Genomic DNA, 72,089 nt, shown 5'->3' with positions numbered 1-72,089 from the left:
GATGTTACAAAAGCTCTTAGCTTAGATAAAAAAAAAAAAGAATTAATTGCATCTAAATTTCTTCCAAATTTGTTTGTGTTCAAAAGTGATCTGCCTTGCGGGCCTTTGAATCTGGACTGATCTACTTGGTATCTATTGCAGTGAATCTAGTTTGAAGCCAGGCAATTCTGCAGTAGACAGCAGTCTAACCACATCAGTGCGGAGCTTAACATGGCATGGAAAACCAGCCGGTGCGTCGGGTAAGGCAGCGCATGCAGTAGTTGCTGCTGGTATACAGCAATGTCAATGTGACTGATAACTTATGCTTCTTGAAGGTAGACCCCAAAACTCAAACCCTGGGTAGAAGTGTAGAATCACAGGGCTAGAAAAGCCCTCCTAAAACGTCACCTCCTCCTTCTCTCACCTGTGGAGCTAGACCAGCTCAACCTACATCAGACCTGACTTGCAGCTGGTGACGGAGATGCTGCAGCCTACCCAGGCTGTCTGATGCAATCCTGTGCTGTCCTCACTGCCGAGAAAGTCTCCTCCAAGGTATAGTCATAGCCTTGCTGACTTGCCTTTACTTTGTATTGAAACTACTGTGGATGTGATGATACTGCAGCATGAATACTCAAATCTTCTGGAAGTATTACGCCTCTTCTGACTGCCTTTAGCTAGCAAAGAGTGCAGCACAACCACTTCTGGGGTGCAACGCTATTTCGGTGTCTATAATATACACGGGAAGGGAAATGATATCTGTAAAACAGAGCCCTTTATTCGTACAATAAAAAGTCCTGAAGACATGCGAATACCAGTTCCTTGGTGAAGGAACATATTCTCAAATCGACACTCCTGGAACAAGTGCACGGTGCGTAGTTGAATCATCTTCGCCTCTCGGATACGCCCCAGAGACGCCATGCCTCACAGCAGTGGGAAAGGTTGTGTTTCTGTGCCTTTGTAGCACATTATGCGTGGAAACAACACTTCCTCTGGAAAGGTCACGGCACTGAGTCATGCAGCAAGCCTTATCAACAAATAGGCATATTATATATGAAATGTTAGCGCTCATATGTGTGAGAATGTTTCTTAAGACAGCATCTGAATTTATGTAGTGTTAGTAATAGGTGGATACATTTTCCGCTAGCAACAACTATAATAAAATCATATTGCAACTGAAACTAAATGCTAAATTGAATCATAACAATAAAATGAAAATGAAGTGCTGGTGGACACATCTAAATTGGATTCAGTTAAAGAAACTGTTGAGGCCAAATTATGCTTGAAGCAATTGTGATGGACAGGCCCAAAATGTCATCTGCCAGTCAACTTTCAAATGATTTGCTGGCCCTTGGAAGGAATGAATTTGCCTTGAATTCACACAAAGGAGTGGCCTTTTCAGCTGGTGTTTCTGAATTATTCTGGATTATTCTGCCTGTCCACATGCACAGTCTCAGGCTATATGGGGCTGTCTGGGGCTGGTGCGAGGCTGTGGACGGGGAGAGTGTGTAGCAGTGCCTGCTGAGATACCTCGAGTCCTTCCAGCACTGGCTGCTCTGCTCACTTCCAGGACAAAGCTCAGCACAGCAGGGTGGCAATAGAGGTTTTCTGCTCTGGATAATTGGATAAAAAAGGGTGTTGTTGAGGGCAGGTGATCTTTAGTCCATCTGACACATGTGGCCCAGGGGTGGGGTATCTTTGCACTGAGTGCTGTTCCCACTGTGCACGTATTTGCCTGGGCTCCTTCCAGTGCCTTGAAATGAGTGATCTCTGGCTTCCATGGGAGCAGTGCCTTACTGAATTAATGCTTTAAAACATTAGTTATTATTCAGGTGGGAATCTGCTAGGATTTTTTCTGTATGCTCTGGTTTGGCATTTTCTTGCAGTTGTAATTATGTAAAATGTCTGGTCAGGAATCTTCTGACTGGGTTTTTGTAATCAGAAAATGGTGATCTAGGCTAACCTGTCTCTCTTTGCATGAATGAGGGTCAGCTCGGTAAATCTCCCAGTCCTGAAAATGTTTCCAAGGGGTTTCAAAATGGAAAGCATGAGGTTTGGATGATATTTTTTACAGTTTTATCTTGCTTCCCTGTTGTCTGTGGCATTAAACCCAGAAAGAACATTTCAGTTGATTCATGCCATTTCCCCTCCAGAGATGATCCCTTTGCAAGGATTTTGAAGCTCTGATTTTCCATTCCATGTTAGGGCAGTAAAGCAGTCCCCTGACTCCAGTCTCGTGTGAGTACAAAGATTTACTGGAGCTTTCTGACGACTAAATCTGAGTTCCAGTTAGATGGAGGAAGACCTCACTGTAGGGATGTCTCAGCTGGTTACACTGCCATTTATTACTGTATTTTTCCTACATTTCTGGTTGTCACAGCAGTTCTGCATGAATTCAGACATTTTTTACCCCTGGAATACTGCACTGGCCCGTCTTTCTGGTAGAAAACCCATCCTTTTCCTTTCTTTATCATGAAGCCTAAAACTGGTTTTGATGGACCTAATCTGGTGGGAGACCATGGAAGCAAAACCAGGAAAAAATAAACAGATTAAAAAGAGATGTGCTGAAGTATCCTGGCTTTACCTTTCCCATGAAGTCTTCAACAACTGCTCAGTTACCAGAGAGCAGAAACAGATATATAGAATCATAGAATGGTTGAGGTTGAAAGGGATGTTAAGGATCATCTAGTTCCAATAGCAGAGCCCTTACAAGTAACGGTGGAGTTTGAGGGGACAGGAGTAGAAGGGAAATCAAAGGAGGAGGGAGATGAAACAATCCATGAAAAAGACTCTGCTAACCTAGATGTGTTTGAAATAAGTCAGATATTTCCTTGGAGGCAGGCTTTTTCCAGAGAGCCACAACTCCTCTGTGTAACCAGAGTGAGAGATGCCAGTTGAAGTGACTGCTTCCTCTGGAAATTGTTTACTTTCTGTCAAGGCCCAGGTATGTTCTTCCATGTTCTGTATGCCAGCACGTGCTAACAATTAAAGCAGCGGATGATGCAAAGACTTTCTGGGAAGAAGTCCTCCCCCATCTCCACGAAGCCTGTACACTGTCCCGGGTGATGGTACAGCTTGGCACAAAGCAGTCAGCAACTCTGCGTGTGCATTCAGGCTCGACCCGAGAGGAGAAACATTGCTGTTGAACTCGTACCTTGGAAACCGAATTCAGCGTTGGGAGCTTTCTGGGTTACATCTCCACTTTGTCGAAGTCAATGGCCACGAGGCCAAACACGCCTGTGTGTGCTGATGCCCGCGCTGCGGTCCCAGAGCGCTGCGGAGGGGGAAGGACACCGCTGTGTTATCCAGCAGCGCTGATGATTCGGGTCATACAGACCATCCCGGGGAAGAAAGATGAACTTGCATTTTTCTCCAGTGATGATGGTGATGTCATGATATGGTAAACAAAGTATTTCATCTTTTCTCTTTTTCTTTGCTCGGTTCCAGGAGCTAGTCAGGGTTTTCTGCCAGAAAGCTGACTTTTCTCCTGGCTGAGGCATGAGGGCCCATCAGTGCTGAAACATCACTGGAATGTTCTGTCCTGCAGACACGAGGGAACAGAAACCTCTCTGGAGGAGGAAACACTAGCCCAAGAGCTGCAGGCTTTGTTTCCGTACCTGTCACAGTTATTTATTATTTCAGGCAACTTCTGAATTTATATAGTGCTCCTGAAAAGTGGTGCTGAGCCCTGAATAAGTAGATGAACAGACTCTCAGCACCTCATTCGTTTTGGCGAGCAAACGGAAAGCCCTGTGATGGAGTGGAAGGTGTAGCGTCCGAAGTTACTGGGTCACATAGCAGCAGCTAGTGATGCTTTTAACTCCTGATGGTACAGCTTTGAAAGCAGCTGTTTTTGGGGCTGAATGCAAAGGCAGTATGTTTGCAATTAGTTTTTGCTGACTTTGCAAAAATGCCTTGTCCAAACAAAACCATGTGTGAGTGTGTGCATGCACACACAGTGCTCGCACACACGTGCACGCATGCTCTCACACGCACACACACGTGCATATTCTGGCATAAGCCCACTCCAAAATGCGATTCTTCCTCTCAGTTTGGTACAACAGTCTTGCTCCACAAGTATTCTGCTTGGGTTTGAATGTCATGGTCCTTCTCTCTCCCACCACTGCCTGACCCTCACAAAACCTGTATTTTCAGAGTACTTTTCCCACCAGTAACACATACGTCAGAAGAGCTGGGACAAGGTCCAGGCTGGTGCCCTCTGCTCCTGCCACGCACCGTCTCCTGGCTGTGCTCCCTTGCTTCTTCCTCCTCTTTGCTCTCCTTTGAGCTTTGCTCAAAGCTGCTGATGCTTTGAGATAAAGTGACTCAGCAGAGAAAGGCAGAGAGCGATGCTGACTCAGATGCAGCTGTCAGCGCTCAGGAAAGGGCTCAGACTTCTTGGAACCTCCATTTAGTATCCTCTAACGATGCCTAATATGGCCTTGAATCTACTTCTTGGTTTTATGGAAACTGTGTGGCATTAGGCTCAGTTGAGCAGGAGGCTCAAGACCACAGTGGATTTAGTTGTGGGTCAGACGTGTGTACGGGGAATGGATGTGGACCTGTAGGACTTCTGCACTGCAGGGTTGCAGAGGCCCTGAGACCGATAAATGCTCTGGGAAATATTCCCGATGTGGGTCTCCATCCCACCTACAGAGCCAGCCTTTCTCTGTCTTCCCAGCAGTTCCCAGTTACAGGGGGCATTTGTAAGCAGGGGATCCGGCACAGAATTACTGGTGCCCTGGTGCTTCTCAGGAGGTTGCGAGGTGCAGGAGGATTCTGGGAGTTGCTGAGGGGTGAATCCCAAATACGTGCACATTTCCTCACTGTGTTTGCTGGCACCATGGACGTGCTTCTATCCATCAGGGAGGTGTGAGAATACCAGAAACCAGCCCCTCTTCTGAGTCAGACGATTCTGAGGTGGGGAATCTTGTTTTCATAAAATTCTCTGAAACTGGCCTCTGACAAGTGCAGTATGGCCAAGAAAACTGTGTCTACTCGCACATCTTCAGGTCTTCTGCTTCTGAATGTGGAATAGATGTGTTAAAGATGGGAATTTTGGTCAAAGCCTCTGTGCGTTTGTGCTTTGGGTGGAGAAGCTGAAGTGTGGATTATACCTCACAGCATTTTTTTGTGTTACATAGCTGCTAAGTAGCAAAAAGAAATGTATTTCTCTGTCAAGTGTATATGACAGCACTAATTCATCCTTGGGTACCTCCTCAATCTTGTGCTGGGTCAGTGGCTGAATTTTTGCTGTCAAATTCAGACCTGTTCCAAACACGTAGCTTGGATCGAAGACGTGAATTTAACTTGCTGTCGTGCAGCCAGATAGGTGATTTGTCTGCATCCTAATTCCCCTAGGTAGGTCCTAACTGCCTTCAGGCCTTTGGCATTGCCCAGCCTGCCATGTATGGGGTTTTGCCTGCTGCCTGCCCATCTGGCAGGGGTGGGGGGAGCAGATGGGGCTGTCGGACCAGCGCAATGGGCAGTGTTGGGGAGAAACGCCGTCTTGGGCATGCTGCGCTGTGGTTTGTTATGGAGGAGGCTGTTGCAAGCAGCAAAGCGGTTTCTTCTCTGCCTTAATCTCAGTGGTTAATAATCAGGTCTGGGGCAGAGCTGCTTCCTAGAAAATACGATTTGCCCTAGTATTTCCAGAAAGCACTGATAACCGGCACACAGATTGCGACCCTCTCCTCTCGAGGACTTGTGTGCATGACATGAAATAATCATCACCAGATCTATAGGGCCTGCTCTGCTCAAAAGCAACAGTCTGCTGTATGATAGAAGAAGCTGTGTGGTTAAGAAAGGAGAGCTATTTTCTTGGAATAATGTCACATGAAAGTAATCCCTCCCTTTCAACAGTTTTTAATTATGTAGCAGCAAACTAAAGTAGAAAAGCGAAGAGGAGTGAGAAAACCCTCTAGAAGATATTTTGAGTGGGTTGAGCCCTTCAGCTTCAAGCTGAAATGGGGCCAGGGTGGGAAGTCCAAAAAACTCAGACTGAAAAAACCCCTGGAATTTTTTAATCAAAGACTTTTTTTTCATGAAAAACAGTTAAAAACATTAAGCCATATTGAATAAAAGCCTCTCAGTCAGCCAGAAGCATGAAGTGAACCCTGTGATGCTATTTGAAGTATGTAGGTGGCATGCGTAGACATTTCTATTTACCTTTCTACTCTAGCGAGTTTATAAAACAGTTAAGAGGTGTGCTAGAAATAATGAGATAAAACATGGTCAATGGATAAAAAAGTTGAAATTGTTTTTAAAGAAAAAGAAAAGGAAAGATACGTAAGCAAAGGAATGGGTCCCTGTTGAAAACTGATGGAAGCTCCGTCATTTGGATCATTTGAAACTGGGCTGCACACTTCACTAAAAAATATGCTAGGGAAACAGCTGTAGGTTTGCTCCCCCAGGGAGGGGCAAGACGACCTAATATTTCTGCTTAATTTCATTTCTAATTTCTATGCTTCAAATCATGTAGTCAGACCTTGAAATATAACTTGCAGTCTGCTAATTCCTTCCTTTCTTCCTGTCTAGAGAGAGTTGTTGAGTAGAAGGCAATTGCCCAACGTTTTTGACTATTATTTTTAGCCTGATTTCCTAAGGAAATGAAGCTCATGTGAACGTAGTGTCCCCGTGTCTGCCTGCCAGTCCCTTCTCTTTCCTCTTCCCCCAGGAAGTTCTTGGCCAAATTTCAACAGAACTCAGGAGAGGGCCGGGATCTGAAAAGATATTATGTTTCTTCAAGAATTAAGGGTAGAGGGAGCTGCAGGGAGAAGCCAGTGTGTGTGGCATCATTATACAGAGACTGCATTGAGGATTTGGCATCCGAAAGTCCATGGTGAGCTCAATCCAGGGCCAGGAGCCCCAGGAAACCTTCCAGCAAGGCTGGCCCACGGGTTAGCTCAGATGTTGGTGAGGACAGGGCTGTGTCGGGACCGTTTGCTCGGAGGAACTGGCACGGCAGCTTCTCGCTGGTCACAGCCTTGCAGCCGCTTTTGCCTCGCTGCCTCTCTGTGCTAATGCTTTCCTTCCCGTTTTTGTTGTCTCTCTGGGGCGTGCGAGGGGAACCACTGACAACAGGGCTCCGCCACACGGCCTTCAGGCCAGAGAGCAGAGCTTCTTGGTTCTCACAGGAGGGCTTTTTCCCCTAACTCCTCCTTTGAAGTCCCTCGCCCCACGCCCGAGGAAGCTGATGTCATTGGAGGATGGGAGGCCATGGCCACCCTCAGCCAGTTCACACCTTCGGAGGAAGGAAATTCCTCGGGGCAGGGCTGTTTATCTGCTGGCCCCCAGAGAGCCGGACCGAGAAGTGATGTGGCTTTCTACAAGCCGCAGATTTTAGATTCCCCCCTCGCCTCCCTGTGCTTGCTGCGCTTGCATTGTGCGGGTGCCTGCCTGGGGACTGCTCATTGATTGCAATGTCAGAAAGCTGAAGCCTGGCGCCTTAATTACTTTTACACCTTGCTTGTGGAATTCGCTCCGCAGAAACACAAAGCCTCATGCAAGCTAGTTTCTGTGGACTGATTAAGGAAGAAAAGCCCAACAAACAACCTCCCCCAGGATTAGCGAGGGCAAAGAGCCAACGGAGCTCTGCAAGAAGGAAAAGGTGGGACTTACTGCTCCAGAGGATGCGAAGGAAGGGGCCTTGCCACAGCCTTAAAGCCCTGTTAAACAGGGCACCGAAATTGCTTGTTGTGTGGGAGAGGAGTGCAGTGGCCAGGGCGGGAAGGACGGAGAGGGTCTCAGACCATCCTACCTGAGGCTACTTACAGATTACTTAGACAAGGCTGCAGAAAAGGGCAGGGCAGAAGAATGCATCTAGCCCCAACAGGTGCTCATTTGCAGTGAATTTCTGTACCTGGCATGAGGCCTTTCAGACTAACCCTCCCCGTAAGATAGCTCTGGCTGTGGCTCTGGCTGTGTTGCAGCCAGGTGTGTGATTAAGGCAAGTGGCAGCCAGCCTGTGAGAGTACAGAGCGAATATTAGATCCAGCAGTAGTGGGAAGGAGAAGTAGATTGCACAGCCTGAATATGTCCAGTGTACCTTGGGCATCTGCAGCCGACATGGAAAACCAGAGAGACCCTGTTTTGCTCCTGGGTCAAAAGAAACTTTCTGCCATCACATCCCCAGAGCGTGGTGTAGTTGTGACCTTGGGTAGGCATCTCAAAGCCTGCTGTGCCCACAGCAGCCAGGACTGAAACCCTTGGAGTCCAACTCCAAGCCCCCACATGAAGCAGAAGGTTGCTGTCAATGCAGGCAGTGGGCCGTGCCAGAAACCCAGGAATGACTGTGCGCTGTCACAGTGTGACCCTCGGGCTGGGGTTCGTCTCCGGCAAGAAACTCACTCTGCAGCCAAGAGGCTGAGTGACAGCCGGGAACGTGCTGTCTGATGGGCCAGCCTCTGGCTCAGAGCAGTCAGAGTTTTCCCCCTCACCGCACTGTCTCAGCGTGCTTTTAGATATTGAATAGTTTGATCCTGCTTTTAGCCTTCCTCTATCCCAGGTAAAGACTTCAGAGAATTCAGCATTAGGTCTCTCCTCTCCAGCAGGAGGAATGTGCTGACACACAGATATCGCCGGGTTGGCAAACTACTCTGGAAACGGAGTTATTCGAGCCAAGAGGTTTCTTTTGCTGGTGTAGTTTATCTGAGCTACCCAAACAAAATTAGCTATACCAGAAAGAAAAAATAATCCCTCCTTTTGCAGTACTGCAGCCACATCAGGGCTTTTTGTTGGCGTAGCGCTCTCTCTTGTAGGGATGATGTATTTGCTTTTTCACACTCCTGACTGACATAATTAGGCTTGCAAAACTTCCTTGTGTAGACTAGTTCTAGCATAAAAGGAGTCAGCTTGCTTCAGGAGCACTTCCATGCACTAGTGAGAATTGCTGTTGTCTTGAGGTAGTACATAACATGTGTTTTCCACCACTGTGGAAGATTTCCCACAGTGCAGAGAAAAAAGGAATCCTAAAAGCTCTGTTTTGTCCAGTCATTTTTGTTGATCCATTATACCCTGGGGGGCGTGTGTGTGTAGACCTTGTTCGCAGATTACCATAGCATAGAGATTTGGGATTTGATGAAACAAATACATAGATTTTATTTGCAGTCATCCAGGCAGATGAAGAAGTGTGGAAAAAGAATACCGTAGCCTGATGATTGTGCTTGTTTCAATCTGTTAATTAGATATGCCATGTAAAAACATCAGGACCAGTTTGTTATTCTAAGGACCGTTGAATCAGTGTGTTTAAATTATATGCTGCTGTTCATCCTGCACAAGTTGTAGAAGTAGGGAGTTTTAGTCCTTTTGTTGAAGTAGAAATACTACTGAGGAGAAACACGGTAGTGGCTGGTGAAGACGTGTAATGGTTCACATCAGCAGGGGAAGAATAGCCACGTCTGGGACTGGTGTGTTTGGGAAAGGGGTTGTCATGTTGTGTGAGGGGCAAAAAGTACCCCACGAGGATGCTGTTAATGGTGACAAGACGACACGATCCTAGGGTGAAAAGCTAGCATATAAACTGCAGTGTTTCTGATCTGTGGATAAAGAGAGTGTCCTTTCTGTGACAGGTGTCAAGAAATCACTTCCCCATGAGCTGGAGCCCTGGTTGGATGGCCTTTACCCAGCTGGATGTCTTGAGAAGGAGTTTTCTGGCCAGTGAAAATGGTTGGCTCCAGTCAGAGCCCTCCGACCATCTCACAGGATGTCCTGGGTTGTCATTCCCGTCCCTTCATTCCTCCTTTCCTTTCATGTGACCAAGCAGCCCCATGAAGGCCACCAGCGAGGGCTCTGAGGACCACCACTGGCACTCCATGGTGTGCAGCATCAAGCCTAGAAGCTATTGACCGGCTTTGAAGCTGAGTGGTCAGCCTTTGTATGCTGAGATAGAGAGATTATTTAGATAACGTGCTACTGGATGGAAAAAACTTATCTCCTTCTCCACAGGCTTAGTTTCAGACTAACTAAATTATGCTCAGCATGGGTATTTAGACTCAGTTCTGCAATATAGCATTGCACCCTGAGGAACGGTGCCTCCCAGTTTGTTGTGATATTAATCTTGGAAGCAAAACAAAATCCTTTACAAAAGATCAATTTAGTGCATCTCCTTTGTCTTGGCAGAAGACAAATTGGAGCTGTAACATCTGTTTTTCTGAAGGGATAGTACTTTTCCACTCTTGGTTTTCTCTGGCAGCTGTGCGCCGCCTGAAAGGCTGAAGTCAAGTACTTGTCAGTGGTACCTCTGACACTGAGCAGGATAATGAGCCTTAGAGAGGAGCTTACTATTTCAAAGCACTGGGCAGATTTTAATTGTCTTTGCCATTGTTGCCCTTAGCCCACCAACGAGTGTGGATAAGCCGTGGGGAGAAATACCGAATCATGCGAATACGTTCATTTAGCAGAAGAAAGCATTGTTAGAAGTAGTGGCAGAGAGAAGAATCCCAAAAAATTTGAATGGGAAATGAAACCTGAATGCTCAATAGGGATGGGAATTAATCACACGGTGGAAAATACCAAGGGAAGTGCTGGCTTTTCTCCATCTCTTGATGTTTCAGATGAAGATAAGTTGTTCTTCTGTAAGAGATGGAGAGATATATATTGGTCAAACATAAGCAATTGGCCTCGATTCAGGCACAACTGAGTGAAATTAAAGGTTTTTTGATATAGAGAAGCCAGACCAGAGTCTTCTTTGTAGAGCTTTAAGCTCTATAAATCCATGATGTTAACTATTTTCCCTACTTTATCTAAGGAAAAACCCACACTGGCAGGTGATACAAGTTGCCCAAGGCCATATAAGAAATTAATGGCAGCATCAGGAATATAACTCAAGATTTCCTGGCTTTCTGCCTGGTTGTGTAGCTGTGCAGCCCTGTGAGATGCTGATGCTGCAGGGGAGAGGCTGGACCACTCACTGTCCGCTCCTCCGCACTGCCGGGCCCCTGCGTGGGCAGCCTGCACCCCTTGCTCAGGGCTGCCGCCGTGGCCCAGCACCTGAAAGCACATTTTCCATCAGCCTTTGGACACTGGGCGTGCTTGTGCAGCTGCCTTGGCTCTGAAGGCTGGAGCGGGGACCCCAGACCCACCTTTGTGCTGGGGAGCATAGGCAGACCTCCTCCCTGCGGGGTCACTGCCTGGCATCCTTGGAGCACTCCTATGTTTGCCCACAGGAATTGCAGGAATGGGCAAAGGTCACAGCCGGGATGAGGGGCTGCTGCTGGGGAAGGTGAAAGGGTGAAGGAAGGTCTCCCTGTGCAGGTACAGATGCAGCCAAACTGGAGTCATGATGCAAAAAAGGAGGAAGGGGCTGAGAGCGGCGGTGGTAAGAGCCCTGACCCTGTGCCAGCAGATCGGTTGAATATATCCTTAGAAATACATCCTGCTGAACCCTGTTAAACACACTCTTCGTGCTATGTGGGGACTAAGGGCTTAGCTGAACCAAAGTTTGCGTAAATGAAGGGCTGTGCATCATTAAAGATATTATTTTTTAAAAGTCACCTATAATAGAGTAGATAAGATCATCTGTTTTCTCGGTATATCTAGAAATAAAATACTTTTTTTCCACAAGAAGTAAAATTCCAAACAGAAGAAAAAATCCACCAGGAAACAGCATATCAGGAAATTAGACAGACAGGGTATTTTTGTGCTTTGTGAGCTGATCTGACCCCTCAATAACAATTTGCCAGCCCAAAAGCATCTTGGTGCTGTCAGGCCTGGTGCCTCTCATGTGGCGGTGCTGCTGCTAGAAAGGTGCGTGCTTGGAACGAGTGTGGAGGACTGGACCCCATCAGAGACCAGCAAAAAGATCAGCTGTGCCCAAGGTTTGCCTGTGTTTGGGCTTCAGTTCAGCGTGGCCGTCTGATTTTGCTGCTGCGCTGGCTGGGAAGCGACTACTGTGTTTTAGTCCTGGGGTGGAAACATTTCAAGAGTAAGTGATGTAAATGTTGGCTGGGTTTTCACTAGAATATCTGATATACAGCCAGCCCCTCAAACCTTTAGGCTTATACTACCTAAAAGCTTGTGGGCACCAGCTCATGTCTTTTTACGGAAGTTATTCATGCATATGTGAGAGTAGGTCTTACCTTAATGTATTACCTTTGGATTTTTTAGGTTGAAAGTAATGTGAGATGTTATCAGATGGATCTCATCTCCTGTGTTGTACTGGGACTGCCTTCATACAAAGGCGTCAGCTTTTCTGTCCTGCTGGGCTGAGAGCCAATCCCAAATCCAAACAGGAATTTATATCTTTTTAAAATGGTTATATCAAGTCATGAACATTTGAATAGCGTCCTTCAAAGGTTTCTTTCAAGCACTTTCTTTGAAATGCAATTCTCCCCTTCCCTTTTTCCTTGAAGCTTCTATTCCAAGGTACCTCTAATCTTCAGCAGCTGATAAGAGGATTCACAGGGGAATTGCTGGAGGGGATCTCCCGGCGCACAGGCACCTGTGAGAGCAGCAGGTGTGACAACCCCGAGTCGCACTCGGGGCTGGAAAGTCCTTGTCTGTCCCCCTTGCACAAAGGGGAGAAAAAGGCTTGCAGCTCAGGCAGGCTCCTGGTGCTCTCTCCTTGCTCGTCTCTGTTGTCTGCCCCAAAACATACAAATTCCTGGTGGAGACATGCGGATGATGACATTTTAGTGAAAGGTACTTGAGGATTTTATTGTTTTTTATAGGATTCTTTAGGGGTGGAAAGAGGTCTTTTTCTTGAAGGATGGGGAAGGTGAGGAGAGGTTTCGGGGGCCAGCGTGTGGTGGTGGAGGGGCTCAGCATTGCAAACTGACAGGAGGGAGGGCAGATGGGGGACGTGAAGTCAGGAAGAGCCTGCCTGAACCCGATCCTAGTCCCTGACGCTGTTAATGAACTCTGCCTACCCCATTACCTAAGTGCAAAGAGAAACTACACCTGTGGAAGTGGAGGGCTGCTGGTTCTTTGGGTTAATCCTGTAGATCCATGGACATGTGTCTCCGTGGCACAGCTGAGCTGCGGTGTCCCAGACTGGAAGAGGGCAGCATATCCTCACGGGTCAGGGAATGCTGCCTTGGGCTGGAAGCTGCAAAATAAAATTGCACAAAGAAGCTATTGAAGGTCCCTGTTTCTCAATACTTTTGGAGAAAAAGCGACAGCTTTCTGTAAGCCAGTTATTCAGCAAGAGGGTGGCCAGGCTTTTTTTCGCTTTTTAAATTTAAAAATCAGGCAGAAAAAGCCAGTGAGATACTCCCTGAAACAGCTATAATGAAAGTGGGGAGCTGATTGCTTGTGGCGTGCTGTGTTCACTCTGCAGCCTCTGTCAAGTCATTTCTCCTCTGCCTCCATTCCCTACATGTAGTAACAAACCAGGCTTAAAGGGGAAGACATAAAATCCTTTTATAAAACAACGAAATGGACAAAACGCAGCGACATGGATATGATGAAATTCCAGCAGACACGGAGTGAGGAGGGCTATGTGGCTGAGAACCTACCCAGCCACTTGGTGGGAATGGTACCACAGAAATTCGTGGCTACCCGGGGGCCACAGCATGGAGATCCAGACACTTCAGTGCTGGGGCATCGCTTCCTTGGCAGCCTCCTGCAGCCACAGCCCCCGAAAAGCGGTGGCAGGGATTCTCCCCTGCAGCTGGATCGTGCCATGCTATGATGGCTCCAGCACCACAGCCCTGCCCATAGAGCCAATTGCAGTCTTCTGCTCCTGCCAGCTCTTTGGGAGACAGCGCTCTCAGCCATGGCAGTAATAGAGTCAGAGTTAACCCTGCCATCGTTATGATGGAAGTTCCTTGGCTCGAATTCCCCATATTGTCACTGACGTGAGCTGGGGTGCAGCCTCCAAGAGGAGTCCAAAGAGACACAGCAGAAACCCACAGAATGGGGCCAGCTAGGGCACGAAACGTCAGGTAGCTCTGAAAAGGTCCCTGCTGCTGGAAAACTCACCACTTGGAGCTATTCCAGAGGAGGGCCACGAAGATGATCCGAGGGCTGGAGCACCTCTCCTATGAGGACAGGCTGAGGGAGTTGGGGCTGTTCAGCCTGGAGAAGAGAAGGCTCTGGGGTGACCTTAGAGCAGCCTTCCAGTACCTGAAGGGGCCTACAGGAATGATGGAGAGGGACTTTTCATAAAGGTGTGTAGTGACAGGACAAGGGGGAATGGCTGTAAACTAAAAGAGGGCAGATTTAGATTAGATATTAGGAAGAAATTCTTCACCATGAGGGTGGTGAGGCCCTGGCCCAGGTTGCCCAGAGAAGCTGTAGCTGCCCCCTCCCAGGCAGTGTTCAAGGCCAGGTTGGATGGAGCTCTGGGCAACCTGGTCTGGTGGAAGATGTCCCTGCTCATGGCAGGGGGGTTGGAACTAGATGATCTTTTAAGGTCCCTTCCAACCCTTACCATTCTATGATTCTATGATTCTATGATTGCCTTTCCAAATGGAAAACTGCTCATTCAAGCAATAAATTAATGGACTTGATAGAAGAAATTGTCCGTCAGCACTGGCAATGAAATATAAATGGAAATATAAGGGGCATTAGCTGGGCAAGGGCAAACTTCCAAATCTAAACCTGAACTTTTCAGATTCAAGAAAGAGTCTTTACTCCAGTTATATCTGAAAAATAAAACAAGCGTTGGCTAATCTAGAATGATGCTGCTTACTTCATCTGCAAGCAAATGCTTTCCTAAGGAAAAAGTGGGTTTTGCCACATCAGGAGAGGGAAAATACCTTCTGATTATGGATCTCCTCAGAGGAATGCTGTGAGCACTTGCTGCACTTTTCCTTGTGTCCCAGGCAGTAGTTCTTGCAGGTGGCTGCAGCACCAGGCACGCCAAGTGAGCAGAGCTGCGTACTGGTATGGGGAGGTATGGGGGTACCTGCAGCCAACCCTACCGTGTCCTGCCAAAGGGACCCCTCTCGTTGTAGGGAGCAGGGGGCTGAAATCACATCACGGCTTCGGTGGTGACAAGTGAAGGAAAAATGACAGAGAGGTTGTATGTCATGTTTATGTTGATGCTGTCACTATAAGCTGGATTTCCATTTGTTGATTGTTTATAATTTAAAATAGTCTTTTCCTAATTTTTCTCAAATCAGGGTTTGCCAAACTGCTTGAAAAATGGCATGAACTTGTCTGATCTTGATTGTTTGTGTGTGAATCCGCCGGAGCTCTCGTTTGCTTGTTGGATGTCTGGAGACAAAAGAAAAGGAGTGGCTTGGAGTGTGGGGAAGTCCCGTTTCCCATTCTTGGGTGCCACTGAATCTTGAAATGAATTGTATTATTTTACTACAAAATAGCTTATTATCCCTTACCCATCCCAAGCCACACTTCCCCAGTTCTTGGCGGAATAACCAGACATGTCATGGGCGAAAAAAGGGTCAAAACATTACCTTTTCTTTCAAACAACATTGCCTCGACCCTGTTGTGTTCAGTGTTTTCATTTATTGCCCTTGAAGCTGAAACACTTTCCAGATGTGATTTGCAAGGGCTCCGGCAAGGTCACAGCCGAGTCGAGGTGCTCTGGCTGGCCTGCGGTGACCCCAAGGTGTCCTAGGGTGGGGGGCCCCACTCCCTGTTCCGGGCCTGGGCTGGGGGCTCTCGCTGTGGGTAAACCCTGGCTTCTCGTTTGCTGAGAGGGGCTTCTCCGTCGCTTTGGGAGAGAGGAATGTGGGGGTCTGCAGGCGCCTCTGCCGTCACCGGGTTCGTTTCTTGATGTGTGTGCTGGAGGGCAGAGGGTGGACAAAAGGTGCCTGTCCCCGGGACAGCACGAGAAGGGAAGTTTGTGCCTTGGGGAGGGGATAGCAGACGAGATAAATGAGGTCTACGGTCTGGAGGGGAAGCATTTACAAACTATAGCATGGTTCTTGTATTGTATTCCGGCATGGGATTTCTTTTCTTAGACGAATGAAAAAAAGTAAAGAAAGAAATTAATTCCTTGATGATATCATTCACCTCCCAATCCTTTAAGCTCACCAGACCTAAGTAACGACACTGGTGTCTATTAAAAATAAATGACTGTTTTTTCTGCTACTGTTCCCTCAGGACAAATTCAGGCTTAAAGCATAAAGACAACATAAATTCCCCTCTTCAATGTGAGCATACTAATAGCCTGATTTTCAAAGGTCCAAGTGCAAACAGGAGTGGGTACCACAGAAAGCCCAGCTGCAAATTCCTGCTCCTAGAAACACTTACGCAGATGTCATTCCAGCCAGGCTCCCGGTGTGCACAGAGCTGTGACATCGCTGACTGTTTGTGGGACAGAGGTTTAATCCCTCCACAGCAGCTTTAAGGGTAACGCGTATTTTAGCTGTGTTAACTGCTCAAGCTGCGGGGCAGGTAAGCGGAGTTCTCTGCTGCAGGCTGAAGTTTCTGAGACCTGCCTAATTAGGCTTTTCTGCCCGCAACCGTCAGGCAGGGCAGAGAAGCGCCGAGCTGTGCAGGTCCTCAGCCTCTTCTCAGAGGGCCTGCCAGAGAAGCTATTTCTGTAGCTCTGGTAGCCAAATGATGCAATGGGTTTCTAGGAAAACCAAGTACACTGTGGTTAATTAGGTATTTAACATACCTGGAAGGATTTTTTCTTCCAAGAATTTGTCCACTTGCCCTATGAACTCATCTAAAGCTTTTTTTCCCTACAACATCATGTAGCAAGGCATCCCACCACTTCCCTACATGCTGTATGCTGAGCTGTCTCTGTTTGTCTCATCTGAAGCTGCCACATGAACTCCCCTACGGTACCACTGTTTTCATACTTTCCAAGTTTTGGGCTCGGTAACAAAATCTGGGGTAAATTCTGCACACTTAAGTCATAGCTGGAGACTTTCTTCTGTTGCTCATGCTGCATCAGCTTGGTGGGCTGAATAGAGGAATCTGTGAGTGACTTCAGTGACCTAGCAGTGTTCATACTCCCCAACACAGTTTTCATTTCTTCAGTCTCACAGCAATCTCTGGCTGAAAAAACCCTACAGTCCAAGAAGTAACTCTGGTTGGTCTCAGTAACCCATCTCTGGAGTCCAGGGTCTGGAGAACACCTTACCATAGCCAGTGACTGCAGAAAAATCCTATCCAAATGTCTGTCCATCCCAATCTGTTTTTCTCTTTTACCTATGAACTTTTTTCTTCTCTTTTTACAAACCAGTCATGACTTTCATGTGTTGCAATAGAGCAGTGCTAGTGCTGGAGGAGGTTCCCCAGGGGATTCCCCTTGCAATGGTCAGCAAGGTGGCCACCGTGGGAGGACTGTGGGCTCCTTGGGAGACTCCTGGGCCTTGCTGGCAGCCTGGCACTACTGGGTTTTAACCTCCCGGGTCTTTCCCATCTCTGTCACACCTCTCCCCTACCCCATCAGGATTGCTCCCTGCAGCACATTTGCGAGGTCGCTGCACAGCTAAGGGCTGAAATGACCCAAGTGATTGGGAGTGGGGAACTGCTGTGGCCTCTCAGGAGTGAAATACGGCTTTGTGTCTGCAAAGAGGTTAAAGCTGCTCCCCAGCAAGAGCAACGGAAGGAAATGCCCTGTAGCTAAGTTTCATTTCGGTGTACAGTATGAGAACATGTGCAACCCATTACAATAAAGCTCTTGCTGGAAAATGCCTAACCTATGCACTGTAAAACCTAATTAAGGGATTCCTTAAAAAACAAAGTTACCCACCAGTATCAAGAAGTGGATAATGAGAGGCTGCTTTATGTAATCCAACCCTTTATCTTTAGCCCTTCGGGGTGTCCGTGGCCAGGGTCTGTCTCCTTGCTGTTGCTGAGGCCTTTGTTGTAATCGTGGGCCCCTCTGGCGTAAGAGCAATTCAACCATCTCTTGTAAAGCTGACCGGCTCCACTTCGGTTTCCTAATGGATACAGCTGCCAGTATCTCAGACAGATCAGCCTGCTGTGACCTTGGCGATGGGATTTCCACAGGTGATGAGGGACAGCGTGCAGAGATCTGTGTCCAGCCCAATGAGGCACTGAAGGCAGTGCCCAGGTGATGTACCCAGGCTCAGAGAGCGATGGAGATCCTGTCACTTCCAAAAAGGCATTTCCCCACCAAAGGGGAGGAGGACAGGGAGAAATGAAAATGCTGGAGGATATCTTCCTCTGAGACCTCTCTCAAGCCCAGAGCCTCCTGCCTGCAGCTTTGCCAGCTGCCATTAACATCTGCAGCATGGGTGGAAAGGAAGCAAGGCCTTTCTTGACAACTGCAAGGAAGCAACTCCCAGGGGACACTGGCTTTTAGAACCATACTGGAATGGCAGAGTCCAGCCCTGAACAGTTTCCCAGTTTAACGGGCAATAGCTGTGCAGACCCCTTCCATGGCACGCAGAGCACGTGCACCATCCCTGCAATCATGCAGAAGTCATTGCTTACAATAACTACGCTTCTCCAGACATATAAACCAAATTAACGTTCCCCTGCTGATGCATGGATACTCAGTGCCATTGAGTCTCCTTTTATTTTTGGTCTTTTTTTCAGTGGGGCCAGCCCCAGTGCAATAACCTCCTAGTTCCCATGTGTCCTGAAGTGTTCAGTCTCATAGAATGGTTTGGGTTGGAAGGGACCTTTAAAGGTCATCTAGTCCAGCCCCCTGCAATGAGCAGGTACTCCATCCAGGCAGCTCCCAGCTCCTCACCTTGTCCCTCTGTGCTGCTCTTCAGAGCCTACTTCACAAACAAAAACAATCAAAGCCACTTAGAGGAATCTGAGTTTTCAGGGTCGGATCTAACACATCCTCAGGCCCCATCTGAAGTAGACGGGTGAGGTCTACTAAGCTGGAACTTGCTTGGGACTTTGTGGCTGGACGTATGCCAGAGGCTTGTTGCCGGCTGTGAACAAGGGCAGGTTTTCTTGCAGGCCAGGTAACGCGCAAACACTCTTCTTGCCATTAAGCTCACAAGGTTATAAAAAGCGTTTCCTGTTGCGGTTGTGGCCGTTAATGAAAGGTCAAAACTAGAAGCTCCCCGTCTGTACGTAGGCAAAGCTGACAGAAGCAGAGGCCGAGCCCTCTGTTATCACTGTCTGCATCTCCCCCCGCCAGCCCAGCAGCTGAGCCTGAGAGCTAAGCTGAGTTTTACAATATCTGTAATTAGTCATTTTTATGGTGTGCTCATTTGCGATACTAGGTAAGGATCTGTCAGTGTTTGCATTATATACCCTTCTGTTTCCAGGGGTTTATAACCAGGCTATAAAAACACACTCTGGGGCAAAGCTTGCCACATAAATTCTCAGCAGAGCACCTATTTTTGTTTTGGTTTTGTTTTGTTTTGCTCCGTCACTTATAAATATGACTTTTAAATGCGTGGTAAATATAGCAAAATTCAGGTGGCTTCTCCGAGCATGTGTTTAACCAGGTTTCAGTTTAGCAGAGGCATATTGCAAAGGGGATTAATTTCTGTGGCTTTTGGGTAGCCTGAGAATGAGAAGTTTGCTGTAATTGAACTGAAAGGCTATCTGTAAACTAGCATCTGGATTTAGAGCTCTATTCACCGCACAAGCCGTGCTGGAATCGCTGACACTGTATGGCTGCTGGAGGGCAGTTACATTGCACTGCGTTCCGCTCTGACAGGGCCTATACAGACTCGCAAATCCAAAGGCTATGTCCGATGCTCAGTTTACCGCTACGCATCCAAGGAAGGGGTAAATTTTAGAGGAAATTAGGATACAAACAGAAGGCTTGGTAGATAAATACAAGAATGGAGTTTCAGTGAGGATTTTGGGTGGATGAGTGTTTAACCGTGTTAAGGTGACTACAGGGCTAATGATCTTCACTCATTTTTAGTGTGATTTGAAGCAAAAATTCATGGCAATGCTGAAGATTTTCTGTAAAAAAATTGATATGGCACAATGCTGTTATTCTGTAAGAAATTCAATGAAAGGAGTTTTACGACATAAAAGCATTAAATTGTACCCGTCAGGCAACAGAAGCAATTCTCTCACTCAGTGGTAGCACTGCTTTATAAAAAGCTTGCTCTGCTTCCAACAGTTAGCGGTGGATGAGCTGCAGCATCTGGCTGCTTCTCACCATGCTGGTGGTGTGCCCAAAGTCACCCTGGCACATCCAACCAAGTGGCAGGAGAGAAACCTCTGTTTGGGGCAGCTCTCCTGCTGCCAGAGACTCCTCGTAGGGGAGACACCAAAGGACTAGCTGGCTTCAAGGACTCAAGATTGGTTAAGAACATTTTCTGTGTATCAAAGGCCAAGTTTTGCAACCCTTTCCCTACATAAAATATAAAGTACTGATTTATCTCCTTCAAGAGCGAGGGCTACAAAATCTGCTCCTCATCTTCTTTTGATGATTTTGCGGTATGTTTCTCTGATCCTCAGTCTGATCCTTTTAATTTCAAAAGCTTTAATCAAAACCTCTTAACAATACATTCACTTACTGGTTTTGCGGTTTACATTTAATTCTGGTTGACTTTTTTAAAAGGATGGTTGCACGAAGATGCTACGGCTTCTGTTTGAGTGATTCATTAATACATGCCTGGGATGGCACAACCCCAGTCAGACTGAAGCTTTGTGTTGACAGACCACTAAAATAATGCCCTGTGTGTGTCTTCCAGAGAGTAAATAGAGCTTTTACCAGTGAGACCTTAAACCCTTACAGTATTGTGCAAGCATGCTCAGTTAAGGCCTGGAAACTCATAGGTATAGCACAGAGCCATAAGTCAAATGGGGCTGTGTAACCCTTGCTCAGTGTGTTTCTGCTGACAGCTTCGAGGTGGAGTACGGGCTCTCCTTGTCTGGGCCGAAGCCACGTAGCAATTTGTATGGGTGTGCAATTAAACCAGGGCGAGCTACTGCCAGATGAATTAAAACAATAGGGTCTGGTTTTCAGGTTTAATGACGGGATTAGTGAAGGAGAACCACTTTTGCAGGAATGCTGCCTTGTCAGACAGAGGAGAGCGGCTGCATGTGATTGCGTTTAACTGGGCTTTACTAGAGGCAGTTGGCTGGTGTCTCGGAGAGCTGCTCTGCTTGCTACCCTGAATATAAAAAATGTTGAGTAACTGCCTTATTTTTTATTAACTGTAATACAGATCTGATTGCAAAAGTCTAAACAATGCAAAACATCAGCAGTTTATGCAGTTTAAAATCACAGCTTCTTCCTTTCACCGGGGCTCTACGGAGTCACTGCATCTTGACAAACATATGAGTCAACTGAAGCTGTATTATCTTTTCAAAATTGACTTTTGGCATTTGTTTTTCTAGAATCAAAAATATTATTAATTTCCTCCGAGCTCCTCTCTTAAACATCTTTGCCAAGAATCATGGCTAGCACGGAGAAGAGAATAGATTTACTTAGGGAAAAAAAGTCTTTATCTTGGTTGATCTCAGTGCAACGATTTGATGACAAAGGAGGAGTTAGCCTGGGTCCAAATTAATATTGCATTTTAACATGGAAATGAAACAGGTGGTAAACGATTTTTAAATGGGACAATAGAAATGGTCATGAAAGTTTATACGGGGTCATAAGTAATAAAGTTACCAAGGGCTAGATTTGTGCACCTGTGAGACGCACTGGCACAGGGCCGTGTTTCACCCGTTGCTGCTAACAGAGCCTGGCGATAGCAGTGAGAAGCTGTACGCTCAAAGCCGAGGCGTGTGTGCCTTTCATTTTCCTGCCCATCCCAGATAGTGGCATGTCCTACACAGGGAGCCCTGCCTGCCGCGGGTGCGGGGGAAGAGCCATGATACGGTGCATAAAGACATCTTTCCTTCCATTTACAGAAGAACTTTGTGGTGCACTGATGTAACGAAATATCTCTCACTCGTGGCGCAACTGTTGTCTTTACAGAAACACTCAGCTGTGGCCTTTTATCTCAGCTGGCTGGCTCTAGGGCTCTTCACAACTCTTTTGCAAAGCAGAGTGCTATTTCAGTCTGTCTCTGGGATAATGAGGGAGAAGGAGTAGTTTGTACTAAAGGTTTTCTAGCCATTTTGGAAGAGAAGAAACCCTGGAGTTACTCAGGAAAGTTTCATTTTGCGTTTTCTTTCTGTCTCTTGATCCAGATACTTACAGTGCTCTCGGCACCTTCACACCTATGTGCCCCTAACATTCCTACACCAGGGCTGCTTGGGCAAGTGAACACCGCTGCAAGAGGGCTCCGGCCATTAAAAAACCATAGTGTTCATGATGAACTATCTGTTTCTGCCAAATGTAAGGAGTTTTCTGAAAGAAAAAACTATTTTCTTAAAAAATTCTTTTACTTTGAAAAGAGATCTGAACATTTTTACAAGAGGGTTAGAAACTTGAGGTGAGGAGGCATTCCCTTGCAGCCATAGCTGAATGACAAACAATTTTAAAAAAACTTTTCTGAGCAGATGTTTTTCTTTTCCAAATGCATTACTGCTATAAGTTCATATGAGAGTGCATTTGGCTGGTTTGGAGTTGGGCACATTTGGAAGCTGTCTTCTCTGGGTGACCACTTTGAAGCCTCTTAAAAGTCCTGTAAAATGAACCAATCTCAGCCCAAATCCCAGAATAACTTGGTCCGCATCAGAAGAAAGTGATCAAAATCAGTGCTCTTGCTGGCTGTCCCTGAAGAGAAGTCCCAGACTAAATGAGCCATGAAAACTGAGCTCTTTCACCATGCTCCATCCAGCCAAGCATTGCACCGTAACTTTTAGCAAAGCACTGGGGAAGTTTGTTCTGGGTATATACAGAGTGCTTACATCTTCATAACTGTCCAGCCAGCCCCTTTCAGGGGGCCTAAACTCTCTATACGGAAGAAAATAATTCCCTCCTGTACTATACCTAATGCCATGGACCTGAAAGATTGAGGGAGCATTGCACACTCAGGAAGAAAATAAAAGGATGAAAAAGGTCTGAAAAGGCATTTGTGTAGGATCTTCTCAGGTTTTGCTGTCTTCATCACATATATTCATGACTTGTCACTGCACAATTATTCATCATGCCCCTACTAAAATACTGCTCTGCTTCAGATTCTCTTTTCCCCAAAGGAGTTTTCATGTCTTTTCTGCTCAATTTCTTGAATTAGTATTCAGATAATATATTGACTAGAATGGGCTTTCTTTCTTCTCCATCGCTGTTAGTGAAGTTCACTCCTGGTCCTTTGATAGACCAACTTGCTGTGTTAGTAAAGTTCAAGGAAGCCTGAACTTCCTTGCTAAGCTAGGACAGGGAACCACAGATTCTAACGAGCCAGCTGACTGCAGTTTGGATCCTCTTTCTTCCTAAAACATGAAATAACTTTCAGCTGGAGCTGCCCTGCTCCACCAACTGGAGCCACTCTAGAAAAAGCATCAACACACAGCAGCACCCTTGAGCGGCTCCTCTCCCTGTGCTCAGGTGCACCCTGTCTGGCCACACAATTTAGCCCAATTAGTAGCCCTTGCAGACTGGAGAGCTGTCAGGTGGCTGACGGGAAAGATTCAGGTGTAATAAAAAATTAGTCTGGGAAAACATCATGCTGGTGCTGGTTTCCGTGAAAAAGTTCTTCTGGAGCTTTGGGAGAAGCAGCGGGAAGCCTCCCGCAGCCGTCGGGCCCAGGAGGTGAGAACTGATGTCCTGTTTTCTTGGTGACAGGCGGGCGGCTCGAGAGAAGGGCTGGGTAGCACCAGGCAGCTGGAACGGTGATCGCGTGCTCCTGGTAGGAGCGAGACAATAAAACTTCCTCGCGTCTCCCGGGGCTCCGCAGCTTTCTGATGTCAACAACAGCAGCAGGAGGCTTCAGGCACGTTCCCGGCAGCTGATCATATTTATCAAGTTCATGTTCCTTGCTTCCCCCCCCCCCCCCGCCCCCCCTTTTCCTTAAATATCAAGGTCCGGGAGCCACAAGATGGCCACATTCCAACTCCATCCCCTCTGAGCGTGGAGAAATGTGTGCTGGGGGCTGGCGCAGGGACATGCTTTCTCCATGTGAGCCAAAGAACAAACAGCAGAGCCCTCCACGGGGACTGATTGTTGACATGTTTATGATGATGAAGTGGGGTAGAGCTCTCAAAGGGGGATGCGAGAAATGAAGAAGTAAAGTGTGGCACTGCTGTGGGCCTATATAATGCTAAATATTGTAGGAAACTGCAGTTTCTTCCTATTTGTGACCGCTTCGCTGAGCAATTACAAAAGTCCCTCCCCAGCTGTACATCACACGTTCCCCATTTGGAGCTGTAGCTGTAACAGCAACAACAACAACCCAGCAGGCGCCAGGAGTACGGCCTGATCGGGCTGCATTTACAGGGAATCTCACCATAATTTACGGCCCTGCTCGAAAAGTGTGAAAGATATGACGCTATGTGCCTGGAAATCCTACCCAGAGGACAGCTTACAAACGCTAAGTGGGTATTGGAATACCCCGGCCGAGTGGGGCTTGCCATTTCGCTTGGGGTCAGAGGCAAAAGCACTTCATCTTCCTCTGCATGTGCACATGTGTGCCTGCGCCGTGGGACGGTCCCTGGATCTGCTGCCCAGGGTCAAACCTCCCACCTGGCATTTGAAGGATGAGGGAGCCGGGTTAAATTCTCCCTCGTGGTGACGATGCGCATTCTTCTGTCTGCAGCAGCCCCAGCGGGCCGCTCTTCACGACCAGCTCCGTGGGCTGTGCTTCCCCTGGGACCAAGCTGCTGCAGAACACATGGCTGTGGTGGGAGCATCCGTGCACGGCACACCGCCCAGCACTGGGGCCCTCACTGCTGGCTCCTCATTGCAGAGCTAATCCGGCTCTGGGTGCTTGTTTCAGTCTCTGCCGGTCTCCACCTTGCACCATGCAAGGTCTGTGGCGGAAGCGTCTGCAGGGGAACAGCAGCTCTCCCTGATTTCCAGTTACATCCCTTGGGACTGTGAAATAGGAGATCAGCACAACTTCAGTCAGGGAAGGTGAACCTGTCCGTAGCCAGGTCTGGTGGTCAGCTGAGACAGCGTCCAAGGTATGGTGGCTGTAAGAGTTCTGGATTAGTCTTGGCTTGTGTTTGGTCAACTCAAAAGATGAGAAGGGGAAAATTTTTGTCTATTTCCTCTTGCCTGTGTAGACATGAGTTTAGAAAAGCAAGGAGCTTCTCCAAGAAACTCCAGTTCCTTCTGTCAGGTTACCCGCAAGCTGAGCATCTCTAACCAGTGTTTGAGCTCGGACCCTCAGCCTGCTCAGCGCTGCGATAGCTGCTTGAGAGCAAAACAGAAATGCGTGTTCACAGGCCAGGTTTTGCAGGATCACTGGAGCTGAATCCTGCTGGCTGACTCTGAGCACACCTTGTCTGGGGGCAGAAGAGCTTTCACCCTGAAGGGAAAAAAAAGAAAACTGCTTTTTCAGACAATACTTCAGTGTCTTAACCTGCTGTGGGTTTGCCTGTGGGCCTCTTGAATGTATGAGGTGGGAGCTGATGGATTTGCCTCTGAATTCTGCTGCTGCTGTGCTGGGGTTTGTGTGTTCATTGCTGGGATGATAAGCTTTGGTCAGACCCTTTTGCTCCAAAAGATAGTTTGTTTTTTTTCAGAAAACATATTTCTGGGCTTTTTCTCCCTACCACAATTAAATGGAATTGTCTGTGAGAAAGGGATTGTGGGAGAGGTGGTGGTGTCTCAAAATCACCACTGCGGGAGCACTTGTAATTTTAGTACATCATGGGGTGATGTATTTTCCCCAGAAAGCAGAATCAGCTTTGGCATTTTGTACTTATTGAAGTGTGGTAACACCTGTATTTGTGTATCTGTCTTTTGATCCACCGATGTGTTATTCTTCATTGATAAGAGCATGTTTGCCTTGCTGGAAGCCGCTGTGTTTGCATTACCACTTCCTATCTACCAGCTTCTGGCCCCACTGCAGGGCTCCTGATTTTCCCATCTCTGGCTTCTTACGTCTCTTGAATATTTCTGAGCTATATTGACTCCAGGTTCAACCTCATGTCCCAGCTCCCTGTCTGATAGCAGCAACCGTAGTGTTGTGTCATTTCAGTCCAACTCTCTTTCCAGGCTTGTGGGTGGGAAGTCCCACCTGAAACGCCATGAGAAGCTCGCTGTTTTCTTTTCCTCCTTTCCAGTGCTTTTCACAGCATTTCCAGTTTTATGATCCTCTGTGAACACTAGCATTTCTCCTAGGTCTTTTATGTAGATATTAGAGGATTTAGACCTGGATTATTTCAATGATTTCTTCGCCCTTTAGGGAACATGATTGCTGAGAACCCTGCACCCTCTGTTTATAGTCCTGTCAGGCCAAAATCTTCACACACCTGCCTGTATGAATGAACTTTTTGGCTGTATTTCCATGCTGTTGAAGGTCTTGTCTGAGTCCCAGAAGTACACAAGTGTCATTTGCCACATGTCCAGCATCTTGCAGGAGTGCGATGCAAGGGGGAACATGGACCTCCCATGGGGCAGCAAAGAGTGTTTACATATCTATATATCAGGCCAGAAGTCTGTAAATCCAGGAGAAGTGCAGGATGCCTGTCTGGCTTTGTTTTCTCTGAACCCGCGGTGCTGGTGGCTCCATGCTACTCTGCATGTTTTACATTTCAGACCTGATTTGCTAGAAGAAAGTCACCAAACAGAAAATCTGACAAACAAACCACAGAGAACATCTGATCTGATCGGAAAATACGTAAGCCTGTTAGTGAATGTAGGCACGGCAAGGGCTAGCATTAATGGAGAACATATTTGTTATTAAATCCCATCCACATAAACCAATCTGAAACAGATGTGAGTGTTAGTGATATTAATAAGTGGGCAAACTCCAGGGATCCTGAAGGTACTGCTGCACAGGGGGAGAAGGGGCAAAGACACATCTTTGCTATCACATGGATTTATAAGGAAGGACTACGTTTTTACACAGTACCTTGCTTTGCATTCCTGGTTGGGACTGAAAAATGCAGCCTGTGGAATACGGAGAGCGGGGTGCCAGACTGGAGTGAGGACGGCTGTCTTTGGGAAGGGAGGGATGATGGCTGGTAGCAGAGTTGGGCTGAACGAAAACCAGGTTCTCTGCCTCTCTGTCTGAGTGTGGCTGGGCTATGGTGGAGTGGTCCCAAACAGTCCTGCCATGGGCAGGAGGGCAAAAGGCTGAAGCGTGCTCAGGAAAGATGGAGTCACAGAGACGCAAGAGGTATTGCTTAGGTATATTTCAGAGCAATTTTGCTTTGTCAAATTTGTCGAGATTTTTCACCAGTCACAGATTTCCAGTCCTTTCTCTAAAGCAGGAGGACTCTAGACCTTTGCAAGACAAGGTTGCAAGGATTTCTTTGTATTGCAAGCCCTTGTCTTTTCCCAGCCATCTTTTCTGAAACAGCTGAAACTTTTTTTTTGGCTGATGGCTAAAAAAAAGAAGGCATAACAAAAAATGTAGCCCAAGGCAGACACTTGGCATGGAAAACTGCAACCCAACTGGTTTATGTTTAATAAAGTTATTAGCAATTGAAAACAGGGCTTCATAATTGGAAATGTTTGGCAAGCTTAATAATAGGTTGTGCTACCAGCCCTGCCTCTTAGACGTGTGCGTGTACAGGGATGTGCATGCACCCGACGCAAAGACATGCATTTGTGTTACGATGCCTCTGGCTGGAAACATGCACAAACGCAATGGCACACCGACGTCTTGCGCTTCCAAGACACCATTTGTCATTCACCTTTTTTCTTCTCAACCTTGATTCTTCAAGTTTTGGTTGTCCTTCTAATTGTAATTAAAACCAGACTGCAATGCTTCTTGTCCTCACTGGAACAAAACACTGACTCTTCTCATGCTCTGAGAATTATTATTAAGAGAAGAATTCACAATGGCTTTGCGGTGGCACAAAGCCAACTTCCAGGGTGCTGGGAAAGTAGCATAGATGCTTCGTACCTCTACTTTCTTCTTGCACATTGTGGTGGGAGTGGGGCTGGCTTGTTTTCAGTCTCCGTGCATTGTGCTTGGGGCCCTTTGCGTGACAGAATCTCATCGGGTGAAGATGGCAGCTTTTTGGGTGGCTTGCCTGACCAGATGGCTCCTACCCGGGGTAACAAGTGTCCTTGCTGGGCTGAGTTGGCCAGCCTGTCTGCTGTTGGCCTTCATTAGGGCTCTCTGTGGTGTTTGCTGCTGCTCCATCAGGCGCCCCAATAAAGTTTAAACTCTCGATTACCACAAGCCCCATTGCAGCCAGGAAACGACGTCAAGTTGAGTCATCATATTGTTTGAATTATACCAATATGAAAGTACATGAAAGCCACAGGGAGCCAGAATTTTCCCTTCTGTATAAAATGGGGTTATGACCATATTAAAAAACACAACAAAACCTACCATCTTTTAACAGGGGATCGTGGAACAGAGGGATTAAGTGGTGCCGAAAAAGCCAAGCATGAAAATAATTACGCTTGAAGCAAGGCCCTGCTCTTTCTTCTGCTCAGCCTCATTATGGCCCCTGCTCCTGTCCGCTCGACGTCTCCTCCACTGCCTTGCATTGGAGAGGAGAGGGGAGAAGAGCAGCACTGAGCTGGGGCTGCTGCGTGGCAATCCAGTGCCGTTGAGATTGACAGGCAGGGGAGGGAGGCACAGGTCTCGGCACTGCAAGGCATGAGCAATGCAAGCCATGGCAACTGGCTAGATCAGAGACCCTGTTTCTTTTCCGACTTTGTGCATTTGTCATCAATTGGTGGTGGTCTTAATAACCTGACTAAAGTCTGCATAAAATCTCAGGTCTAAACAGTGCCAGTTTGAAGGGTCTTTGTACCTGGTTTTCAACCCAAATGTGATGAGGTCTCTTTTTGCACGGGATCTGGGTGAGCCATCCCAAGGGCTGGTGGCTGGGGGTGCCTGGGTGTGGGTGGGGTGGTGTCTCCCCAGGATGCACTGAATAGCCCTGCTCTATCCAGAAACCTCTTTGCCTTGACCCAGCAAGTTGTGATCACGTACAGAAGGACAGCAAAGCTGAGGTTCAGGTAGTAAAAAAGTGGCTGTAAAGGATACTATTCTCCAGTCCTCCATGTGTTTACAAAGGAGAAAACATTACCATTTTACCAAACTCTCTTGTAAGCTGCAGAGCCATTTCTCTGACAGAAACGGGAACATTTCCAAAACAGCACAGAGCAGATCTCTGGTTCTTTACACCTGGGCAGCACAAACCCTCTTTCCTGGTAGCAGCATAAAGCAATGGGAAGAAAGAGAAGGCTTCATCCTGCTCTGTGAGCCTGTCAGACCCTGGGCCAGGCTGTAGGAGACCATCCCTGCCTTGGTGAACTACCAGCGGGAACGGCTGAGGCCAAGGGGAAGAAGGCTTGATTGTCTTCCTATTTTACAAGCAAAGAGGAAGCTGGGATATCCTGATGTTCGCATCTTCTCTCAGGACCACAAAAGATGCCACTGCAGGGCTGGACTTCACCATCCTCAGCATGCCAGTGAGCAAAGTTCACTGGAGGACAAGCATCGTGTCCTTCTCAAACGCTTTGCTAGTTCTCTATTGACTTCCAGTTAGATCTCACTGTTGCTAAATCTGAACCAACTCATGCTTGCAGATGCTGCCAAAATCCCCTGGGCATCTTCCTACTTCTTCTTCAGAAGGAGCAGCTTGTGCACCGAGACTTGTACTGGGTATTAATCATTTGTTTTTAACTCTGTCCACAGGGCTCTGGTACGCTTACAGCTCTGGATTGAAGGCAAATAAGCCCTGCTGAAAACCGAAGTGGAGCCTTCATCCCTTTCAGGCTTCTTGTTTGTTTCAGTGTTATGAATGGTGTTTGCATGCTTTTTAATCATCTCAGCTCAAGGAGTTTGAGTCCTTTGCTGTTAGCAATTTTGATATAGTGCTACCATGCTACACACCGAAAGTATTTCTACTTTCTTACCTCCACATATGTATGCAGTCAGGAACAATTACTAATGTCAATCGTGTCTGCTTGCTAGCTTGCTTTTTTTTCCCTGTTGGTCGTGCTGTAAATCATTTTCACATTTACAACATTAAGAAGGCGCTCTGAGCAATCATTCTTGTGGTCAACAAACTGTTACTGCTTCTCACGTGTCATGGGTCACTACTTAATTACTGGATTTCACTCCCAGTTAAAGCCATTAATCTTGTCTCCACCACCTTTCTCTGGGCCTCTCAGCCCAGTATGTTTTATGTTAGGCACATATGACTTGAAGTGCTGGGTTTTTTCACAGCAGAAGAGGTTCTGTAGCCGGGATTTCTGGGCTTGATAAGCAAAATCATTCAACAGAGCCTTTCTTTGGACTGAGTCACTATAAGCTGAGCCTTTCTACAGAGAGCTGTTTTTTGCAAACAGGTGCAGAGATACCAAATAAAGCAAAAAAAGTAATGGGGTAGTTCAGTGGTAGAGCTAAGCTAGCACAGGGTGATGCCACCTCAGCCACGGGGATTCCCCAAGCGTCATGCCACCGGGGGTTATTGCTGCTTCCTGCACGCTGGGCAGCTGCTCCCGGCCGCTGTCCGAGACCAGGGTGGGCATGGGCACGACGGGGAAAGGCAAGGTAGCCCGGGAAAGCAGACATATTAATTTATGAGTCCTAAAGGTTCATCAGGAGTTGAACTCGCCTGTGAAAGTTTACACATGCCTTGAGGAGGGTTGGCTTCTGCTCTCACTTACTCTGCCCTCGAGTGGGGTGGAAGCACGCAGCCCATGTGGATGGCAGGGCAGCTGACTCCTCCCCATCTGTTACTTGCATTGATGGGAATTCATAGGTGTTATATTAGACAGAGAAAGGCTCCCCTGTTGTTCCTTATGTGAAATTGCAGCAAAAACATATTTAGAATTATAAGCACAAAAATGGAACATAAGGGCTACAGAATTCTAACAAAGCTTGTTGCATAGGCCACATCCACAGTGCGTTCATACAAAATGCCACGTGAATCGCACTTAATTTACTACAGAATATATTTTGCTATTTCAGCAAAAAAAAAAAAAAAAGAAGAAAAAAAAGAAAGCCTGTGGAGGACAAGAGCTTTGCTGCCTGTTAGCTGTAAAAGTTCCACAAATGTGGTATCTATTAAAACTATTATTTGTTTATGATGTGAAAGTGATTAGTCTGTTCCAAAAACAAAAACATGAAAACTCTAAGTGCTGGGACTTTTCAGGAGAAAAGCCACTGATTCTTGATTATAATAATTTATATAATATGACTTTTTTTCTATTAGATGTATAATTACTGTAGCACTCAGTTGCCATAGCCAAAATTGAGGTCCTCTTGCACGTTCATCTAGCAAACACATTCCCTGCCCTAACGAGCCTCTAAGCAGCTGAGAGCAGGATGGTTACCCCTGTTTTGCAGATGGGGAACTGAGATACAGAGTCAGGATTACTTGCCCCAGGGCGCAGCAAAGGGGCTGCTGGGGCACCTCGTCTCAGCTCTCACCTGGAGCAGCGTGGCTGGGCTGCTGAAGTCAGGGCATTCCGGCGCGAGCGCGGGGACGTCCATGTGGCCCCAATTACAGACCCGGGGCCTCGGTTTTGCTTCCTGGACTGGATACAATAACAGGATGCTGGGATATTTAGGCTGCGTTCACTGCAGGGAATGTTTTTTCTTTAAAAGCAGAAAAAAAGTCTATTTCCCTCTAAGATGTCAAATCATGGAAAGATGGCGGTTTGGACTTGTTCTATATGTTGAAACCTTGCCCAGCATTGGCTTCTTACCACCTCCTTTCCTGACACTTCTCACTTTCGATTTTAATGTCTTGCTAGTGCTAATGTAGCTGCAGACACAGAGCCTCGACGTGTTCCCTGTTGTTGGGACCTCTCGCAAACTGTTTTCAGGGCCTTTTAGAATGGCACCGCTTCCCAGCCAGATCCTCCTGTCCCTGTGGTGCATGTCCTACTCCAGAGCTGCTTCTCGCCTTTGAAGCATGGGGCATACAGCTAACGCTTGGCTTCAGGTGACCCTGCAGATCCCATCATCAGTGAAAACTGGTATCAGTGAGGGGAGATTCTGGTCCTTCAAGGATGGGCTGATGATCAAAACAAGTATTTTTATGTTTAGCAGCGTGTTAGAGCTTTTGTCTTATTATTCCCAGGCAGAGCATGAGGCTCTTCAAACTTTTCTGTCCTATGTACTTTAAGCCCATTTTTCCATTTAAACCACATTTGATTTGGGGTACAAAAATTTACCAGTCAGCTTTCATTACCCAGGAAGAGCGATTGTCGCTGACTGCTGTTTCCTTTGCCTCAGTAACTTGCCTGCTCGTTTTAATGTACTGGTCATTACAGGTGTTAGACTCAAGAAGTACAACATTCAATGGGGCTCACCCTGGGAGGGAGGCCTTTCCTCTCTTATGGAGGTCAATTTTGGAGAAGAGACAATTAACAAAGCAAGGGAAAAACACTTCAGTTTGGGAAATTTTAGTATTTAAAATAGATTGAGTATTGAACTGCTGCAAAGTATTTAGCAGGCCAGGCCACTACTATCTTAGAGAATGAAATCCCATAAATGTTCACCAACTGTGCAAGCTCCACCCTGAAATCAGTTAAGGGCTGTTTGCCTGTGTGCTCGTTGTGCAAGGCTGTCACTGAACCTTCTAATTTACAGCCCAGATTTCCTCTCAGCCCATTCATATCCCCACGCTCCAGTGCTGTTTTTTCGCTTATTTGCTCTTCTCCTTTCCTGCCACTGGAGAAGTGTGAAGACTGCAGTCAAGAGGTGTCTTTGCTCTCCTTGGAAGTCGGCCATCCTCTGTGGGTTTCTGCTCCTGAAAGCGCTTCCCTCTTCTGCTGATCCCAGAGTCCTTCCTGTCAGATGCTGCCCTGTGAATTTACCTTCCTTAAGTACAGCTGGACACGACGCTCAGCACAATAGTGTTACTACTTCCATCCGTCCACTGGAAGTGTTATTCAGAGCTCCTGGGTCTTTCCGCTTCAGTGGGGTTACAGTGATGTGTTGCCTCACACCTCGCACCACAAATTTCTGTGTATCTTCTGTGACTTCTTACCTCAGGATCATCCAGTTCATGTTAACCTTCTTGTTCTCCTCTCTGTTTAGAGTATCTCTGAAATTGGTGTCATCAGCAGGTTTCATTAGCACATTTCTTACATTACATGCCATGGTCTTAATGAGAATACAGAATCACAGAATCACAGCAATACCCGGCAAGATTCCCAATACCCAACACTGAAGAGCTCCATGAGTAATTCCCTTTAGTTGAAGAATTTCCTTTTCACATAATATGTTTCCTTTCATACAAATCAACACTTTATGTACGTTTCAGATCTTGTATAAATTCCTGTTTTTTCCTGTAAAGAGCCATTTTCCATGTGGCCCTGTATGACTGACTGTACTGAAGTCCAAGTGCATTCACTGTATGTCCTCTAGGAAATTTCTAGCAAAGAAGCCAGATGAAATGAATATCTGTCTTCGGCAAATCCCAGAGCTGTACTCTATCCTGGTTCCCATATATACTTGTGTCTTTAATTACTCTTTCCTTCAACTGCTATTTTAAAGCCTTGCGTGCTATTAAAAATGGTTAATGGCAACTGATTTTATCTGCTGCTTTAAAGCAAGCTATTTATAATCTTTGTCCAAAAGTAAATCTTTGTGTCCAGGATGCAGCTGACACTTATCTGGAGTGGAGTTTGCAAGCTAGTCGGGAGCGGGTTACCTGCCTCCTTGGATCCGGTCCGCGATGAGGAGAATCAGCAGTCTTCAAAGGCATCTGGACCTTGCAGAGTCAGGTCCGAGCAGTCACGGTGGGATCTTGGGCCGCAGAAGCTGTTGTTGGAAAAGCTGCCGTTCACCTCAGTGGTTCTCAGTCAGAGCGCGGTGTGCAAGGTCGCGTTTCTCCATGGCACTTTGTGCCCAGACGGGGAAGGGAGGAATTTTATTTCTTCCTTTCCTCACTTGCCCTTCATATGAGAAGAAATTGGAGTTGGTTTATGCATTCACTCGCTAAATTATTGTTCTTTAGGTGGAGTTACTGTTGAGTGGATATGAAAGGGGGAAATTTATTGTCGTGCTTTTGCTCCTGCTTGGAAATACAAGTTTTGGCTTGTACCTACATCTATATTCATACAAACTCAGGCACATGCACACAGGTTTATATAAAACATGTGAAACGCCCGCATGTGCTTGAAATGAGAGAAATGGGTAGTTTGTCCAATCTGAAAAATAACAGCCAAAAGAGAGGAGGGGGATAATAGGGGTAAAGAATAAAAAGAGTCTAAATAAACTTGTCAGAAATGGGAATCTGGCAGGTGGAAACCTGAATGCAACAGGAGGGAAATGGGAGCCTGCATGGAGTGTGGCAACAGGAGGATAATTAATAGATCCAACAGGAAGGTGTGGGCTTCATCTGGGGAAGTAAGCAAGGAGAAGAGAGAAATTCAGCTATTTACTAAGAGAAGATAATTCTTCCCAAGGAGTCTGGCGCAGAAAGAGGCCTGGAACGGATGAGAGTCTGGATCTCCGAGTGGAGGAATGTATGAGATGAGTCAAGAGGGAGAGAGAGATTTAAGGAAGAGGAAGATTTACTTCTATATCATAGATGGGGGAAGAGAGAACAAAAGATGTTCTTAATACCTTGGAAGATTTCAGGCTGACAGGAAGAAATTTTCTTGATTTAGAAAAGGGATCTAAATGTAAAGTGGGTTTTTATCTTGCCCGTAGAGACATCTTTCTTTACTCCTTTTTGCTAGAAGTTTCTGTAAAAGGGAGTGGGTGACACACCCCAGTAATGTGGGTCCTGTACACACCAGTACAGCTGGATGTGTCCTTCTCCCCACAGCCAAGGATCTGTCTGCTCTGTTAGCCTTACAGAGATGTTGATGCTGACCTGCCTCAGGGGAGGCAGATTCAAGGACCTAACACCTAGACTGACCAGACTGTCAAGGCATGTGTGTGGCCATCTCCTGGGCACCACCAGCCAGGGAGCTAATGAAGGCTTTCATATATAAATGCTTTTATATAGATCAAAATGTAATGGTTTTAGTGTAGACAGTGCTTCACAAATACTTCACATGGAAAGGAAAGTGGCATTTCTTAAGGACGACGTGAGCTGGTGGTTGAAAGCTCTACTCAGAACACCTCCATTCAGGCATGGATCTACTCAAAGAAACCCAAATCCACACCAGGTTGGGTTGGTGAAGCAGAGGGTTCCTGAGCACCTGGAAAGCAGCTCTTGGGTCCCCTCCCTATCCGTTGCCAGCTTTATTCTCCATTACAGGTATTAAAGGTAATCGGTCTTCCTGCACAGCACTGTGCACACAGATTCCCCAGGTTTTCTACCACATACAGCATGTGGTTACACTGCACCTGGATCCGTATATCTAGCACAGTTCGTACCAGGGTAAAGGATGCACGATGCTGTGTACCATATAGCCTCTCTGTGGGGTTTCTGTGGTGGACCCGAAACGCAGCCACAGGAGCCAGGTCCTTAAAGCATTCATCGTTTTTCTCTCTGCACTTCATTTTGCTGTCACGGGGGTTATCAAAGCAGGGCTGATGTGGTGACCAGTGCTGCATGTACCATGTGTACATCGTATCGCAATGTTTTATATAATCTTGGTTCAGCTGTGTCCATTTGGGGTTAATTTTCTGCTAATATCCAAGTGCTAATTTTACTGCTCTGAAAGCCTGATGAATGTTAATTTCTAGGTCACGTAGCTACATTTGGAAACCAAATTTAAAAGCTAACAAGGCAGGTATGTAGTTTGGAAGTAACTTGGCAGCTTCCCCAAACAAGGCCAAACCCGAATACAATATGGGTGCTTTAAATGGTCATGACTACGTGACAAAAATCCCTGATGCGAAGGGCAAAATCGCACGCGTTGCGTTCCAGCTGATCTCCATGAGCATACTGTGAGTGGGAAGCAAGGTGGAAGGAGGCCCATAAATCACACGTTGTGCAGTACCCACTTAGCACTACTGCAGAGGAAAGTGGGTGCTGGTTTTGGGGCTCAGCCTGCAGATCAAAGCAAGGCAGCCGTGCCTTTGGTCTACCCTGCCTGTGGGAGGGCTGCTGGGACCGGGTTTGCAGAGCTGCACCTAGGGAGAAGCCTGGGGGAGTCTTTAGCTGAGGGCTGAGTGTGGCAGGTCTCCTCAGCGAAGCCCACAGCAGAGGTCTGGGTTCACCCGTGGCGTTGCTTGTACCTGTCTTCCCTCTGCCTGGCTCCTTTGATTCTCCCTCAACCTGTGCGTGACCCCTCTGGAGACCTGACGTGGGGAAGCACCGACGTAAGAGCGGCTGCACTTCTAACCTGACAGCATAGGCTGGGGCTGGATGGGAGGCTGGTGCAGCATTCACATGGGGGACAGTGAAAACAGGCTTTTCGCTCCGTCTCCTCCAAGCTTGTGTTCTAAAGATGCGGAGAGGGTCATTGAGCCAGACCTTAGCACACGGGAAATGAGAAGACTTGAATTCAGCCTCCTCCCTGGGGACAGATCTCCCCCTTGACCTTGGGCAGAGCACTTCGTCCCGCTCCATGCCTCAGTTTCCCCCAAGTGACATGAGACAACCTTCTTGTCTCCCAGCGCTTCTGACCAACGGGGGCTGGATGTGGTTGCAAGTGTCTTAGCAAAGGGATGATACCACGTTTTCTTTCCGTTATTTTAATTCAGAAAGATTTCCATTTCCTTTCTAGCTTGTCAAACTTCTGAAGTTAGCCATGGCAGCATAAACACTCACCAAAATGGAGATTTCTAGTAAAAAAGAAGAGATTGGCATGATTTTTTTCCCTTAAAAATGAATACCTTAAACTGAAAAAGTTGTCTGTGGGTGGCAGACCTCTGAGGCGAAGCTGGAGATGTGGCTCACCTTGGCCTCTGGAGTTTGGCAGGCAGAGACATGTCCTTCAGCACGTCTGAGCTGCCCAGATCTTTGCTTTGGGAGCGCCTTGGGTGTTCCAGTAGAAGCAGTGAGTGGTGTCAGGCTGGGAGAGCCTGAAGATGCATCCCAGCGAGGAGCACCATGTCCTCCGACCGGCTCCGGTCTCCCAGCCATGGGGAGGGAGCTTGGCCGCCATGTCCTCCCTCACCTCCTTCGCAGGAGCACAAAATGCAGAACTGAGGAAAACCGAAAAGGGCAGTGAAAAGCCTCTCCCTCGGCGCAGTTCTGCAGCATCAGGCTGAGTGAGTGATGTGTGTCTGTGTCTGCGGTGCATTTGTGGGACTGAAGCAGGTTCCCTCGGGTGTGGCCATTTTGTTCCAAACAGTTCATAAATCTAGCAATTACTAACAAAGGATATTCTGTTAAATGTAAATAATATCTGAAATATAATCTCTATAAATGTGGTCTGCTTAGCTATTAATTTTATAGATTGCTGAAGTAATTAACAGTGCATAAAGAGGACTTCCTTTATTGCAAGTGTGGTCTTTGGCTGAATGGACCTTTGTAGTGATCTCTAAGACAGTGTTGCAGAGTGGAACTGGAATTTCATCTTGCCTTTATTTCCTTTTTTTTAGTATTTTTAAGTGTTTCTAAAATGAATTTTTTTAATGTGCTGACCTTTACTAGTTTAACTTGTTTGATTTTGGGTCAGTATAAATCATACTGAAATTCATAAATTAGAGTCCTTCTCAAGGTCAATTATTTAAATACGCAAATATATGACCAACCTCTCTTACACAGAAAGGCTGTCATGGTATCTATCTATTCTATCTGCTAGACAGAATCTGCAGCAGGAGCAGGGTACATTTTGAGGTGATTTCCCCTTCATTTGTTTTTCTCCCTCTCTTCAAACACAGCTTTTTTCTTTGGTTCTCTGCATGCCCAGTCAGTAGCTAAAAGTAGGTTTAGCACTGCAGCAGAAATGAAGATCTCCATTTATTCTTGCTGTCTAAAAGTTATATTTTCCCAGTGGGAAATCGTCCAAGGAACAGAACATTCTCTCCTACACTGCTGCTGCCGTTTGATCTCTCTCCTTCACTTGCAGGTAGGCTCTCCTGCCATTTGTATTTATGCAGACCTCACACAATTCCATAACCATCTGCAGATGAAAACTCCTCCTGCCTTTCTTCTTGGAGTTTTGGTCCTTCTACTGGTACGAAAAAGTTTTGCTTTGAGAGTGTAGGAGAGATGACAACTAGACAAAAGGCAGCACAAGCAAACAAGGTTGATGCAGCCACTTCACTGGGTGCAGCCTTGCTCTCCCCGATGGGGTAGGGAGAAAGAGATACTCCAGGCAGGCCAGAGATGGGCCGGAGGTGGGCAGAACTGGAGGCTTGCTTGTATTTCCCTGCTGTTGATGGAGGAATAAGGACAAAGGACAAAGTTGGACTGGTGTTTCTCCTCTCTCCTTATGACACAACCCCCAAAAAAGACACAGCAACCTCTAGCTGTGGATTCTGTATGGCCATGACTGGATTTTCTTGCAGTGCAGATGTTGCTGCTCACATGTGTCCATCCAAGAAGCACACAATAGCAGCTGGTGAGACAAGGAGTCGTGTGGTAAACCTACATATCAGAGCTGTTCTTGATTTTGCTTGAAGATTTGAAAAAGAGTAAAAACCCCAGCTGCCTCTGCCATTAATGGTGGATTGTCTGTCAGGATGAGCTCTTTTCATCTACTCCATTTGGATTCCCTTTGCAAAGAGTTCTGCAGAAACACAACAGATTTTCAGACATCCTCGTTAACCTTGTTCAGATAAATTTGCATCCTATAGTTCCCAAGATGTCCTCGCAGTGTCCACATCTGTTTTGGTAAAAATTTGTTTAATAGTTAGCTAGAGCTCAAAGTCTTTGCTGTCATAATATCCTTGCCCTTAAAGGCATTAAGAGGTGCCCATTTGGCATTTATTATAGCAACTCTTCAGTCCTCATGTGAAGGAAATGATACCTTATTTCTCTCATTAGAGTAAAATATAACCCTTTTAATGTGTTGGTGTATCATTGCATAAATTATCCGGACTTCTCTCTATTTATATGGAATGCAGACTTTTCAAAACTGAAGCACAGAGACGCTGGGCTGTGACAATAAAAAGCAGATGTCTCTCCCTCTCTCTCAAGAGGTTACAGCTTATCAGGATATTTTAACTCTTAAGGTACAGTGACAGGCAAGATCTATTGAACAGAAGGAACTAGCACTCTCAGGTGCAAGATGGGGCATCCAGTGAATCCTGGTTTGCTCTTAGGATTTGTCACGGGGCGAAACTGAATGCGACAAATATGGAAGGGAAGTTTTGCTGTTGTTGGGTTTGTTTCATGTAAGCAAAAGGAAAAAGGTGGCCTATAAATACCTACCTGGCTGTGTCATTGTCCCTTTCTGAAGCCGTCATGGGAGACATTCTTGTGGAGTTGCTTGCTTAATTTATTTATCAGCATGAAGTATATTTCCCTCTCTGCACCCATCGCGCTGAGGTATTTGCGTATCACCCACTGCATCTGAGCAAGTAGCAGAAGTCTCTCCATGTGAGTGCTGAAACACTTGGGCTGCACAGGGAGGGTGAACATGAAAAGAAAGATAAAAATCAAACCAATCTTTATCTTACCTATAACCTCTGTGCTGAGGAGCAGGTGACGTAAAGCTGTTTGTGCCATGTTTGGGGATCTCCTGAACAGGGGAAATCCTAACATATTCCCATAGGTACCATTTCCAGATGGCTGGAGGCGTTGGAAAGACACCTGCAGCCTGAGTCCTCGACAAGGATGTAGTGGCTGAAAAGGGCAGTGATTTCACCATGAGACAATGAACTTAGGGCATAGATATGCCTCCTTAAGGGCTGCAGCATGTGTGTGGAAGAAGAGCAGCATTTAAAAAAAAAAATCTGTGGAAAACAGATATTCATTGTGCAATATTGATTTAAACAAAATATGAGAGCCAGACAGATGACTCTAAAATGTGTGCCTGGCCTGGACTTCGTGGCATTGCCGCAGTGGTTTATAGTGTTTGGAGGGAGAGTTACGACACAGAACAAATGAGATAAAAATCTTCTTTAACTGTGATTAAATGGGTCTAAAAGCTGCCCATTTTATGGCAAGGAGCTGCAGGCGTGGTGCCAAGCTGTAGCATGCTCTATGGTTCACCAGCTCATCATACCCATATGGGCTCATTCAGAAGAATCTGTTTAAAAGTTGTCCAAACAATTTATGGAGGTTCTCATCACCGGGCCTAAGTGCGTGAAGGGAAGATACACCCAACGAGGTCATAAAACTCTACCAGCATCTTCTGCTTTTAAAGGCAGCAGTTTAGATGTTCAAAATTATCGTTCACTGACATCACCCCAGTAAGCATTAGCACTGGTGGGGTGGTCCTTGCCTTGACATTTCCATATGGGGTAGTATTTGTTGGCAGCCAGCTTGAACGAGAAAGTATCACTGAGGCTGGACACTCATGCGAGGCAAGTCACGTTGTGGAGGGATCAGATATCCCTGCAATGAAAATGCTTCTTCAGCCAACAAGCTTCTTCTTTGATGGTTTATCCCAGGGAACTGAGTTGGTCAGAAATATTCCCACGAAGCATTGTTCCTTGAGCCTGGCTTGTTTTGCTGGAACCGTGCTAAGCACAGTTGACTTTCCCCATGCCTGAGGAAGAGAGCTTGAGGAAACCCATCTGTACTCCTGGCAGATCTCTTCCAGAACAGGAGAAATGTGGTGTGTACGAGTCTCTGGCTCCCCAGCAGATGCACCTGGTAGATTTGCCCCAAGGCCAGGGGTGCTGGAGCTTGGCAGCTGCCCACTGAAGCTGACAAGCTTTGACATGCATTTCACTGGGAGGCTGCAGCAGGGTCTGGGGAGCTTCTAGCTTCCTGGAAATTGCTCTCTTTTCAAAAAATTGAAAAAAGATTTTGTTCGATTTGGATCAAAACCAAATTTTATATGTATATATATATATGTATTTAAACCCCTACATTTTCAAGGCACTGGAAACACTGCTTTTCAGCCAGCTCTACTTGATAGTTTTATAGGGCTTTGCCATAATAAAAGCGAAGTGAGACGAAACAGAAAAGCCCTGCTTAGTAACAACAGGGGTGGGGGAGTGGGAAGGGAGGCCTTAACCAGAGACAGGCTCGCTGGGTGACTGTTCTGCCAGCAGCGTGACCAAACTCACGGGGGTACAAGGCTGTGCACCTCACTGCCCCTCAATCCAGGACACATCAAGGCGCCTCTGTGGAAAGTGGCGTGCTCTGTCCTGGACAGTCACTGGTTTCTTTGGCCAGGCGAACACCAGATTATTTCTCAGGCATATCTGAACAGATGCTTTTAGCCTCTTACGGCTGTCTTCCCACATATGGAGCTTTACTTTGTCACCAGACCCTGCCAAAGATCCAGTCCTCCTTTTGACAGCAAAGAACTGTTTTTATTTACTATGAAAGCTGGTCTGGCTTTGGTTCTTGGTTTTGTAAATTATTCATCTCGTGTCAGTAGTAGTGGAGCCTCTCACATGTTAATAAGTTTCTTTCCAGCAAACTATCGAGTCCAGGTTTTGGAGGGGCAAGGGTGGGAGGGTAGTAAGGCAGATGGGACTTAATAGCTCTCTGTCTTCTTTAACGTTAAACAGCCAGGTGACCATCTACCCCTTAGATAATGTCTCATCCGCCCCTTGCATTGGGAGTAGCTATTTCCTCTCCTGTTTCTGTAGGGGGGACTGAGCCATAGATAAACAGTTAGAGCCAGGATCTGTCCTGACATGCTTTTGCCTTCTTGCTTCCTAACTCAGTTCCTTCTTCCATGGAGGTACCTGTCTGAATCACACCACTATAGAAAAATTGGTTGGAGGGGACCTCTCACTAGGCTCAGGACTATCATCAAAACTAGATCAGATCGACCGTGGCTTGAAAACAACCATGGATGCAGATGCAACATCATCTCTAGATAACCTTTTCCAGAGCTGCACTACCTCGTTAAGTAAAAAGTTTTTGTAATGTTCAAGCTTATCTTCCCTTTTTGCAATCTGTGTTGCACCTTTTATTAACTTTCTCTTCTCACCTAGAAGCATTTGGCTCCACTACCTTTGTCACTGCCCTTCATGTAGTGGTAGGTGGCTGTTAGGTTCCCCTTTAGCCTCCTCCTTACCAGACTGTACAAGCCCAGCTCCTTTACCCTGTCTTTTTTCCCAGCTGGCAATGAACGGCTGAATCATTGATTGCCATGCTTGGGTTCAGCTGTCCAGCCCATTTTCAACCCATACAATGATCTATTTGTCCAGTCTGTACTCTCTCAGCTTATAAAATAGACTGCTGTGGGAAACAGTGTCAAAAGACTTACTAAAAGCAAAGTATATTACAGCACTGCTCTCACCTTGTTTATATAGCCAGTCATTTCCTCACAGAAGGCGATCAGATTGGCCAAGTGTGGTCTGCCATAGGTAGATCTGTGTTCACTGTTCCCTATTTATCTTTTAGTTCTTCCCACGTATGGAATGGACTCCAGAGGATGTGCTCCTTGGTCCTTCCAGAGATGGAGAGAAACCAGCTGTCCAAGATCCTTCTCTCGTTTCTCTTACAGATCAGTGTAATATCAGCCTTTTCCTGGTCATTAAGGACTTCCCCTGATCACTGTGATCTCTTGCAGGTAATAAACAGTGGTCTCACAGCCACATCATCCAACTCATACTGTACCCTGAGGTGAAAACCATCCATCTCCATGGATTTGAATATTTGCACCTACCCTGCGTTGTCTCCAACGTATTGCTCCTCCACAGCTGGCAGTTCCTTTCTCTCCCAAGCAATTCTGACTTGTGCAGGGGTCTAGGAGGAAGATTTACTGGTGAAGACAGAGGGAAAAGGGGTGTTTCGTACTTTAGCCTTTTTCAAACTGAAAGTGGTTGTTTGTCTTCCCCACAAATGACAATTTTTTCAGTGACCTCATCCCATTTGAACTACAAGTAATGGGACTGCAAGCTAACATGTTGTAATCATTCAGAGCTGAGTGTGAGATGGGGATTTCTTTTGCTCAGTATCTAAGTTCCGGCAGATCAGTCTCGTATAATGTGAATCTTTGCACAACATAAGAGCCTGTGTAAAGTCCTTTCAAAGATGCAACTGTGTGTGTATATAACATTCACCAAGAATGCTGTAAAATTGTTTCCTCTAAGACTGAAGTCCAAGGGAGGATGAATTCTCTACGCAACTTTGATATGCTTGTATCTTCTCTTATTTTCATGGATATTCTGGACAGTAAGTCCCTTATCTCCAGCTATGAGAACAGTTTACTAAACATCTGTCAGTAGCACCCGTGCCCATCTTGCTAATCTGGAATGCCAACATGCTTCCAAACCCTAAAAAATGCTTAACTATCTGTATCTCAGTACTAAAAATGTGATGCAATTTAACTCAAGAATTGTGAAGTGTCTGCACTTTGTCCATGTCAACTTCATTTGCAAGGCAATCGTTAGACATAGGAAGAAATCCATTTCCAGAAGGAAAACTCTAACGATGGGTGCAGTTGTGAAGGTGGGAGACAGGGTTGTGGCTGAGTTGGGCCTTGGAGGTCAGACGGTTATCGGAACCAGCTGAGCTTGAAAAACCAAGTGAGTGAACTTGAACAAATAGGTCTGTGGCATTTAGGCACTATATTAAATAGGATTTGTGGTACTTGTTGCTTCAAGCTGTGCCAAGAATAGCATGAGTAGCCTTTCTTGTTGAAAATGGACACATCTGGTCCCAGTCGTAGTTGGAACCAGTGGGGCATGAAAAAATATGCTGTGTTACTAGGATTTGTTTTGAAACCTTTACTGGAGGATTCAGCCCAGGCTGGACATTCATAATGTTAGGTGATGTCTCCTTTCTTTCTCAGGCTCTGCACTCAGCAGCAAACCAGCTCATATGTCAGAAAGCACTGATTATCGGACACAAATGGGCTCTGCTCCTGCACAGTTCTGTGCTCTGTTCCCTCAGAGTCCCTGGGTCACCAAGCTCTGCTCTCTTCAGCACCATCTTGCTAAGGTAACACAACAGCCTTGCACAGAGGAAGAGTTAATTTAGCCAGCCTACAGAAGGAGAAGTGGAGGAAAAATGAATTTATTTGGTGGGGCAGGCTGATGACAGCAATAACAGGGGATCTTGAGTCCGTACTGGCTCTTTTTGGGTCCTTCTTCCCAGGCCAGCTTCTCTGTTACTACCTCATACTGCCCACCACACTGGGAAGCAAGGCAAAAACAAGAGAATTGGAAGTATTTAATGCAACATTTCAAAGTTATTGCTTCTGGGTTTGCAGATGGTGGCAGCAGATGACAGAAATGAGCTCATTTTCCCTCTGAACATTTCTTTCATCCCTAATAAAAAACAAAGAGCTCCTACAAGAAACATGGAGTTTTCTCCCTCTCCATTTTTTGCTACTGGAAGAAGGTAACCAGAGCAAAAGAGAGTAGATTCATGCAATAATTCCTCAAGTACAATTTCCCAATATCTCAGTGATGGCCCATTTTACACAACTCCCTTTTAGGCCCAGAACAGAGATAATCTGTGTGCATCTTAGCTGCTCATCCCCCGCCAATAGAGCTGCCCTGGACGTTGATTGTTTTTTATTATCCAAGTCCCTGTCATCAATTCTTTTTCTTTATCTTGTCTGTGGCAGGGAATTTCTACATGGAAATTTGTTTTTTTATGGGTTTGAAAGTCCTATAATTCCTCTTGCTACAGACTGATGCGTGGCAGGACAAGGAGCAATGACTTTTCTTGTCACTAGCTGCAGCTATTCTCCTGGTAGCTGTTCCTCAGCTTGGGTTTGCCGGTGGCTCCTGTCCCTTTCTTTCATGGGGACGGAGTTTGAAAGTGAGTTGTTTGGTTTCCCCACTCCAGAGTCAGCTTTCTGATCCAGTCAACACCCAGACTCCAAGACAAAATATGCCAGTATGGACGGTAAGGCTGTGTTGGACCTGAGCTAACATAGACTGGGCTTGTAGTGTTAAGTGAGCCATGCACCGTCTTGGGAAATTTTCTGATTTTTCAATCCAGTCCTGTTCAACAAGACATCTCTGGAGCTCAGAGAAGGGACTTCAGGACCTTCTTCCATGCATTTTTGCATGACATTTATTTCCCCTGTCTCTGCCCCAACAATAACAAGGCAGAAGAAATTTAGCCATAAGATACATTCCTGTCTTGATGCTCTCTTTGATCTCCATTTGATTCTGTATGCCTGAATTAGACAGTTGTACTGCCAGTGAGAAAGAACCACTGCCTTCGCTTTTTTTGGGAAGGATACAATGGGTGTTTTTCCCAGTGGTAGCTCTCCTTGCATGATTCATGCTTTTCAGCAACACCTCTTCCTCTTCCTCCTGCATTCCCAGTTTTCTACTGTGTGTTTCTGGTGGGATGATTTGTGCTGATCTTAGCTCAGCAGGCTTTACAGGTCCCCTGGTTACAGCCTAATAAGTGGGGCGAAGTTATTAAAGGAAAAACCAAAACAAACCAAACCCCATCATGATATTTCTTAAAATAATACGAATTACTCATTCAGCTGTTCACACACTGCAGAGTAGAACCCAGATCCCTTCTCAGGCTGAAATCCTTCTTGAAGCCTGGATGCCACTGAGGATTTAGGACTGGATTCTCATTTATACTGAGGTCTCTTGAGCCAGCAAGCACAGGATGTAAATTATTTTTGCTCTCACTTTCACATGAGAATTAGGCCTTTAGAGTCAACTTGAGTTACCTTGTGCTGGCTGCATCAGTCACATATGGCCACCTGTTGTTTCTTGGTTAAGCTTAACTGTATTTAGTTTTTTGGCAGGAATGCTTCCTTTGCTGTGTGTTTTCATAGCCCTGGCCACTAGGTGCTACTGCAACACAAACACAGTGGTGGTTGGATGGAGTCCGCCAGATCGTGTCCCTTGGAGCTCAGCATGGAAGGGTCTTGCTGCACCCCTGGTTCCTCTTCCCAGTGTGATGCCCATGCCCAAGCTGCTGTGGGGCTGGCATGGTGAGCCTTGGGTTAAGGGACAGGTCTGTGGCTGATACAGAAGTATAGGATGCTGTGGTGAGGCTAAAACAACCTCGAGGAACCGAGCCCCAACCCATAAGAGAAGGGTGTGCAGTGTGGACTCCATGGTGTGCGTGCATCTCAGGATGAAATATGGGAGAGGGAAATGATGCTTTTGGTCACCAACTGTCGGTGGAAGACCTATTACTGAAGGCAAGATGTGAAATGCTGCTGCGTTCCTCTCGGATGGTTCCTTTATAGATCTGGATCGTAGAGTTCAGGACTAAAAAGGATGCCTGGATCTTCTAGGCTGGCATCCCAATCTAGTGTATAATAGATTGCACTGATTGACCTCGTATGGAGGCCAGTTGATGTGCGTGTTAGTGAAAGGATCACCTCCAGACAAGCATCTTCTCAGCCTCAGGACGTCAGGAGAGGATCACTACCAATTTTCCATGGTTATTCACTCTCCATGTCTAATACAGCTTGTGCCTTCCCACTTGTTTGAATTTGCCTGCCTTGGAATATGGGAGACGTTCTCCTAGAATGCATGCAGTCAGGAATCAACCAGGGAGCAAAAATATATGTGATGGATCTGCTCTGTATTTTTCCACTGCAGAGCTTCTTTCTGGTTTGTATTTCGGGATTTTTTTTCCCCCGGAAGAAAAAGAATTCTTAGTAAAATGGAGTTTTTAATTAAAGCAACAAAACAAAACTTGTTCTTACTGAAAGCCTCAAAATTGTAAAATCTGGTTTTAGGAAAATCCTGTTTCTTAGGCTGGCTTCATTTGATATCTTATAACCTCAGCATGATGCTGTCTTTCATAAGACTTAATTTGTGTAATAGAAGCCAGCAATAAAGGCAGCGAATGTTCCCTTTGCCCTTTAGTTAATCTGGGCTGGCTTCAGCACCTCTAAGGAGGCAGCAGAGGGACAGTTTGTACAACTCTGCCTTAGAACAAATATATTAAATGGAGACAGAGACTCCTCATTCTCACGGGCTCTTATTTGTCCGACTGCACAGTTTGCTTTCTGCAATATGGCCTAAGGACCCACGGGTCTTATGAGTTCCTACCCCTGCTCGGTCCCTGGTGCTTCTCTGGTTCACACCGTCGCAGTCTGGGGTTCTGTACACTGAAATCTTTGTGTGATTTTTTTTCGTGGTGAATGGGCCATCTGCCAAGAAGACCGGGGCAGAGTGCTGTATATTTGGCAGTTCTGAATAATTCTGCTGCTGTCTTCTGTAAAATTCTGCTTAGATTTTTGTTAGTGTCCCCTAATGCTCTGATAGCTTTACTCTTAGCTTCTGGGAAAAAAACAAATCTTTATCTGTTGAGCCTGTAAATTTTGATTACTCTTGACATGGTCTACTGTTTTATGCTGTTTTAATTACTCCCCTGCTTCATATCCCATTGGAGCAGGAATTCAAAGCTTATTCAGTTTTTCATGCATGTAATGCAACTTAAAGAAAAGCATTTCACTAGAGAGCTTTGACATTGTTCCCTTGTGTTGGGTCCCTGTTTTCCTGCTAAACTTTGCTTTTCTTCTTAGTTGAATACAGGTTACAGACTAGAGCAGGCATTTGTGAAAAATCTTAATGTTCGTTATTATTTTTCATCTAATGCCTAAGAGTCTTGGCTGTATCGTGTTGAGCTCATGAAGAATGGGAGCATGCCTGCCACAGCTTACACCCTGCTCTAACATGATGCATTCCAGGAAAGATGAAATTCCCAGTTAGATGGCCACAGCAGATTTACCCAGTGTGATCTGTCCTGCGGTTGCAGTGGGGTTTGACCTGGAAGCTCAATCCAGAAATCAGCTCACATCTTTTCCAAAAATGGTGTGCTGAACAGTGTATGCTGAATGTAGCTAGTGCTGGGCCATGAGGTGACCTGTGCCAGCTGGCGCTTAGTTGCTCTGCTTAGTAAGGTTGCTACAACTTGATTTGATCCATTCAAAACATACTCCAGGGGAGTAAGTTTTTTTCCTTTATGTTTTCTTTCAAGAACTTGCAGAGTTCCCAGGTCACTGGATGACCATTGGTGCTGATCATCCGTGAAGGACAGGTACAGCTGTCTTTTTAGGTATATCTCTAAAGCTGCTGCTCGGTAGCATATGTTCAAATGAGAGTTCGCTAAGGAACAAACTCTCCATCCAACCAGTAAATACCTGAGATGCTGATGTGTTTGCTTCTTTGTCAAATGCTGAACCTCAAACTGCATCCCAACGTGAAGGCCTTTAAAACAGCTCCCAAAACCTGGCATTTTTGTACTGGTGGGGAAGAACTGTTAAGAGAGCCCAAAGTCTTTGGAAGCTCTTTTCATAGAGGCTGAGGGAGGAGAGAAGTTTGGCAATGCAAGATAAAGTAATAATATTACACAATTGTAAAGCTATCTGTCACTGAAACCATGCTAAATGATTTGTAACACTCTGAGAGAGAAACGTGAATCATCAGCATTAATGAGATAGAGTTTGGCTAACACCAAAAATTTTAGATTTGCATTTGGATTGAGATTAATTTGCCTTCAAATACTGCGTGCTTTCCTTGTACTTAAATTGTGCTTCTTTTTGAAGCCACTAAAGCAGGCTAGTTAATTGCTGCTGCACCAGTAAAACTCTGCTCGGACACTTTCCTACCTACAGCAAAATGCGCTATTTGTTGTCCAGTGTCACCTCTCAGTTAACCACACCGAGTGATTCTGTTGTAAATAAGTATCAGGATGTAGTTTGTCAGAGCGCCATGTTCTCTTTGTTGCTTGAATGCTGCTTTGGGAGGAAAAGGTTTAGAAGAGCCATTCACTCGGTGCGCTTTCAGGCTTGGATACTTGAAGAAGAGCAAGACTTAAAATCCTTCGTCAGACTCTTTGGCATATTGTAGTAGACTGGCGGGTGAGTATGTGTGTCACCATCTTCTCCGAGACGGGATATGTGTCATGAACTTCATAGTGCCAAACCTTACAAGATATTTTTCTTTACTCAAGTGATGGATTGTGCTTTTAGAATAGGACTGCAGGGCTTAGTGTAGTGACAACATGACATTTTTCATGGTCAGAACATGGTTACAATAGATCTGAAGTGTTGTGAACCACAAATAGCTAGAAACACATTTTATCTGCTACTCAAAGTTTGATGTAGATTGCTACATCCTTCCCTTGAACAATTGTTATTGTGCTTTTTGTGCAAACATTTGCTTACTAGCTGAACCTGGAGGTTACAAGTTTGGAGTTTTCCCTGGGCAGGAACATGGTCTTTGTTGCTGATTGACAGTGGAGCTATTAGGTCCTCCAAATGAGTTTTTCCTTTGGGAATGTTGATCTTCAGCAATTCCTTTAGGTGATCGTGTTCTGTCCATCTCCTTGTCTTTTCTTGGTGTCAGAGCACCCGGTTTTGCTTCCACAGTGGTCATGCACTCTTTCAGACCCCTGCCACAGACCAAATTAACCCCTCACATTGATTTCTTTCTCAGTACGTGACTGTAGAGACCTTCTGTCATGAAGATGGCCGAGATGATGCCCTGTGGGGCTTACATGCACCATAATTTTTGCTTTCTTGTTCTGAGAATGACCAAGTACTTGAGTTAGGTTGTTGGTAGCATGCACCACAGACACACAAGGATGCCTGAGGTAGGCTTGTGCAGGCAAATGCTGTGAGAGGCACAACAGTTGTGGGCACCCAACCAGGAGATGCCAAACCTGAGCAAATACATCAACAGAAATTATATTTATTGCCATGGCAGGCATGCATTGAACACAGACCTCTCTAAAGCATACTTATTGAGGTAACTGTTTAAAAAGATATTTAGCCACAGGCAACCAAATGTGTTGCAAAGACAATGGTCTTATTTGCATAAACTTAGCAGCCATGGAGCAGCATTGCACGCCTGCAGCTCCCCTGCTTCCAGAGGTAGCCTAGTTCCAGGAGCACCTCCACGTGTGCAGTATGTAGTCTTGTGGCCAAATTAATAAACCTTCCTGGAACCACAAGAGCTGAGAAGAGCTGCAGAGAGTCAGCTGGCTCTGTGGGATACCGACGCTGTGGTCCAGAAATAGTAGGTATCGTTTGCATTTTTAATTTGTCTGGATAATCCTTAATCCTCATAGTCTCAGATAATAGAAGGCTGAATGTATCCTGAAAGTGTATGAAGGACTATGCTGAAAAATAACCTCTGCAACAGCTGGTACTCGTATTTGGCCTTTGGTGTTCATCAGTATGCATAACAATATCAACACACATGCACTGGTTTTGCATCCACTGCTTCAAGACAGGGCAGGCTTGGCTTTGGTCACAATGCTCTCATTTGTTTTCCTTGGTTTGTTCTTTTCTTCTCTGCATTGACACCTCGATTTTTGTCTGCTAGTTTGTTATATTTCTGGCAATGGATACCTCTCTGGGCCAATACCTTTTAAGAGCGTCTAGAGCAGGTAAAAAAGCCAAAACCAGAGAAAGACTTGGAAGATATATGCGGTAGAGCACCCAGGTGTAGCAACACGCAGGGGCTAGTCCAAAGCAATGGGAGCCAGCTTTCATCCTGAAGGCCAACCATGCGTCTACCCTCACAGCCTCTGCTGCTGACTGAGGAATTCCAGTCTCAGGTTGGGAAGGCTGGTGTCAGCTGCACTGCAGGAGTTGTGCTTGGTGGTGACTGCAGTCTGCTCCCTTGCACTGCCAAACTTCTGAGTGTTGACATGATGTTGAGTATGCCTCTTCATAGTCGTAGGTTGCGTAGGAAGCTGTTTTGGTTCAGTCCCTTTGCTTTCCTCAGATCCCTGAAACATGGAAACATATGGTATTAAAAACCTGGGTAAGACTTTTACAGGGCAGGACAGAGTGATGAAAAACTGTAATGTGACAACATTGTATCAGCTCAGTTTGAAATGATTCAAAGCTCCTTCTCTCCTTAGGAGCTCACAGAGCACTTGGACAGGCCACCACAACTACATGGCAGTTTCTAGTTACTAGCTGTGCACCCAGGATGCCTCTGGCTGTTGCTAGACAAATTTACGGGCATGTCTCTGAACCCCAAAGTGGCGAGCTGTCCATGAAAAGTGGCAAGAGCAGAAAGCCCATCTATTTGGCCTGCACATGGGATTTATCTGAAAGGTCCTTGAAATCCATTGACATGTGGCCTATGCATCAGGGCCATAGTGCGAAATGCGGTTTGGGACTGGATCAAAAAAATGTTTTGGAACTTTTCTGCTAATTTAAGGCCAGATTCTCTAATCTTCTCAATCATTTGCATTGTACAAACCCAAGCACTGAGAAGAATGAGCAAGTTACAAGACTTCATCTTTGTGTAGGAGCAGAAAGAAACCTGAATGCAGTTTAGGAGCTGAATGCTCTTATTCTGCACCCAGTAAAGTACGCAGGAAACATCTTCCCTCTGTGTGTTTCATTATTAGAAGAGTTTCCCAATCACAGTAACTTTATCTTCCAAGTTGTAAATATTCCAATTTTTACTCAATGAGAGCTGAGTACAACTCAACTGTGCAGCCTCTTGAATGGGGAATGTGAACATCACTGCTTGTCCTTTTCAGTTGTGACACCATACAAACGATATAAATACCATAAAATTGCTTTCCCCTCTCCCTCCTGCTCTCACCCACCTGCTCACACCTCGGCAAGTGCAAAGTTTGTTCTGCATACACGTAGCCAACTGGCTTGAGCTCCAATAGCAGGCAGTGGGATAACAAAGGCAAAACCTCCAAAATCAAAGATTCTTGGGCATCATGCAGCCTGCTGAAATGAGCAATTATCTTCAATCTGTGAGCAAAAGCCCAGAGTGTAGTGGGGGTAGGGGGAATAATGCTTTATTTGTTGATAGAAGTCAGGAGTCTTCATTTTTCCTTTGGTGAGGGAGGCAGGGACTGCAGCAGCATGTTTCTTCTACTTGTGATAGGAAGTGAAAATACAAATGTGACGGGGAAACAAATTAATTGTCCCAATTAAAATCACTGGGAGAGGTATTGCATTACAGTGCAAAGAAGGAGATGAATATGACCTTTCTGTGAACTTCTCAACCCTCCTAGAAGCATAAATTTAAAGTCTCCTAGCGGAGAAGTGTTCTGGCACTGAACTGGTGTCTACAATCAGGATTTTGTCTGCAGGTATCAATGCACAAAATCTCTGCCTCGTGGAGCTCTGAGTCCCCTGAGGTTTCTTATGTTTTGCTTTCGTTCACTATAGTCCGTGTCAGAGGGTTTCAGTGGCCTGGCCCAGCTCTGGCTGCTCCCCTCTCCTCCCAGTTTGGAGCATTTCCTCGACACGCAGGGAAAAAACTCTTGCAAGAGGGTGGTCAGAGGGGCCACGGTAACTGGAGCAGAATGGAAAGCTGTGTACTGCAGAAACGCTTGCTGAAGATATATAACTTTTGTCTGCTACCAATTGTCACAAACAGTTAAGGCAAGCAATTTATGGCTGTGTGGCTCACACTTATCCTGCTAGATTTCCATCTCTGACTCCTACCTGGCGTGTTGCACTGATTCCTCCTGACTTTTAACTCAGAGCAGGGCAAAGCGAGCATTGTGAAGCAGATTTGCTCCCTTTCTTTAAGGAAGGGGAGGGGATGTGTGTTGGCTCCCTCATCATTAGGCAAGCGTTTTTGCTGAGTGACAGCTGTTTCTGCTCAGAAACGGGACTCAAAGTTTGGCTTTGTTTTAGTCCTGGGATGTTTATCTCAGGACTTTGAAGCGTGCACCCTTCATTTTCCCCTTCTCTATCTCTCCAGAGCTTTGGGGTTGAGAAGGAGCAGGAAGAGGAAGGGTTTTCAAAGGGATGTTTCACTGTTAAAATTTCAGCATTGCTCTCATATGTGATTTTCCTGGTTGGCAGCTTTATGGCTAAAACCTCTGTTTTAAAACTGGTGCACACTGATGATATCATGAACATGCCACATGGTGTCTGATGTCCTTTAGCGACAGCAGATTTATAGCATTTTCCCTCATAAAAATCCACTCCCTTGCCAAAAGAGGTCCAGCTGGAGTTATGAAATCAGTGAACAGAGACCCTGCTACAGTGAGGAAGCTTTGCCTTTTCAGTTCCCTTGATCTGTAGCACGCAGTGCACATCATAACCTTGCAAGCTGGAAATTACACAGCAGCCCTGCGGTACCATGGAAGGGGTCCTTTATTCCTACACGGGATCTGGTAGCACCTGTGGTCCTTGTGTGCCGCTTCGCAATCAATAGGAAGTTCATCTTATTCAATTGATATGAAGTTTTATGAAAGTCTATGCACGGGATGTAGTTAAAAGCTTCTGGGCCAAAACCCCCTGCCCTAACTGTGAGGTATTACACCCCTGAAATTTGAGTGCCTCCAAGCAGACATAAGCCCTTCTTGAGTGCTTGGAAAGCGGTTAGTGGAGCTTGGATGTCACGGTGAACAAATCTTAGTTAATAATTCTTCCAGTTGGAAATGTGTTCTGAATCTACTGTGACTATCTGACCACTAATGTCTTTCGTGTTGCTCACTGTGAAATTCGTAGGCAATTAGGGAAATGGAGACAGATCTGATAGCTAATTGCTGCAAAAATCATCCTCCAAATGGTTCAAAACCCGAATTCCTTAGCTGAAATCCACAAATGTCTTCATGCAAACTGAAGAGGTTCTCCAGTGGTGCCTGTGTGGTGAGGATTTTGAGATGCTAAAGCAGTATGGGAGGGGAGTGGAAGGAACCATTCTGGGACAAGCAGAGGCAGCACGGCTTGTCCATCGCTCCAGAGACCCTCAGCTGCCTCTCCAAAGGCACTGCTGGCTCTCCTGGCCATGGGGTGTTTGCAGAGTTTGCTGGAGTGCTACGTCAGCCTTTGGTGATCGACTGTGTCGTGAACAGGGAGTGTAAGGGCCATGTTTGCAAGGGACTAGAGAACAGCTTCATCTCCAACTTCCTTTGCCATTTGAAAAATCCATTCTCTATACCAATTTTCTAGCCTAGACTCAGGTGTAAGCTGTATCTCAGTATCACTTGGATGAGTAGGAAGCCCTCCTGGGAGTGTGTTGCCTCCCGCTTACACCACACTGGTGGCGTGTGACATTACAGAGCAATGAAGAGGGTGGCTGGAGCAGTGGCTACCAGACCCGTGTGCCAAACCCTCAGCGGAAAACCGAGTACAGAGGCTGGACAGCCCAAGTGGAAAAGGTTGGTCCAGCTCCATGTCGAAAAGCATCTTGAGGCTCTGCTTATCTCTGGTGGACAAGGAGGCCTGAGCCAAAGAGGTTGTTAGGGAGCACCGTTGGGCTTTAAGGACCAGGTGGTGGATCCAGCATGTACAGCGGGCCCAGACCTGCTCCTCTGTGGTGTCCTGTGCCGTGTGGACACTCTCATTTGAAGACCTGTAGAGTAGCTGGTTCTCATCTGTTTATTGCTTGAGTTTCTTAGTAAAAATACCATATGTGAAAGTCTAGCCACTCTCTTAAGCAAGAGGGACTTGACTTTGATTCAGCACACAGAGAAGCAAATCAGAAATAACTGCTGACACCAACGCCATTGAAAAGAGTTGTGTTGGCTCTGGATGTGATGGATGCGAGATCAGAGAGATGTGGTGTAGTTACTGACTTGCTTTAATTTTTGGGAGGACAGTTCTGTTTGGAAGGATGGTATTTGAAAGGCATTTCTGAAAATACTGATCTTTTCAGATATATATATGTATTTAATTTGTAGCTGACACCCTGGCTTAAAGTTGAGGGAGTGAAAGGAAAAATGCAATAGAAAATGAAAAAAGAACAGTGAAGAAATAAATGTCTCTGTGAATATGGGATAAGAGTCTAAAGAAATCTGGAGAAATCACAATGTGTCTTATAATCTGGAAAAAAAATTCAGGGCAAGAGTCAGCATTTTTCATTATGACTTTACCAATGTGTTGGACTAGTGGAATGAGAGAACCGTCCTAGTTGGCTTCATTTCTGCACAAGAGCATCACACCTGGCTCTGGGCTATTTGTGCTGACCTCTGTCAGCCGTGTAAAGTGAGAAGTTAGGGACCAGATCTGAGAAAAAAGAAAAAAAAAAGCGCATGTTTGCGTTTCAGATTTGACTGCAGCAGCCTGGCGCAGAGCTGAGATGGGGCGGGCTCCTTCACCGAGGCCCCTCCAGCGGGAGGACAGAGAAGGCTGTGTTCGTTTCCATGCTGCTCAACATTTGTATTTATTTATGCACTGCATTTAATTCTTTATTTATTCTGCATGTGAGCATGGATTTAATGCTTGGCTCAGAGCAGTCCTGTGTTTATCCACAGGGCTGCAAATGTTTCGACTGACAATAGGTTTTAACCCCAAGAGGAAAGGCCACCTCTAAGTCTGCTGCCGTAGCGCCTGTCTACCTGTTTGGACACTGCGGAGCTGCCGGTGGCTTGGCTGACGGGATATTTGCTCCCAGAAACAAAATTGAGGTAATTAAGTGCAAGCCCAGGGGCCAGGACCATTCTCAGGTCTCTTCTGGCTCCAGAAGCATGAGGTGCAGAGGCTGAGGTGCTGCGGAGGCAGCACTGTGCTACTGTTTGCCAGCAGAGGGGAGTTGGTCATGTGGGATGGAGTTAATGGGACATCTGCACATGGCTCTCTTCCTTCACCTCTGTTCTCTTGCTATTCTCAGCAACAAAACAGCCCCTGAAGGGCAGATACCACCAAGTGTAGCAAGGGAATATGCCTGTGGATGCTCTGGCTTCTGCTCTGTGCTGGACAAAAAAGGCACAAAACCAGAATACCCTATCCCAGAGCCATGTCCATGCACTTGGCCCCATTCACACACCACATGGAGCACAAAAGCAAAAGCAGCAGGGAGTCGGTGTGTTACCATTGTTCATTGTTAGCAGCTTCAGATCTGAAGCAGTGCATGGGGAGCCAGCGTCTCGCTCCAACTTGCAGAAGCCATCCAGATCCCTCTTTGTTCGTTGGCAAAGGGGGGGACAACAAAGGGTGCTGCTGAAATCCAGCCGTGTTGCAAGATCGGCACTCAATGGTTGCAGAGCTAGTTGAAAAGGAAGAAGACAGGGTTATAAGAAGAAAAATTGCAGACCTTCAAGTTGATTCTGTTTCCCAGGGTGGTACTACAGCTGAAGGTGGATCTTGCAGGGCTTCATACAGCTACTCTGCATCTTGCAGAAGCTAGAGAAATACTGTGAAGATGTCAAAGGAAAAAGAAGAAGAAAAGAAAAAACCCACCAACCAAACAGCCTGTCAGTGCATTCAGTGGTGAAAGGAAGGTGGGGCAGGGATGAAAGAAGAACAACCATTAATTAAATAAAGATTATGGGGGGAAAGCTTGTAACACTTCAGCTTTCTCAAACCCAAAGCTTATGCAGACCCTAGTTTGTTTTTGTTTTAAAATCTTTTTCTGTGAAAGAAAAGATCTAACGACTGGGAATGATAGTTTTGGACTGAAACTCAATCGCGTGAATGGTCATCACATTTTGCTGTGACAGCCACCAAATCTGAGCTCTTTCATGCTAAGGATGGTCAGCTGTAGATGACAGCTGAATTGTATTACTTATGCTCATGTGGTACCACGTATCTCAGTGTTATGAGCAAGGAACTCCAGATGTGGCTCGGAGCAGCGCTTTCTGGAGGACACACCGTGTACATGGCACTCCCCGTCCCCTCTCCACTGAGAGCCAGAGCCACAACCAAGTGCGAGACCTTCAATGGCACATTTCCGTCTGTGGTATTGATCGACAGGACGTGAACACTACTTGTGGGGGTGAAGGCATCCGCCAAGCCATGCAGAAATGGCACACTGCTTTCATTTCACCACACGCCTGTCCCCCTTCATCCTTTTGATCCAGATGCTACTCTTCATGCTGCCGTGAGAGGCTAATATTTCTGACATGAATTGATAATGTTGGATGTGGAGCTCATTTCTTGGCACATCAGTGCAAAGGAAGTAAACAGTGCCTGTTTGTTTTGACTTTCTTTCCTCGTTAAGTCTGGTTTATTTTAGTAGATGGTCTTTTGATTTCATTAATTAAATATGGCTGGATAGGGAATGAGAATGAATACAAAGGACTTACAATTGATATATACAAGAGGGGAGGAATATCCTTTGGATTCCCATTGCCGTTAAGGAAGTTGTAAGAGGCAGAGTAGATCTTCATCTCTTGGCTCTGTGGCTGAAAGGAGGAGAGGATGGTAATTTTAGCTCTCCGTGGTGCTTTGCTAGAATTCAGGGCTGGGATTCAAGGTCTTTGACAAAGCTGGGTTAATTACTGATAAATAAAATGTGGTGAAGATAAGGTAAAGCAAAATAAAGCCAACTAAAGCAAAACTTTATATTGCAAATCAATTATCACAAAACCATCCAATCTGTTTTAGTATGTCTCCTTTTTTGTTAGCAAAACATTTGGGAATAGGGTTTTTTGTCTATTTGTATTTCAGCAAATATTAATAAGCAGTTGGACTGTCAACTTGTGGACTCTTTTCAGATTGGTTGCACTGATTTTTCTTAATGCTTTCACCAAAAGTGCTAGACTGTGCTGTTGCACTGTCAAGACAATTTGCCCACCTCGTACTCCACTTGCTATGCTGAAACGAGAAACAAGTAGCTGTGACCCTTGCAGCTGGAATAGGAAATGTATTAAAAATTACAGACTGAGAAGGACAAACTCTATTTCAAAATTTGGACCTCAAAACCATGCGTGGTGGCCGTTGGAAGGAATGTAAAAGACAAAATGAAATACTTCAGAGTTTTGAAAAATGAAACACTTGTCAAATGTCAAAATATTTTTTCAGAATCTTGCTTAGAGAACATTTTAACTTTTGTTAATCTGTTTTCTCTCACAATTCCTATATATGTATTTTTAAGCAGTTGCTAAATAACTCTATATTTTCTTTTCAAGTTTTCTTTTCGGCTGAAAAACATAATCTCATTCAATCTAAATCTGCTCATTTTCAGTCCAAACAAATTATTTCAGTATTGCCAGGTTGGTGGCGATGAGGGTGGAAGGTTGCAGGTGTGCATTGGCAAAAGCAAAATAGTTTTGGTTTGACGTGAGTCAGCTCTTCTTTAGATTCTTTCTTGTGCTGCTCATGACAAGAAAAACAACGGATTCACCCTGGGCCAAGGCCCGAGATGCAAAGCAGCGGTTAAGCCACTTACAGCACTTGGGTTGCGAAGGAATTGGGCTGGTGGCTGCCAGGCTGCTGCATCTCCGTGCCTGAGCCTGCCCGCAGGCAGCCCAGCGAGGCCACAGCACCCGCAAATCAGGGATTTCCCCAGGTAGTGGGGGGTGAAGACCAATGCTGTTGCTTCTGGCTTGAACATTGGAAATACTCAATTTTCTCCTCTCTTCTCTGTTTTGCAAGATCTGTAGGAAAACTTATTTTTTTGGTCTGGGAAGGAAATTTTTTCCTGCCCTCCCCAAGTTTCCTGCAAAATACCAATTCTGCTTTTTACTGGCTTTCCTCGTGTGCTGTTCTGAACAGGGGCTGGTCTTCAGCATGTGTATGGGCTTACCTGAACTTGAGAAGAAACACTGTGGAGTGCTTACATGCACCATGCAGCTCACTGGAGTCAGCTCACCGTGTGTTTCCATGACAAGAAGGGGTTTTTATGACCTCCCCTAACTTGGTAGCCAGCTGAATTTGCAAATCCATCCCCCCTCCTCCCCCTCGCAATGAGATTGCTAGGCAAGCAGGCAGGCTTTTTGAGTAGGTTTCCTACTGGGTACCATTAAATGGCAAGTAAAATGCGATGATGGCTGGGCGACGCATAGCACCATGTTTTGTTTGCTACCTCGCTGTGATAATTTATGCTTTGCTGGGAAGTTATGTAACTGAAGGTCTTAAACGTGTGTCATAAATTGCTTGACAATGAGAGGAAACTTAACTTGCCTTATAAAAAGACTAAGGACTGTAATTTATTGCTGTAAACAAGAATGAGAAGATAAAAAAGCTAATTAAAAAAGAAAATGTCGAGCTCTTTTTATTCAAAATTTGAAAGGGCCTGAAGTCAATTGTTTCCTCCCGTGGAAGGTATGGTTTCTATCAACCAGGCAGAAAGGCTTTTGTTTCTAGCAGTCAAATCAACAGGCCAGTAAGAGTAGCTTTGAACTGCAATTTGTCTTTATGTATTTCGAAAATGTTCTTTCGATGTGTTTACATGTTGGCTGGGGCGCTTTTGCCGGAGTCAGCTCTTTCTGGGATGATTAATCAAACGATCAAGTCTCTGATTAATCAAAGTCCCTCCTGACAATGTAGTCCTTTCTTTCAATCACCTGCTGAGTCTGTGCTAAAACCCAAACAAGCAAATGATTAAACTTTTTTTTTTTTTAAATAAGAAAGAATGAAAGAAAGAAATTAAAAAAAAAAGGCGCACGTCTTGCAGATTTGGCACTTTCCAAGGTACATACCTCAAGGAGAGAGAGATCTTGGACTACATTTGTGATGCAAACTGGAACCTTTGGCTACCAAATGCAGGATGTGGTGTATCCTGTTCAAAGAGGCACATATTTCACGTGTTTGTGTTGGCTCCTCTCAATCCAAGCATGCTGTGATTCAGCTACACTAAAAATTAACAATCTATGTTATAGCCATGTATTACATTACGCCCCACTTTTTTGACGAATCTTTTCCAGAAAGACATCTTCTAAAGAGAAGGGAAGGTAGGTAACAAAAACCTTACAAATGTTTTCATAATAATTATTCGATGGCAATCAAACCATGCCACTTTAAAAGATCAGCTGAACTCTCTGTAAATATTTTCTCATCTCTGCAGAGTGGTACAAAGTCCTAAGAAAATGCATCTGTCTCCATTTCTACATTAAATTGGAGGTGGATTTTTATGTCAATGGCTCTTCAATGTCACTGCAAATAGGAAAAAAGAAGAAAAAGAGTTAGAATAAGGGAAGCTGTCCCACAGCAACTTGGGTTTTTCATGAAACTGGTTTTGTGTTTTGTTTTTTTTTTGAAGAGAGAAAACAGGCTGCATTAGATGAGTTAACTGTAAATAGCGATGTCAAAAATCAAAGACCAGAATGTCCTCCATGATGGACAATGTCATCTGAGTCTGCTGGTAGCCTTATTAATGCTCTGATTACAGTCTTCTTTTTGGCTTTTGGGATGTCAGACTCTTTGTTAATAACCATTCTTCACATCTTTCCTTCAGAAGAATTTTATAAACCAATGAATGAGGCGCTACAGAAGTGATACCTAAATACAATTCATTTTGTTTACAGGAAAAAGCAAACTAAAGGAGCGGAGTAACTCAACCATGTCCAAGATCCAAGGAGGAAGAGATGCCTGGGCTCTGCCAACACTGACCACAACTCTGGACGGCTCCTCTGACCAGGGAATCACATTCTTTTCTTCAAATCAACCCCACCTGCTTCTGCAGATTGGATTAGAGGGCGGCCCCATTGCGAGTACATGTGAAACACCTCTGGGTTAACTGACAGAGTAGGAACACAGCTATTTTTGCATACTCTGTTTCAACATTGTTGGCCAGTCTCCAGGTATCCTCCAAGTTATTCCATATTCTTGACATATAAGTCTTTGTCAGTCCACTATTTTGTTCCCCTGCCACACCTATTTCTAAATCACGAGTTACTCTTACTACATGCTGATTAGCCAAATATCGTTGTTTTTCCCTTCCCAGGGTGGCTATTAAAATACACAGTTGCCTTTATTTGCTGAAGTGGCCTTAGGAAAAGACCTTACCCAACACATCTAATGACATCTTCTTAGTATTTAATTTTCAGCAGGCATTTCGGAAGAAACACCAGTTTGTTTGAGGCAGAACTCTCTATTTCAGATAATGCTTTTTGCAGGCTTTATAAAAAAACAGCATCGTGTTTCTTTCTTTGTGGTCTTTAGAACAAAGTCAACCAATGTTCATTCTTCCAGTTGCAAAACCACCCCTCAAAAACAACCCCAGAAAACTGGGTTTTGTCCCTGCTTTGATTTATCTTCCTCTGTTTTCAATAACCTGTGCCTGGTGTCTTGGGTATTTATCACTCAAGAGAGGATAGGATGTGAATAAAGAAACAACACAACAGCAAAAAAGAAGCCAAAATACAAATCTTGAGAGAAATTATGTTCTGAGCAGTGAAATGGCATAAAGGATTCTCGTAGTTGTTCTGGTGAAAGAAACAGTTGCATGTCGAGTGGTGGATGACAGAAGAGCACAATACCTACTGTCTTAAAAATAACAAATCTTTTCTGAACTTGATCATGGAGAAGACTTCTGATGGTTGGCAGGTTCATGAAATGAGTTAAAACTGTCTTGTACATGGATGTTTCTGGCTGTACAGCTAAGCCTTGGTTTTAGCAGGACATGAGATCTAGCTACCTACACTGAACTCGGAGAGAAAAAATACGGAGAAAAAGATAGAGACGTATAAACTAATGCCACTAGCGGTCTGCCACACTTAAAAATATTGAGCTGAACTTTCTTATTCTGTGCAGTTTAAATTTTTAAACAAATGGGGAAAATTCATCTTGTTCTTGGCACAGATCTTATACTTTTTATTACTGTGTATCTCCAAATATGCTGAGGTGCCAAGTAATTTCCAGTTTTTATCAAATTTTAACTTTGGAGTATGACTTTGGGATATTATGTTCAGAAGTGCATGGAGCTTTTGAAGCAGAATTTCCCTGGATTTAATATATCCCTTTCAGAGCTTTGTCTTTAGATGGAAATTTGTTCTGAGCCAGTAATATTATATGTTATTTCTAAAACTCAAGTTTATAAAGCACATAATGAAATTTAAGTCTTCAGCCCAGGTGGAATCATGAATTAGCATTGAGTTCTCTGTGAGCAGCAGGGCTGGTTGCCTTTTACATGCCTTTACATCATTCTGGCTAGACTATGGATGATGGCATAAAACATCTACAAAGAGACATGAGGGTCACCGAGGCAGTCACCCCCTGCCTGGGACAGCAGCTCTTCCTTGGCAAGGTGAAGATGCTTGTGCTGGAAGTATGGGGGAAATACCGACCGTGACCTGGAGATGTTTTCTCAGAAGCCTCATGGGTCATGACTATCTGTAAATGAATAAAGGAGGTCCTTCTGATGTGGTTATTATCTGGACCATAGCAATGGCACAATGTTAATCAGAGCAATAAGTGAAAAAGAGAAAATATGGAAGTACGTTGGAGGTTTTTATAAACCATTCTTTATTTAGGAAATTTGCCATCTCAGATCCTCAGGCCAGTTCCGCACTCATCCAAATTTTTCTGATTCCAAAGTACCAAACAGTTTAAATTAAAGTCAACATGCTAGAACTGCACTGCTCTTGTTTTTTTCCTGGGTGCAGGACTACACGAGATTTCCTATAGTTTCTTTTGCAATGTGTTTATTCTGCAGGATGTTTTTCTCACCAGCTCTGAGCTTGATAGGGCTGTTGAACACAAGAACCTACATCAAGCTAACTCCATCCTGGGTGATAAGGACGATGAGAGAAGGAAAGTCATGGTGGGAAGAGTTAAGCTGTTAATACTTGCTTGTTGTACCTCTATTATACCAAAGAAGCAGTGCTGAGAAACACCATCTGAATGTCCAGGAATTAGAGCAGATGCACAGTCGCAGTTTGGGCCACTGCATGCCTATCCACGCTGACTTTTCTGGTTGTTAAAGCAGATGAGGGAGTCGCTGGAGTGCAGGGTGCCGAATGGGCAGCCCTTGGTAGCTCCATCACACCTCTAAGCATGTTTGCTTGGTGCTGCTGGTCTGTATTTCAGGTGGGTCTTGCTTGCCAGAAGGGAAACTCTGTTTATGTAGCATGTTATGGAGGTGACACGCTCTTTGCCCCTGTTAGGAAAAGTTTGTTTTTCCCCCTGAATCTAAACCAAAAGTCACACTGGTTGAAAGAACACAAATGCTCTTTTTATATGGGAAAATACATAGCAGGAGTCAGTCACTTACCCTGGCCGATTGCAGGTAAAACCGGGGTCCAAATTAGCACGGCAGGGAAGCAAGCAGAGATTTCAGCTAAACTGTGACTAATGGACACTGTGTGCCACAAGGCATCGCAGCTGCTGAGCCTTGGAATACGTTTTGATCAAGGAGCTGAATTTCAGAGAAGCAAGAGTTCAGGTGCAGCTGCTCAGCAGCAGAAGGCTTTTTAATAGTCAACGCTTTATGGCTTACCTCAATCTGACAGTCAGACGTGTGGCCTTAGTGCTTATTGCTACAAGCAAAGTGTATTTCATACCTGTTAGCCACTTTTCCTTCCAGGAATTGACTTGTCCTGGAAGCTCTGCCAAGTGGTTTGTATGCAAGCCCATCACTAATGTGTGGCTCATGCTGCCCGCTAAGCCACAGCTGAGTCCGATCTGCTTCATATTCGGTTTTCACCCTTGAGAGAGCAAGCACCAGGATTTTGTGAGCCCAGAGCAAAAAAATTAAAACAATGGAACTGTTCAGAGCTGTTTCCTTTGGAGATGTTCGAGGCTGATTAGATCTCACTGCACAGCAGGTAGCCACCTAGCAAAGTGCTTAGCAAGAGCTGCCTCGTAGCACCAGGGCGCACATGCAACGCGAAGGGATTTTTAATTCCATCTGTCACACACAACTTTTTTGCAAGACTTCCAAAAATCACATAACCCTGTGCCCAGTCCCGGCTCTGAGAGCGAAGTCCTTTTGTTTATTGTCTTTGGGCCTGGCGTGCCTGCAGCTGTGCTGGTGGCAGCATCAACCCCTCGGACAGACCCCCTTAGCGGGGTGAGTGGTGACTGGGATCTTCCCACGTCCAGCCTTCATTTTTCGGACTGACGGTGGCAGAAGGTCATGAGCATCTCTTCCCTTCACCTGACGTGTCCTCGTGGAGCCTGGTGATGGCCACCCGCTGTTGAATGTCCCCCTAGGTGTAGGGTCGGCTGGGTTTTTCCCACACTGCAGTCACCACAGGGCCCACTTGCGCTTCATGCCTGGGCTGTCAACTGTGATGACCTTTCTCATAGTCAAGGTCTTTCCCAAATCCCACAGGCTGATGGGTTCTGGGCATCAGAGAAGATCCCGTAACGATAGTGAGAAGTTCCTTTTAATGTCTTGGACTGGTACCATCTTTTTTTTGCCTGCTGCACATCTGCTGCTCCTCATGTCGTCACATCTGCATTGCAGCAATGAGTGATTTTGGATGGCAGCAGGGGTGAGAAGGAGGTGGAAAGGTGTGCATCTCCCTTGTGGGCCTCCAGTCAACCTCTTAGTGATGTAACTGGACAAATTAAACATACATTGCATAAAATAGTAGTGTAAATAGATTCGAGGTCACGTCTTTCCTCCACTCATAAAAGAAAGTCTGAAGCTGAGAGTGTCTCTGAAGTCCATATGTGCTATTAAGCATGTGAAGACAGCTGAAGGGAAAAGATTCACCTTCCCAAGGACGTAGCAGGCTCACATTGGCTGGCTCTCCAGCCCACGTACCCGCAGCGGCGGCTGGCATGCAGCAGCGGCACACGTACAGTGGAATGTGTCTGGCACAGGGGGCTTTTTCAGCTCCTGTTTTCCTAGCTGGCTGTGCCAGGAGACATATTTGTGTTTATTGCAGGGGCTGGGAGTTGCCTGCAGGTGCTAATTATTGACTTGTTCCTCCTCCACAAGGGAGCCAGTGTGTGAGCCACCCTTCACCCTGCCTGAGGGTCACCGTCATGTCGCCGGCCCATCGTTACAGCTGGAAACGAGCTGGTTGATTGGAGTGGAGGTGCAGACGGTGCCACCGTGGCATGCTCTGCCAGCAAGAGCGGCTCCTGGGCAGCAGCCGTGGCCTTGCAGGAGGTCATTCATGGGAGGGGGAAGCCAAGATACATTTGCACTTGCACAAGACTTCCCAGACTGACAAATAGGTTTGCACGTCAGATGGCTGCTCCAGCTCCCTACCCCATGGCTGATGGACTTGCAGACCACTGAGGAGGCCTGCCCAGGTCTGAAGATGGCCCAGTCTTTCAAGTTTGGGAGCAAAAAGCATTTAACATCCTCCAAAATAACTGAGGCAGTCTGACTTCCAAAGTTTCACCTTGCCCACACAGCAGCTTGCCTTAGTATCTCCTGTCCCATGAGCCGCCATCAGAGGGGCTGACCCGCTCCCCCAGATGAACACCAGTTTTCTGCAGGGCATTTCTCTGGCAGCACCGAGTGTGCCAGCCTTGGTGATGGCAGGTTGGTTTTCTGCAATGTGCAGAGTCTGCAGAAGTGTTGAAATCCAGAATATAAACTGGGATTTTTCACTTCTGATGGCTATCAGATAAAGAAAAACAACTGGCTTTCTTCTGCCCATTCTGTTCCCAAACAAGAAGCATTTATTGTGCATTTTTAATTAAGATTTAGGCTGATATAGCGAAATTGCTGCCTCTCCCTCTACTGCCTTTGTTGAAAAGACAGCTGAATGCAGCATTAGAGGAAAACTTATACCTTGATGATATACTATTAATTTTTTAACTGTGGCCTTTCCTGTTGTCCAATAAAATAATAGAATATAAATCACAGCAACCTGAAGGCTCAGGGCGTCATTCTCCGAGAGGTGGCCTTGGAGAAGGCAGAGATTTGAGAAGATCCCCACAGTGTGGCTAAAATTGTCATTGTTTAACTTCATCAAATTTATGTGAAAAACAAAGTCTCGGAGTCTTTGCACCTGAAGGGTATAAACTGGCCCTTGCTCCCTTGACGCACAGCCAAGACTTGTTTGAAATTTGGTCCACCTCAGGGACTGTCATTTGAACGGAATAATAAAAGTCAAGTTGAGGCAAATTCACCACGTGTTGGGAGTAGACGTGAAAGGTTTGCGTTGCTTTTTTCATAGAATCACAGAATCATAGAAAGTTTTGGGTCGGAAGGGACCCCTAGAGGTCATCTAGTCCAACCCCCCCACAGCGAGCAGGGACAGCGCTAACTAGATCAGGTTGCTCAGAGCCCCGTCCAACCTGGTCTTGAATGTTTCCAGGGATGGGGCCTCCACTACCTCTGTGGGCAACCTGTTCCAGTGTTTCACAACCCCTCATTGTAAAGAATTTCTTCCTTACATCCAGCCTAAACCTACCCTGTTTTAGTTTAAAACCATTACCCCTTGTCCTGTCACTGTTGTCTCTACTAAAATGATTGTCCCCATCTTTCCTATAGGCTCCCTTCATGCATACAATGCGGTTGTTTCTACTGGTCGGAAGGGCTGTGTTGGTATGACCCTGACCCTTGCCAGAAGATCCACAGCCATGTATTTTTGTGTTTGAAAAAATGGCCAACCCAGGCATTTTCCAGGAAAATCCTCCAATTTGCTGGATCTCTTTCTGCATTCCTTTGGGAAGAGGAGTTGAGTTTAACAGGAAATTTAAATTTGAAAGATTCTTTAGAAAATATTTTGGTGCTTTTTATTTTAAAACAATAATGTTATATTGAAAAGAAATTTATCTCTTTCTTCGTTGTTTATTTTTCATAATTTTTAGATTTGTAGCTCAAGACCAGTGATTTTCATTAGTGTTCTGTGACCCAGTTTAGTACTAACATGCTGAAAGTTAAACATACACTGAAGTACTTCACTAAATCAGGGATCAGAGCTCCTTAACAACATGTACATGCATAGTAAATCAGCCAGCCATACAATTTTTTTGCATCTATTCATGCCCCTTTTTCTTCCAGTTCAGAAAATGATGCCAAGATGCGTTTTGCACTGGTCTGCCACACACTGAGATTTCCCCAGCTCCCAGCCCCCTTACAGAGAGCACTTTTGCTTTCATTTATTACTTTAATATAACTTTTTTCCTCCTGTGTTTCACAACATTGAGCAACTTCCCTCTGGCTGCAATTGCCAGGGCCTGTTCGGCATCATGGTGGAGGAATGCCAGGCATGCTCCACCAGTGCGCAGCCCCCTCGTGACCCACAGGCAGGCTTCGGGCAGCCGCTCTCACCTCTTCCCTTAATTTTTTTTGGAGCAGAGGTAGGTAAAACCCATTTTTTCCATCTCACAATGGGACTTTGTGATTGCAGGGTCGTTTTTCCCTCTCCATCTCACCATGAACCAATAGGCCTCACTTGAAATGAATGAGTGGGAGAGAGAAAGGAGGAGAACAAATACCTTACAGTCCCCTGGTGAGGGAAATACTCTGGCTGCCAACGCTCCAGGCTCCATTCCCAGCTCTAAAGGCTGTGCCTTTCATATCCCAGCTGGCCTCCCCACCCCAAGCCTCAGTATGCTCTGGGCTGGGTTGAGCACATACTCCCTTTCTGTGCACGACCAGAAATTCCTCTTTGCAAAAGAAGTGGGAGCAAACCCACCGTGTTCCTCCAAAGAGTTTCCATCTCAGTGTGTTGGTATTTTTCCACCTCCAAAAACATTTCATAAGAGCTTTCCAGCTTGTTCCCTTCTGTGGCCTTTAAAAGCACGTCAGTCATTGTAGTTGTTGCAGTAGCTGGTCCCATCGGAGCGGGTTCAGCTCTTGATTCCAGTGGCACCTAATTTGTATGAATGAGTGTTTTCATGTGTACAGATACATTTAATGGTTTGGAAGACATTTATGTGCCTGATATAATTAAATCCAGTGGTCTTGTATTCCTTCAGATTTGGATAGTGGAGATATTATGAGAATACCAGATCTTTCTTTATGGAAAAGTCTTACAGAATTTAATAAGAAAACAATAACCATTCTTAGGCTTTGGAGCTTTTTGAATAGGATTTAAAAGCGAATTACATCATAGCAATTCTATAGAATGTCTTAAAACGTCCTTGCGAGAGGGGATCATTCTCTATCAAATTTTAAAGATTACACAGCCATTTCCATAGATTATTTCATTTCTCTCCAATCCTACTGGTTGCACTCCTGTTAATTTCTGTGGGGCTTTCCCATATGGCACATATTATTTTGGCCATAAAAATGCTCCCTGAGGCAAAACAGGCTATGAAATACGTACAGCCTCAGTTCAGCTCAATGAAATCACATTAGCTTGCATCAAGGCCGAGTCAGGTTCGCAAAACTGTTTTGTGCCCCTGTTCTTTACGTGTACTCTAGAGCTCCATGCTCAAGGTTGTACAGCGGTGGCATGGTTGTTCCCTGCCCCATGGAGGACACTGTCTGCAGCTCGATATCCGAGGTGTCTGATCTCCTGTGTGTGGTCTAGCAAGCTTGCCAGAGCCTATCACACTTAGTGGGATATTGAAGACACTAATGGTGTGATCAGTTAAAATGCTTTAAATTCTAATCAGATTTTTCTTCCAAGTTTCCAGTCCTATATATCTTCCCCCTGCCCCATCCCTCCCTGTGAGCTGCAGTCAGCAGTGTTTGTGTTGTGTTAGGAGCTCCCCTCCTGCCGCCGCTAGGACCAGCTGGTGCAGCTGCGAGGGTCGGCATTATTCCCATTTCATCCCCGTGGGGCTTCACCCATGTTCTTTTTCATGTGCTTACCCGTGTTCAGTGACCCTCGGTGGTGGCTCTCCATCCGGCTCCAGTGCCCCATGGAAGTGCATGAGGTTAAGTAACACCACTTGACCATTAGCCTTGGCCAGGAGCAGTCTGATCTATTTACTTATCAGAAGCTGATCTCCAAAGAGCTGTAGTCGCAATTGCAGCTGAAGGGACTAAATCTTATGGGCTCATATGTCTTCCTTGGCCTTTGGGATACCATGAGTGCACTTTTCTGCTTGCTGCTGATGTACTGTGGTGGGTGGGATGCCTTTCTGTTTTCACCTAACCATTGACCTTATGATTTATTTTGTTTAACCTAAGCCTACTGAATTCCAACCCTTCTTGTACAGCCTGGTGCAACCTGCAATATAACCTTACACCTAATTAGGTAAGCACACCGTAAGGCTTCACTTACGTTCATTTTGCAGTGATTTATTTTTCTTCTCATACCCTTATGAAAGTGGACACCACCAGTGGATGGTGGGGTCAGACTTCACCTTCTCTTGCATGAGCTGAAGTAAGCAAATGTCTTTGAGGGAACTTCAAAGCAGGGGATTGAGAGAGGGGCAGCTTTTTAGCCCTGTAACTAACGGCTTGGCATGTTGAGGTTGAACCCCAGCATGACACTGGATGTGTGGGCCACTTGGATATACCAGTGTGTAATATTAGCCCAGAAGAAAGCATGGTTTGGGCATAGACTGGCACAGCTGCAGTGCTGCCAGAGGACAGATTTTGATTTCCAGAGCTGGAGATCCAGTTCTTAATTTGTCATTTGAGATCTTAAAGTTATCCAGTGCAGAAAGTCATGTATCTCAACCTGATCACATTGCACATAGAGTGGTCAGGCCCTTGATTTTGATAAAGCTATGCCATTTTTTGCTAGAAGAGCATCTAGCCCCCTGCACGGACCCTTTGAAGCCTGGCTAGAAATAGCTTAATAGTTGGAACTTACTTCTGTAACAGCACAGATAATTTACGGCAAGGTCTTTTCCATTATTATTCTGCTGCATTTCCTTGACGTATAAAATTATTTTATATTGCATATTTTCCCATGCCCTTTCCCCGCTTACACTGTCTGCCTCAGCTCGTTGCTAATGACGTTTGTTGACAAGCTCAGCGCATTTTGATAAGTCTTCTGCCAAAACGTCTCTAGTAAAAATAAGAAGAATGACAAGTGGAACAGCGCAGAAGGGATTCCAACAGCAACAACTGAAGGTTAAAGCAGCATAAAGCAGGGGGAAAACATAACAAAAACAGAACACAGAGAGCCCAGATTGCCTTTGTTAAGAACATTTAATGCTTAATTTTGTTTTATAGCCCTGGCTCACAAGCTATTCATGCAACTTACATTCCCATCTTTTGCAGTTGTATGAATCTGCCTTCAATTCCGGCTGGAGTAGTGGCAACTCTGTCTATATATTTTCCACCTTCAGTCTTTGCCCTCTGCTTTTGGTCTTCTAAGAGCCGGAGTGAAGACAGGTCTGCTATCTGTGGAAATGCAACCACAGAAGGCTGAGCATGGCTTGCGTTTCTGTGCCAAAGGGCACAGATGCCGCAGCGGTGAGGTGGGGCAAATATAATGGAGAACATGCAGCCAAGCATTCGGGATATCTCCTGGTCTGGCACATCTAGCTGTGCCCTGGCTGGAGTCCTTACACGGACCTCCGCACAGCTGGGGAGAGCGGGTGTGCAGCTGCTCCCAGAGTGAAATTCCCAAGCATGGCATCAACTGTTCCTGGCACTGCATCGAAGCGGTGGGTGGGAACAGCCCTCAGACCTTGCTCCTCAATCCAGGGACCCCTGGCCTGCCTTTAGAAGACACCTGTGGTGTCTCAGCTCTGTGCCTCTCCCTCCTCTAAATGAAAGAAGCAACTCGGTCCTTGCCTCCGTTTGGGCTTCACCATGATGATGTCACCATTGCTAAATGATGACCTTGTAAGACAGCTGGGCGATCAGGATGGTTGGCTGGCACATGTGTCTTAGGACTATGGTCACGGGGGAACAGATGTACAACTGAGTTGGCAATGGATGCCCCAATGGACGATTTCAGCGTGCCCAGTAAATGCATCTCTTCATGTTAGGGCTTAATGCCGTCAGTTGGGATCGAGTGGAGGGGAAATCAGTGATAATACCATTTAATACATACAGAATAGCCTGTTTGAAGTTCTGGAGCTTTCTGCAGAATTTAACAAATCTTTTCAGCTGTTTTACAGAATGCCTTGACAACCTTTTCAGAGATGCAGGAAGGCCAAAATGTCTAAATAGCTTTAAAGTCCTTGGCCCACGATCCAGTCTGAGCACAGCTGTGTCTAACCCCACCGTGAGAACCAGAAAGTGTCTGAATTCTCTGTTTGCTAGCACTGTGAAGGTCTGGGTTTGGCACTTCTCCACTGCGAAAAGCCCCTCTTTGAAGCAACCCCCATTTCAACAGCAAGGGCTGAAGTTGCCGGTATCCTGAGAGCAGAGAGCAGGTGGCCCAGATCTGGGGACAGCAGCAGCTGCAGGGAGGGGTGGCCCCACTGGTTCGTCCCTCGTGTCCCTGGTGTTATTTACAGACCCTCGCTAATACTGTTATCCAAGACTTTTTTAGCAGCTCAAGGGAAAACCACTGTTTGGAAACAGAATGTAATGCCTTTTAGTTAGGAGCAAAGGATTAGGGGAAAATCATATCTGGACTTCTCTCCTCGTGCCACAAAAGATATTTTTAGTGCTCTGAAAGTCAGCTGGAGTATCTGCAAAGGGGAAGGCTCTGCTCTCCCCTGTAGGGTTTTTTCAGCATTGCCCACATCAATGGTGTAAATAACTCCTTTTCCTTGCTCAATAATGCACCAGCGGAACTTTTTGACCTTGTTCAAACAACTTCATTTTTTTAAGGGAATTGAGATACCACCGGTTTTCCTTGAAATTAAGCTCTTAAACTCCTCTAGCTGTCCGACACCAAGGCACCAGCTCCAGTGAAACCCCATGGGGTCTGTGTACGCAGGTCCCTTGGGACCTAGGGGAATCTCAGCCCTACAGCTAAGGTACGGGTGAGTGGGTCCCCTTGGGGCAGCTGAAAAAGCAAACCCACGTGGAGTGACTTTCAGCTTTGTGCGGGACCAGCACAGTGGGCTGGAGATGTGGGCCTTGCTCGTGGACACCAGATGGTGGATGGTGAAGGCTTGGTTTTGTCATCTGGGCCTGAGAAAGCTGTATCTTACATCTTTAAAAAAAAAAAGCAGTTGAAATAAAATAAAAAAAATGTGTTCAGCATGCAGTAGTGCTCACCGAGGCATGTGGGCGTCACCTTGGAGGACATTGTAAAAGGCCTCCAGGGGTGAAATGTTGCGGGGATGATGAACCCTTTGCCATGCTCCCAGCCTTTCCATGGAACTGTGGGAATGCAGCCCTGTGCTAAGCTGAGGTCCCGAGGCCTGAAAGCACTCCTGTGAGTCCTTGACCAGACCCTACACTCGTGGAAGTTGATTACAACTCATCTAGATTAAACACTGAAAGCTAAATGCTACCCCTTGCAGGTCTCCATCCTGGGAAAATTCCTGTTGACACAGATCCATCAGCTCAAGACTTACCATCTACCAGTGCTTTAGAGCAAATGAAGTCTTTCGGACACCTGTCCCCACAATGGGAAAATCCTGTCCTATAGGAAGCCAGTACTAGAAAGATATAGCACGTCTCAAACCACTTTTGAGTAATACCCTTGGAGCCCCGATGGTCTGGAAGGATTTTATAGTCTATCATGCCTGGGCCCCTAGAACGGGAGTGCAGGCATCCAGCAGCTTGGCAGGTAACAAATCTCCGTGCTTCGAAAGGCATATGTCGTCATTGCTTGGCTTCGTGGCACCAGCACCTGGCTTGCTGGAGTTGGTTCATGTCTGCCTTTCCTCTCCTGGCTCTTTGGACGGGTATGATGACTGAGCTCCTCCCTCAGGTCTCATCCCCACCCTGCAAATCTTACATTTCTCTTCACCTGCAGTGCCGCATGAATGGTTGCTTTCTTCTGCCTTGGGCTGGTGGCATTGTGCTCCTGCTGACCTTAGATCCCACGTGGACGTGCAGGGTGGGAGTCAGAGGGTCTGTTGAAGGATGTCTGTCGGTGGAAAAGAGTCTCTGTGCCTTGGTGCCAGTCCTGGCTCCAAGAAAGTTCTG

The sequence above is a fragment of the Opisthocomus hoazin genome, chromosome 6 (assembly GCF_030867145.1).
Source record: "Opisthocomus hoazin isolate bOpiHoa1 chromosome 6, bOpiHoa1.hap1, whole genome shotgun sequence".
Lineage (NCBI taxonomy): Eukaryota > Metazoa > Chordata > Aves > Opisthocomiformes > Opisthocomidae > Opisthocomus > Opisthocomus hoazin.
Note: the sequence above shows the minus strand (reverse complement) of the source record.